General features: G+C 34.6%; 2 protein-coding genes across 4 annotated transcripts; one reads left to right on the top strand and one right to left on the bottom strand.

The window, feature by feature from the left end:
- Window positions 1-678: 678 nt before the first annotated feature.
- On the bottom strand, window positions 679-15,854 carry LOC124367222 (zinc finger protein 345-like). Its single transcript, XM_046823888.1, has 3 exons — window positions 15,665-15,854; window positions 8,371-8,698; window positions 679-2,547 (listed from the first exon to the last, which is right to left on the bottom strand). Exons 1-3 carry the CDS (start codon window positions 15,852-15,854, stop codon window positions 885-887), a joined length of 2,181 nt encoding a protein of 726 aa, XP_046679844.1. The 3' UTR covers window positions 679-884.
- Window positions 15,855-18,076: 2,222 nt separating this feature from the next.
- LOC124367221 (dynein regulatory complex protein 10) lies at window positions 18,077-42,119 on the top strand. 3 transcript variants are annotated; one of them, XM_046823885.1, is made up of 6 exons: window positions 18,077-18,534; window positions 22,227-22,451; window positions 24,550-24,842; window positions 27,757-27,906; window positions 36,107-36,236; window positions 41,838-42,119. In XM_046823885.1, the coding sequence occupies exons 1-6, from the start codon at window positions 18,427-18,429 to the stop codon at window positions 42,036-42,038; spliced, it is 1,107 nt and encodes a 368-aa protein (XP_046679841.1). In that variant the 5' UTR covers window positions 18,077-18,426; the 3' UTR covers window positions 42,039-42,119. The 3 variants fall into 3 exon arrangements, with proteins under 3 accessions (XP_046679841.1, XP_046679842.1, XP_046679843.1); XM_046823886.1 differs by lacking the exon at window positions 36,107-36,236 and adding an exon at window positions 35,950-36,079; XM_046823887.1 differs by lacking the exons at window positions 18,077-18,534; window positions 22,227-22,451 and adding an exon at window positions 22,691-22,759.
- The last annotated feature ends 18,829 nt before the right edge of the window (window positions 42,120-60,948 follow it).

Here is a 60,948-nt window from a genome sequence, read left to right as displayed (position 1 = left end):
ATGTACACAATTACCAATACGAGTCTTGTGTCGCGCCCTTACAACAAAGGTAATAGATTTATAGATGTTTGCCACTGGTTAGTTTCTACTTGTGTGAAGATACCCATGAAAGTGTAAGTTAATTGATTGTGAAGTCTAAGGTTGCACCCTTAAAATGTGTTAATATACCTGTTCAAAGTTTTATTCTATGAAGTTTTATTTATTGTTATATAGAATATTGAAATGTAGTAATATTCAAGTAAATGAAACGTTTGTAAAATTATTTTATTATTTGTAGATAAGTATATGAAATTTTATGTTATTATATAAATGAAACAAAACACTGAAATGAAAATTATTTTTCTTAAATTCAAACAGATTTATAACACCATTCAGATTAAACTTGAGGCACATGGTTAGTGACTATTCCTGCTTTAACAAGCGCTTCTTACACCCTTCATGTTTTGTTTTAAATTTTACAAGTATTTTGAAATTTATTAAAAAATTCACTACTAAAAACTTCAGTACAATCTGAATGTGATTATGAATCTGTATGAATATCTGAGAAATTTATTAACTCTTGTTACATTTAAAGATAATTAAATTTCTCAAAATTACTTCTATGTCTATGAACCAATTACAATTTCTCTTCATTTAAAATTCAGCAAAGAGCATTGGACATAATAAGAACACTAAAAGTTGTATTAAATAATGGTAGTTTATGGGAAAATGAAAGGGATATGTACACAATTGACTGGATTACAGAGAAATTACTGTTAAGATAATTAAAAAATAATAACTGAAGTAGATAAATAATTCATTTAAGGTACAATACGATATTACAAAATATAACGAAAATACAAAACTAATTATCTTAATATGAAGACAAACCTTTGACAAGATATTTACATGACACCTATTGAGTACCGCCTGTAAAAGTCCAGGATATGTTGTTTGGCATGCCAAACTAAATGGTCACAATACTCCGCACTGAGTGTGAAGACACCGGAGTCGCACAAGGTACAAACATGAGACTCCCCTTCGACGACATGAGTAAACCTTATGTGATCGTGCAAGCTGTTGGGGTCCAGAGATACCTTGGCACAGAGCGGACAAGACACTTGCAGGGAATCACTGTGACATGCTTCGACGTGTTTACACAGCGACGAGGAGTAACGGAAGGAGGAGGGACAGTATTCGCACTTGAACGTTCGATTGCAGCTGTGAGTCCCGAGGTGAGCTCGTAATGCTGCTCGCTGGTTGAAGGCTCGAGGACAGTTCACACACTTGAACGGTCGCTCACCAGTGTGGATCCGCTCGTGTTTGTGCCTTGTAGCGGAATCACCGAACGCTTTATCGCACCACCGACATGCGTAAGGTCTCTCACCCGTATGACTTCTTTGATGGATGACGAAACCGTTCCGTGAGTTAAACGATTTGTAACACTTCTCACAGCTGAACTGTTTGTTTGTCTTCATCTTTGGTTTATTGGTCACTTTACCGATAACTCCATTTAGGGCCTGACCTTTACAATCGTGAGAGTCAAGAGTTTCCCTATCGTAGAACTTAGTAGAACACGATACACAGAATAGATGGACCCCGAAGAGGTGAGAGTTCAAAGTCCTCTCTCGTTTGTACCTCATCCCACAGTAGAAGCAATAGAATCTTCCTCTGACAGAATTTATGTCCAGCGCGTTAGAGAAATAGTTCCCTGATGTCGAGATCGCTACATCACACAGAGTGGCCAAATCGCTCAAGTCTGCGGGCTTGGTTTCCGATAGAACTCTCTGTGTTTTCAGTTTTGACTCGACCTTTGTCGAAGGTTTAGCCGTCGAGTGAGGATTTTCTAAAACATGTTTCTCCAAATGGAGAGAAAGTTCATTAGGATTGATAAGAGTCACTTTACAAATCTGACACTGTTTCGATGCGCCCTTCAACACGTGAGTTCTAATGTGTTTCCGAACAGCGACTTTCTGAGTGAATCCGTTCGAACAGAGAGGACAACTGTAAGGTTTCACTCCCGAATGGATGACTTGGTGTTTAAACAATGTACCACTATCTTTAAAAGCTTTTGGACAGTAATTGCACTGATACGGTCTCTCATTTGTGTGAACACGCTCGTGCTGTTTCTGAAGAGTCAAAGTGTGGAATCTGCTCGGACAAAAACTGCAAACGTACGGTTTGATCCTGGAATGAATGTTTTCATGCGCCTGCAAACTGCTTCGGACAAGAAAAGTTTTAGGACAGTATTTACAGTTGAACAACGGTTGTAAGGAATGTGTCGATTCGTGCCTTTGCAGAGCCACTTTCTGATTGAATCCTCGATGACAAGTAGAACAGGAGAATGGTCTGGTGGCTTGGTGGATAACCTGATGTTTCATCAAGGTACTGCTGTCTATGAACTTCTTGTTGCACACGTTGCACGTGAACGGGCGCTCTCCTGTGTGGGTCCGCTGGTGAATGATGGAGCCCTTACGGGAGATGAAGGTCTTGTCGCACTGTTTACAAGCCCACACTCTCTTCCCATTCTGTTCCAACCTGTGACTCGCCAACTGGTCATTTGAAAAGCTGTAAAAATGAAATGAAGTAAGGAAAAATATTAAGTTAACATAAGTTGCTGATAATTTAAGAACTAAACAGATCTTATCTCAAATGTAATTCTCAGGGACGAGAGAATGAAATGAAGTGTCCACCTCGTATCTTCGTTTGAAGAAAGGCTTACAGCCCAAATCAAACAAAGACGGGAACCTCAGCGTATTATTCTTCCTAGAGTTGTGCACCACCGGCTATTGTGGATATACAATCAATTTTATGCTTATTTTAGATTGATGATGTGTTTATTGCAGTGCTTAAGTCTGTATAATGTTCTTTATATCATTTTGTTATTTAATTCAAACTCGTTTAACTCTGATAATGCCTTTTAATTCATGGGGTCTCACAGCGAGGAAACTATCAAGAATCCCACAACATAGAATCTCATAGGTAAAAATCTCACATTGGGGCGTCCCACAACAAAACATTTGATAGCGAAGAGTATCATAGCTCAGAGTCCCACAGCAAGGCTGTAGGATCTTAGCTGTAGTTGCCTTGCTATAGGACCCTACCAAGCTCTGAGACTGATTTGTTGAATTTTTCCCATAAAAAAGAAAAGTGGTGGGGAGAATACAAATGAGGGGGAACGCTAGATTAGCATTTCCCGTTTGGGAAGTTTCTCCCTAATAGGTGGGAGATTGTTTGCTCATGATTGGTGACCTTCGCACACACTGTCATGCTCCCAACCCCGTCTACCTGCTCTGGCTTTTGTTTTGATGTTTTTTTATTAAGTCAATATTCTTGTAATTTTATAATTCCACATTTTATTTCATGAAAATAGGGTCCAAACACAAAATGCCTATGACATCTTGACGTATCTTACAAATAAAGGAGTTAATAATCAACTCACCTTTGTAATTTCAATTATAAATCTAAAGACTTTTTAATAAATACCTGTTAATGAAGCAAATAAATAAAATATTACAAAAGTTTAAAGCTATAATGATATTAACAATATTGTTTATGATAAATAAAATAGATACGTTTTTATTTTTATAATTTATGTTAAACATTTAGCTTAATCATTATCATTATTAGGTTAACAGTACACTAATCGCATTATTGGTTTGTAATTTTGTAATATACTTTAACGCCTTTTTTATATCTCACTTTTATTGTAATTTATTTTTTTAGTACCCTAAAACATGGGGCCTTTGCCAAGAAAACAAATAAATTTCGCAGTTGTATGATGATCTATCCTTTGAGAGGAAGAAGGATAAGGTTTGATTATGATTGGCATTATAGTAATACTTGTTTTCTATTTTGATCACCAAATATTGAACTTTATTTTTAACTAATTTAGCTCGGGTTAGACTATGGCCTTTGAGGTTATGGTATCCGAGAACTTAATTATAAGCCAAGAATCTATCCATCAACTTAGAAGAAGTTGAAATTTAATAAGTACTTTTATTCATCTACCATCCCAACTGATAGAAACCATGTCCTGCAAGATTTTGTTTGGGGTGTCCTCCGAGCATCCACCAACACATTTTGCGTCAATTCAGCTTTTTAATAAATATCAGTGACGCAAATCGTGAACATAAATAAATGCTCGCCAGTAGGCTAGAAATAATTTTATCAATACTATTATCAAATAAAGGATGTAGACCTACCTTATATGTTATAGTAATTATAACCTCATGAGTCTTTCCTCATTTTTAGTTGTCTAACATTTTTGGAAGGGTAGAGTTTGATAGCAGACCCAGTTTTTAAATTGATTTTAATAAACAATACCTGTTTTGCTTAGATACAGCCAGAGATATGATGAAATGATACTAATTAATAAATTTAATAGTTACTTAAGACATCAGTATCAACGTAAAAACATTTTAATATTTTGAACATTATATTTACTAAGTGACTTCATTTAAATTACATTGTTAGTTAACTTTAGAAAACTAACCAAAATATCATTGAAATATGATAACCTGTTTATTCTTGGTTTTGATGTTTGTTTTGTATGATTCGTTAATACTTAAATTATTCCTACTACCTATCCTACCTGTTTGTTTGATGGTTATGGTTCCCTTATTATTTAAGATGTTGAGATATTGTCCTCCTCTATGTAAACATCCCATATGTGTTATAAATAAATCTATTTAATTTCAATCCTATGACTTATCTAGTATTTTACATATGTTGATACTTCTTAACTATTATTTAATATATAAAGTATTCGTTACTTTATAATATCTATATAAAAATTGGGTTCGCTTATCGTATTCTGTCCCTTTGAGATGCTATGCTTTAGCCACATTACCTAACCTAAAAAGGAAACATTTATGGTGAGGACACATGAAATAAGGAAGTTGTGGTAGAAAATAAGGAAGTTATGGTGGTTGGCTAGGGTAGACAGGTTGGCTTTGGGGTAGGCCAGGTGGTTCTCGGACAACCGACCAGTCCTTAGGTAGGTCCGATTGTCAATTAGTTAGGTTTGGTAAGTTTTCATTAGTATACCTCCAATTAAAAACAGTTAAATTATAGAAAATACTCCCAGTTAGGCTCGTAGGGACTCAGATATGTCCTAGAGTCAGGTAGTTATTTTTTAAATTAGGTTGCAATCGTGATTGCAAAACCTGTAATTAAAGTCACTTTGTCGCCAGTTGTACAAATCATCATTTAAGAAATCTGTTGATGAGGTTGTACAATAGCAAACTATAACGGTTTATGGTAAAAACACTATGTTTCGTTACTATAAAGTTATTTGGTGTTTTTATAAAAATTGACTTATTTCCATAGTCTAGTAACAATTGTTTTACGTACATTGTTATATAGCAGCCCTGTCATTGAATATTATTAGTCAGGACATTTTGAAGACAAGCTAAACTTAAATCAGCGATTACGACACCATTAGAGGAGTATATTCTCAAAAATGTTAGTAATTTTGTAGACTTACTATAAATACTCCTTAACCAACCGACCCTGTAATTCTTCTTTAATGAAAATGCTGAGATAATGTAAAGTTAGGTTTAAACCATATATATTCCCTAATCACAAATAAAACGTTTTGGGTTACCAGCCACAAGAATTAGTAAAATTTCCGTTGCAATTTGTAACCCTCATACATTGAAACTATGTCAATGACACCACATGGTTCTGTAAAAGCCTGAAGAATGTACACTATAAGCTCCTGAGAGTGTCCAACTTTGTCATATTTATACATATAGGTATAAAAATATTTTTTAATAACACAATGAAAATGAAATGTTATGTATAGAAACGGGGTATTGGAAAATATGGCCTCGTTATCTCACTCAATACATTTGAGATAGCACGAAAACATAATGCAAATATATACGTATTTAATCATGCTGATTTTGCTGTAATATAATTGGGTGTTTTTGACCACAGATTACAAAAGTCTAAAGAAATAAATAATAAAAACTACATACAATATACTCAGCTTAAAAAAGCAACTGTCACTTGAAACCTGGGACGTTATCCAATCCTCTAATGTTGAAGCATATTTCTATTTTAGCACATCACTTTTATCTGCTCTTGACTGGACATGAGCAAAAATTAAAACTCAAAATAAGAAAGTAAAAGGCAAAGTGATCACCTAATCCAAAATAAATGGTAAATTTTAAATACGATTTCCTTAAAATACAAGATAAATCTCATGACTAAAAATGTACATGACAAAAAGGATGCCTCAGAAAAAAAGAAAATCTGAAACAATCTAGGCAAGAAGCCAATGCAGCCCATATTTACCAAGCTGACAATAAATCGAAAGACATCTGGAAAATTATTAACAATTAAAGGAGGAGGAAAACTGAACCTGAAGCAACTAATTCAGAAATCTGCCATGACATGGAACTCCTAACAGACATCAGTGAAATAGTTAACTGTTTTAATACATACTTTTCAAATGTAGCTGAAGAAACACTAAAGTTAAATGATATAACAAATAAAAACTCTGAACCGACTATCCAAAACTGCCAATTACTAATAAGCAGCATGTATTAATTTCTGGAAAATCAACAACAACTGCAATAATAGACCTAATTGAATACATTATAGACAACATTGAAATTGGCAATACTATTACTAGTTTAAGTTTAAACCTTTGACCATAGTAAAGTCTAGGATATTGTACTGGCTAAACTCCAGAATTTTGGCATTCGACAATCTCCACTCAGGTGGTTTACAAGCTACAAGGATTGAAGACAAATTGTGAACCTAAAGGAAACGGAGTTACAAGACCATTTCAATCTGAGCCTCTGCCAGTAAGCAGAGGTGTTCCACAAGGCTCAGTACTCAGACCACTTTTATTTATTTTGTTCATTAATGACTTTCCAGAACATTTACGAGAATATTGTAAAATGGTCTTCTATGCTGATGACAGTATTCTACTAACATCTAACTGACTGGAAGAGAGGGTTTTCTACACGCTACCAGTCCACAGACCAGCACTATTTGAGAAGAAACCATCATATGCTGGAGTGAAGCTATTCAATAAGCTGCCAGACAGGCTGAAAAAGGACAACATCGCTGCCATGAAGAGGAATCTTCGATGCTGGCTGGAAGAGAGGGCTTTCTACACGCTACCAGTCCACAGAACAGCACTATTTGAGAAGAAACCATAATATGCTGGAGTGAAGCTGTTCAATAAGCTGCCAGACAGGCTGAAAAAGAACAACACAGCTGTTGTGTAGAGGAATCACCGATGCTGGCTGGAAGAGAGGGCTTTCTACAGGCTACCAGTCCACAGAACTGCACTTTTTGAGATGAAACCATCATATGCTGGAGTGAAGCTGTTCAATAAGCTGCCAGACAGGCTGAAAATGAGCAACACAGCTGCCATGAAGAGAACTCTTCGATGCTGGCTGGAAGAGAGGGCTTTCTACACGCTACCAGTCCACAGAACAGCACTATTTGAGAAGAAACCATCATATACTGGAGTGAAGCTGTTCAATAAGCTGCCAGACAGGCTGAAAAAGGACAACATCGCTGCCATGAAGAGGAATCTTCGATGCTGGCTGGAAGAGAGGGCTTTCTACACACTACCAGTCCACAGAACTGCACTATTTGAGAAGAAACTATCATATGCTGGAGTGAAGCTGTTTAATAAGGTAACAGACAGGCTGAAAAAGGACAACATCGCTGCTGTGAAGAGGAACATTAGATGCTGGCTGGAAGAGAGGGCTTTCTACACGCTACCAGTCCACAGCACTGCACTATTTGAGAAGAAACCATCATATGCTGGAGTAAAGCTGTTCAATAAGCTGCCAGACAGGCTGAAAAAGGACAACACCGCTGCAGCAAAGAGGTATCTTTGATGCTGGTTGGAAGAGAGGGCTTTCTACACACTACCACTCCACAAAACTGCACTATTTGAGAAGATACCATCATATGCTGGAGTGAAGCTGTTCAATAAGCTGCCAGACATGCTGATAAAGGACAACACCCTGCCGTGAAGAGGAATCTTCGATGCTCGCTGGAAGAGAGGACTTTCTACACACTACCAGTCCTAAGAACAGCACTATTTGAAAAGAAACCATCATATGCTGGAGTGAAGCTGTTCAATAAGCTGCCAGACAGGCTGAAAACAAGCAACACTGCTGCCATGAAGAGGAATTTTCGATGCTGGCTGGAAGAGAGGGCTTTCTACACGCTGAATGAGTTCTTCACACAGAATGTTCAACTTTACATTGGAATATGATCTTATCCAATTCAAAATTTCCCTATCACTTCCCAATCTTTTTTTTCATTTTTTCTTGACTCTGTAACATATTTCAAAAAAATTTTTAATAAAGAATTGTCCATTTTCTACATTATTTTCTACTGTACCAATCTTACCTAGCATGATTTTCATCAGAGTTAAAGGACTGTGTACTATGAAGTGAATCATTCTCTTCTGTGGAACTTTCATTTGGATTTCCAGGTGATGAGTGAACAGCTGAGTCAAACGTATCTTCATTTTTTACTTCAGTGATACAATCAAAACTATCTAAATCACTATCAAATGTATCTTTATTTTTTACTTCGGTTAAACTGTCAAAATTATCTACATCCCTATGGTTTTTATTTTTTACTTCTGTGATATTATTTAAATGATCTCCATTGCTAAAATTTGACTCTGATGAAGTTTCACACTCCAGCCTTATTTCCGCATTAGGAACTGAACCTGCAACAACATACCTATTATGTACATTTTTATACTGGTGCATATGCACTTTTATGTATGTAAAAATCGTAATAACAGTTTTTTTAGAACAAGTATAAATTGTGCTAATCAATGTTTAACTTAAAATAGTTAGGTGTCAACATATTGTAAGATACATGTGTCTACACTAAATATTAGATCTCTACGTGCTTTGCTTGATGAACATTGGCTGACGGAAGATGAAATTTCGCTGTATGTCCCAGAAAATTTTCTATATGCAACTAGTTATTGTAGAGCATTGCCATTTACTCATGGTGGGTCATCAATTTATGTTAAGAGAGGTTTCAAGTTTGATGTGATAGACTTATCCCAGTATTCCACTGATTTTATTTGTGAAGCCTCAACAATACAACTATTGCATCTTATCATTGTTGCCATTTATAAAACTCCAAACTCAGATTTTAAGGTTTTCTTGGATAAATTAGAAGGTTTAATGATGCATATAATATCTAAATCTTCCAAACATTGTACATTAACAGGAGATTTTAATGTTAATATTTTAGAGACTCATATGTTAAATGTTCAGTATTTTTTACATAGCAATAGTAGATCTTTTAACTTATTTCCAACAAATTTTAAGCCAACCAGAGATTTAGCCTGTTTGGACAATATTTTCAGAAATGTGGATAATAAAGGTTTTGGGCTACTCTTTACTTGAACAAGACAATATCAGACCATGCTGGCTTATGGGTTAATTTTACCAAGAATATAAAAAATAGACAACAGTTAAAGAAAACAAATGAAAGTTGTACCAAACGTTTAATTTCCTCTGAAAGACTAATAATTTACATGAACATTTAAGTTATCTTAAATGAGCCATACTATATAATACAGTAATTGTAATCTACATGTTGTTGTTAATTTATTTATAAATATTTTAAGTGTTTATTTTATTATGTATTGCCCAAAGATATCTGTGATAAATAAACTAAGAAAATTAATAAGGGGGATTGGTTCACATCAGAATTAAATATTTTGAGAAATCAACTATTAGCTTTGTACGATAAATGGAAAAATTCCTCTAGTTTAGTGGAAAAGGCATATTTTAAGAATTTTCAAAAGCATTACAACCAGGCCATTAAAAGGGCAAAAATTGCAGTGAATAGCAAACTAATTTTAAACTAAAAAAATCAATTTAAAGCGGCGATTTGGAAGTTTCCAAAGCTAAGTGTAATCAGGATTCGATAACACAGCCACTAATACCAATTGGTCCTGACATTTTGATTAACTATTTTGTGAATGTGGCAGTAGATATGAATAATAAATTCAGTTCTGATTTTGGCAAAATCTCCTCGGCTACATCCTACAATTACTTTTAAATGGAAACTGATTGATGAAGTTAAATTTGTTGTAAGTAAAATGAGTAACTCCCATAGCGAAGATGTGTATGGTCTTTCAAATTATGTTTAAAAAAATATTATTGATGTACTAGTGGTACTACTTACTTAATTTAATCAATTTAATTGTAACTTCATTTCAACTCATTTATCTCTGTTGTCTTAAGGTTTCTAAAATTACACCCATTCATAAAAAAGGAGACATAAAAAAACCAGAAAACTATCATCCCATTACAACTGTACTGTACCTATTTTAAGTAAAATTATTGAATCTTGAATAGTACCACAACTTTTTGAATATTTTGTAAATAACAATTTTCTCTACACTTATCGATTTGCTTGTAGACCTAAAAATTCAACAACTGGAGCAGAAGAAGCAATAGTAGATTTTGTCCTTAATGGTTTTGGAATTAATTGCTAGTACAATCAAGTATGATTGATATGATTAAGGGGTTTGACACGGTTTCTCATGTCTTCTTGTCAAAAACGCTAAAATATTATGGAATTTAAAACAAAGAGTTATGACTATTGAAAAGTTATCTTGCAGGTAGAAGAAAATGGTTTGTATACAAAATAAATATTCTCAATTTTCAAATGTTATAGCAGGGGTACCACAAAGTTCTGTACTGGGACCCTTTTTTATTGATTTTGTTTATAATGTTTCATCTCTCTCTGTTCTCTATGTATATGATACAACAATTAGTAACTTTGGTTTACATATCTTGGATGTAAAATGTAAGTTTGAAAAATCATTTGAACAGGCAAAATACTAGTTTTCTAAAATAATTACATGTTAGTAAATGATATCCAAATTCAAAATATTCTTTATTTACAGTTTCATCAAGAAATTTCAATGGTGTCTAATAATAATAATAATAATAATAATAATAAAAAACCTAAAGCTAGATACAATAGTTTGTCTGAACTTAAGAGATAGCTATTATATCAAATGATGTAAAACTAGTATTATACAGGAGTGTTTTTTCATAGTAAAATTGGTAAAAATGTTATTTAGAATAAAAACATGTAAAATTGTTATTATCTAAAAAGTATTAAATAGAAATATTATAAAATTCTTAAAGTTATTGATGTAGTTCAAGTTCGAGGAATTTCTTCAAGGAGTAAGCTGGTCTGTCTATCACCAATTGTTATTATCTAAAAAGTATTAAATAAAAATATTATAAAATTCTTAAAGTTATTGATGTAGTTCAAGTTCGAGGAATTTCTTCAAGGAGTAAGCTGGTCTGTCTATCACCCACTTATGTAGTTTTGTTTTCAGTTGCTTTCCCTTCAGTGACTTCAGTAATTGTAGTAGGCCATTGTGGAGTTTCCGGCCAATGTAAGATGGTTTTCTAGTCTACTGGGTAGTGTGGTGTGCTGGCAAAATGAAGTTGCTTCCTCGTCTGGTGTTGTAGGTGTGGGTACTTGTACCTTTTGGTAGATCTGTCTTATTCACCCACAGAATTACTGCTTTAATGTAGAGGTTTACAACAGTCAATATCCCAAGCGATCTGAAAGCTTCCCTGCAACTGTCTAAGAGTCTAAGATTGGCAAGTATCCGTATAGCTGTTTTTTGCAACATCAGTATCCTGTGTAGGTTGCTTTCAGAAGTCTCTCCCCAAACAACAAGGCCATACTGAATATGCGACTCCATTAAAGCATGGTATGCTGTTTTAGCTGATAATAAATCTCCAATCCATCTAATTCTTCCTACCACATAAACACCAATGCTGAGTTTCTTACAGAGGTCATTGATGTGGTTGTTCCATGTTAGGCCTGTGTCTAGTGTAATCCCTAGTAGCTTGAATTCTTCTACTGTTGGCACATTAAGTCTGCTAATGGCTCTGTTTTGTGGCTGAAGTTGATACAGACGGTTTTTGCATGGTTGAGGGCCAAATTATTTTGGTTGCAGTATTCTTTTGTTCTGGTTAGTAGGGTGAGGGAATCTTTTTTCAGTTGCTCTGCGCTGTCATTGTGTAAGAGTAGAGTGGTGTCATTTGCATACATAATGCATTCAGACGTGGTGTTTTTTTATCATGCTAGGGAAGTCATTTTTGAATAAAACATACAAGACCGGACCAAGCACTGACCCCTGGAGTATTCCTCTCTTAACCAGCTGAGGCTCTGATTTGTATGTGTTCTTCATCCCATTGGTTACTTCCTGAAATTCTACAATTTGAGTTCGTCCTTGAAGATATCAAGACTAAACAAATAATATTTACATTAAAAAACCAATTATCAGATGTAAAAAATTATCTATTTAAAACTGTAAAACCGCTTGATATCCACTTAGGCAGCAAATTCTATTGGGATGAACATGTCTATCACCTTTGTAAAAAACTGTTCAAAATTACTTATCTTTTGAGTAACTTTAAGTTTAAGGAGGTTGAAGGATTGTGTGAATATGGAGGTTCTTGTCATGATATACTTTGGTTTTTCATACTCATTTAAACTATGGTATACGCCTTTGAGGTAATTCAAGTTCAGCTAAAAAGGTCTTTATTTGGCAAAAGAAGGCTCAGAATAATAAGTAGATTATCCAAGTTAGACTCATGCATAACAACTCTTCAATAAATTAACATTATGACTCTTTCCTGTATCTATATTAACTGTAACTTGAACTATGGTAAAGCGAATATTGACAATTTGAATGATGCCGATTCAATTCATGACCACAATACTAGACAAAAACTAAATGTTGTTAAACCCCATACTAGACTGAATAAATGTTTTAATAATAAACAAGTTTTACTGTGTAAAATAAATTGATAATTTCCATTAGGTCACTTCCTAGTAACAGGTAATATAGCTCTTAGAAATATAGCTGGTTTAAGAGTAAAGCATTTTATACTATTGAAGAGTACAAGAGCTGTGATATGTTGGCTTCGGGTCGATGCCTATTGTAACTTGTTTACTCAATGGAAAATAAAGTTCTTGATTCTTGAACATAGTGTTTTTATCAGAAACTGGGATACTTTTAAATATTAATAACAAAACTACAACTGTTGTCGGATATAGTAAAAAACAAACAGTTTTGTGACTTTCCAGAGAAACTGCTTTAGCCAAAATCTTCATTGCCAATCTAAATAAATTGGAGAAATATTAGTTGTGTTCTTAAAAATTTAATGAATGACCAATTTGTATTCCTAGAAATTTAGTTCTGTAAGAAAGGTTTTTTTGAACTACGGTTTTTTTCAAAACTATAATGTTTGTTTTAGATATATTTAGTAAAAGTCCATTTGTTTCAGACCATTTTTTAAGCTTATAATAATATTGGTTCTATTGTATTTTTTTCTAATTCAGTAAAAGTTTTATTGATTAGAGGGAGACTTGTATCATTAGCAAAAGTTTTTTTTTTATCTAGTATTATCAAGTATCAAGTATTTATCAAGTATTAAATTAAGAGAAAGGTCTTTAGGGATTAAGGATTAAGGATGATAAGTGTACGAATAGGATTGGTTCTGTAGGACACTAAAATAAGCTTTGAGCTGCCTGAATTTTTTCATGACAGTTCACTAAAATACAACTGCATATTTAAGTGCATTATTCCTAATTCAAATACAACATATCTTACCAAGTAAAGATCTGTGGTTAACAGAATCAAAAGTCTTCATAAATAATATGAGCTGTAAATTGTGACTCATCCAAGGCCACAGCACAGCATTCACAAACGATTTAATGGCCTAAGTCTGTGTTTCTATTCCTCCTAAATCCAAATTGCTCATTACACATTTGATTATTTGCCTCCAAGAAGAATGGGGCGATAATTAGAGATACCATTAGAGGAGCCATTTTTTAAATTGGGGTGACTTCTTTATATTTTTAAAGATTAATCCAAGTTATTTTTGGCAAAGCTTATCCATTGGAGAAGCTGGAAAATTTTTTTTCTGTCTTTTTGTCTGTCCACACAATATCTTGAAAACAAACTAATCTATAGACTTGAAAGTTTGCATGAAGCCTTACTACTATATATAAACAATACTGAGTTCAATGAAGGTGCAAGTCACTTCATGGAATTTTGTTGAGCATTACAGATTATCTTTACAACGGTGTTAAGGTAATCATGATGGCAATAAGAAAATATCAGAATAAATAAATTTGTAAACAGAGTACAACTGTATGATATTTTAACGTTGACATATTATTATTGATAGAGAAAACAAAATAGAGTGGAAAGTCAATCTTAACAGTCGGTTTCAAGATTTGATTTCAGCACACTCTTGTGTAGTGGTGCCCTCCCTAACTCACTGTTATTATTCAAGCACTACAATGAAAACTGACTTAATATACACAAATGTGAATGTACCATTTGGCAAGGTATCAGAATAAATATTAATTTATGTGTAGACTTTTAATTTTGCTTAAAATTTTATCTCTACAAAGTTGAGTTTTTATGATGTTCAAGCAATCTATTGATAATTAATTCAAAAGTAATCTACTGATGGTTCATGTTAAACCATGGAACTTGGCTGAGTGTCATTATACCAGCATTTAGTAGGCTGATATGAAAACAATATTTTAAGAAATTTATAAAAGTAAATGTAGATTGTTGTAATTAACGTAAATAATGCAAACACTACACAAACTTACTTTGGTTTTTACAGTATAAATAAGGCTGTAATATTTTTTTGATGTTAGTTTTGGAGCCCTTCTCCAAAGAGAGGGTTAACAGGGTTCAGTACTTAGGCTATGACATTTTTAAATCTTTGGTAAATTAATTTACCTGAACGTTTTTAAAACCTGTTTTGTGAAAAATGGTAAAATCTCACCATTAAATTTATCTTGCTCTACACTAGTGATTAAATCTACCCTGATTTAGGTGTTTTGTATCATTATTTGGGAAAATGGAATGCAGTCAGACAACATGTGTAGATTTTTAATGAATGGAACTGTCACCCACAACAACGGCTCTCATCACTCCCTATCAATATCACTGCTTTAAGCAATGCTTCAAAAGTTTTGTACCTTACCTCCTCAGAGGATTACAATACTTAATAACAATTTCATTTAAATTTAAATATAACAAAACAACTATTTTAATAGTAATATCTGTGGGTCTGTGCAACAAGGTACAAGATTACAGATGTAGCCTCAAAGTGTTTGATAAAATTATATACAATAATAAACACTTTTGATATATTTTTTATAATTAACCTTAACCTAAAAGTGTACCTGATGATAAATTCTTAGAATTTGAAATGTACATCATACGAAATAAAAAAATATATCAAAAGCGTTAAAAAGGTTTATTATTGTATATAATCTACAAGATGTCGAATTATAAAAACCTAAATTAACAGTGATTATTTCTTTTGCAGTAAAGGTTCGATACATTTTTAACAAAATATTAAAAACTGTCTAAACGGCTAATATTAAAAAATAGTCACCTACTTAGGTTAAGATCAAAATTACAACTAAAATAAAAGCCAAATAAATAAACTAATTTACATTACATTTACACCTTCTCTTATAAACACTGAAATAGTTTTAAAAGAAGCCCAATCAATTTAGAATAATATGAACGAAAATATGAAAACATTGTTTGTTGATGACCGATCAGGTTATGCCGTGGCCAAGCCATCGTACTTACTGGTCACATCAGAGGAAACACTATCAAAAACAATGAATTTATTTTCTAATGGTTCGCTAACAACTTCTTCTTCTACTAAGTTAATACAGAAATTTTCATCAACAAAAACTAATTCATCCTTGACGTTGAAATAACCAACGTCTTGGATCACATCTGCCATGTTTGTTTTGTTTTCATTCAATTTTGGCATTTGTAGTTTGGCAGTTTGAGTTTACCAGAGAGTATTAAGAGTGCTTACATTGTCAGCGTTGTATGTCGTACTGTGTACTATAACGCGAACACTATGATTTATAGGTATATACGTCACCTCTGTTCGTTATCTCCCTGATCTAAGGCCCTGTTGTAAAACAGAATTAATCTACTACTGGAACAGTAAGTGGTTCATTTATATCCTTTTTATTGTTATAGATCGCTAAGTAATTGCAACATAATCTCTTGAAGTCCTTTTAGATTTTATCATAGGGATGTAGTTATGAGAAATACTTCCAAAGAAGTTTAACTTTAAACAAAAAATAGACCTTGCATCCATCTGGATAGTACAGAAATGTGGTGCGATAACGATAGTCATATGTGGTAATTTGCAGATAGTGCTAAGTTTAATCTTTGAATAATCCAATAATTACCCAATTTTGATTACCACTTAAATTTTGAGTATGTTTTTACTATTGCCTAAATTCATTCAATATAGTTTACTTAAAACTGTACAGTCATGTATTTATAATCATTGTACCTTCCGTTAGATAGCGCAACCACTTATTTTAAAGAAGTGGTGACAGTTTTTAGCATTGGATTATATAATTTTTCAAAGAAAATTACCTTTCTATGAAAGACTCCGGTAGGGTACCTACAATCCCGAGTAGATACATAAAAGATATCATTATACTTAACAGCACTAAAGAACGGCAAGACATTAGGAACAACTGTCTGTACAACTTACGCTGTTTAGTTTATAGAGGTATGTTTTCTTATACATATATAAACTTGCATTCATTTATAATTCTTATTTAATTAAATTTACTTTATGTAATTAATTATTTAAATATAATTATAATTTATAATTAATAATGTTAGTAATGACATTATATAAAGTTTTAAATATAATTCTTGTTATAATTGTCTTGGTGCTGTTGAGAATTCTTTTATTAAATAGAGTGGTCGATCCTATATGTACAAATCTAGTGATTTTATTGCTCTTAGTCAGACTTTAGCTCATGCGGAAAGAGTAAACTAGATTTTCTTGAAGCCATTTCCGTAGCTTCTTAATAGAGTCTTGAGTTTATCTTAGCTTTATTAAGTTGCTTTTATTTTTTTAGTATGGGCATTGTAAAATCTTACCACAACATATGATAAATTAATCTTGAATCGTGAAAATCGATGTGAGGTCGAAAAGAATCAGTCAGAGCTTGTGAGAATGAAATGAATTGGCTTTTAAGAATCTTGCTTCTTGTGTAGGTGGCAAATACTGTACGGATATGCAGGCTTTTGAGGACTTTACTGCAACTGAAAAGGTTTGCAAAGGCCATCAATATGCCTACTTGCTCCCCTTTAAAGACAAAATATATTATTCAAATTTGTATTTCTTGTTTCGTCTCAAATAACTAAGCCAAATTTTGCTTGACTTTAAAATAGTGAGAATTACGATCCTGTATACAAGTTTGTTACCAACCGATGCCATTATTTTTATCATGGACAAACATGTGTATAAATTCTTGCACGTTGTTTCTATTTGTTTATTCCAAGATAAGAGTCAATGGGTCGAGAGCTTTGGGGGGCCTAGGACAAAAAACAGACAAGCCCCCCTACATATTGTGATCTATCTTTTACATACACACTCCTATTGTTCTACTAAACTGAATATACTTACTAATCAGGTACTAAACACGTTTGTAAAGAACTGTAATTTCTTTGCAAATTGCTAATTTTAATCGGTACTATTTATTGGTATATGAGCTGAGAAAAATTAATCATTTTTAATACTAGAAGTATTTTCACGCAGAGAGTTTCTGACATAATTCATAAAATCCTATTTTGATAAAGACAATAAATGATTAGACAAAATCAAATTATATCAATACCTAGTAGCAATTTTGAAAACAAATTCAAAACTTTAAATTGTAGGACTAGGCTAGGATAAAATGGAGTGCAAATTTGTATCCACATTAAAAAAAAATAATCGCTTTTTAATTAGTTTTTCAAACAACTTGTAAACCAACAAATTATATTTTTGCTGTTTAAATTAAATTCACATCACATAGTAGGTGTCGAACACTAGATTTTTTCCGAGCTAAGGAAGTATCATAACGTCAGAATGTGTGGTAATCGATGTTTGAGACCTGCTACTAGCTAACGTTTTACTCTATGACTTTCTCTTGTCCATGTTTACTCTTTGTGCTTTGCTTTTAGTTTGCTTATTCAAGTGTCAAAGGACCTAAACTGAGAAATTTCAAATTACCGAACGATAATCGGAAAAATTAATTCATTATAAATGAAATACGTACAGAATCAAAATGAAAATAGAAAAAAAATATTGTTTTCAATGTTATCGTGTCATTAAACTCTGATAGGAAATCTCAAAACATGTAATTTGTTGTTGTGTTGTCTAGGATACAAAGATTTGTTGTCAGTTATTCAAGAAACGCCAGAACGGCGCATCTTATTCATTTAGAATAATTTGTGAGTTTTATGAGTCCTTTCTCTCTCGCAGTTTTCTGTTTATAAAAAGTATATAAAACTGTGTATAGTTTTTAAAACATTATACCACAATGGCATCTAGTAATGATGAAAACAATTCTTATGATTTTGAAGCTTCAATACAGATTTCACGTATTCTGAAAATTTTAAGTGATACTATCAAGAACACTGAAATTATTGTAAGTGGATAACTTATTTCTTTGATCTTTTTTCTTGCATTCACAAAAGTCAGAGCCAAGTTGTCAAAAATTAGCATATTTGTAGAAACTTTCAATAATAAAAGATTAGTTTTGTATTCTTAAGCGTGAATTTAGGTTTTATTTTCTTACAAAATCTATAGCTATTGTGATGTATTAATCAGAATACACCTTTATTTTAAGTTTAGTTCTTTCAATGTTCATAGTCTCTTGTGTGCAACATTGCATATTTGCATTAACCCTTTGAGTGGTGTAGGTAATTTAATTTCTTGAATTACTTAAAAGTGTCAGACTAATCTTTGCAGTTCTGCTTGCAATGCTCATGGTTGGTCAAAGGTGTGGTTTTTAAAATTGCCTTTGTGTTTGCGTAGAGTACGATAAATGGACCCGGTTTGGGTAGGGTACGATAAGCGGACCTAGTTTTTATATTGAAGAATGTAATCATCGATACCTAATAATCGCATCTCAAATCCTAGACTATCAATCGATATAAAAGTATCTATAGTCCTCAATAACAATCATATGTTTTAAACTAATATATGACTTTAATATTTACAGTGATAAAACAACTTATTATAACAAAAATTAGGAAAACTGAAGACGACCATATTTGCTCCTCAAACAGTTACAGTACGTTGTTTCTTTCCCACAAATTTCACATAATGGGTTTTTCGGTACAACTTCAACATGTTGAAGTCACGAAAAACATGTCTTATAATCTTTCAAACAATGTTGTGTAGTTTTCTAAAATTGACTGCCATTTTGAATAATCAAATGTTACTTCTATAAAATTGAAATATTACATTACGAGTATTATTTGAAAGTGTCTACAGCTGTTGATTTAGATTATTGAAGTTAATTGTTCAAAATAATTAATCAGTATCGATTGATTATATCGATGGTTATGATTAAGTAATATCGTTTGCCAATATTTTAATATAAAAAACCGGGTCCGCTTATCGAACCCAACCCCCTGGTTTTTATATCGATTAGTACAATAATCGATACTTAATATTCACTTATTGAATGCGGGTTTATAAATCATCAACATATCTATTGTCATAACAATAATATTTTACATTAAAATAATTAATATAATGCTCTCTAACAATCAAACAAACTATTATTTAACTGGAAATATGAAAAACTCAAATAATAATGAAATTATAACAACATAACAAACATTTATAACAGGAAATACAAAATATGCGTAATTATTTATGTTTTCTTCTATGTAGCAATTATTAACCGCTTTTGAGAAGTTGTTGAAGCATTTTCTTTAGAAAGCTGTATTTTTCTTCAATAGAAATACTCACAGAGATGATCTGCAAGCAGGTCGGCTGATATACCAATTTCTAAACTTAGTTTCACAGTCCTCCACGAGTTTTCGACTGTCTGTTATTACCTAAAAAGAAAATATGTTTGTTATATGAAATTGTTTATAGTTTATACACGTTAGTTACTGTTCATATATCAGTATCGGTTAATTATATTGAAGGGTCCACTTATCGTACCCTACTTTTGTATTTTAATGCAGTAAGCTATAACTAAGAAACATAATCCAACAATAAATAAATAACAAAATTGCACTTTACTCCTGGATAAATTAAAACACCTGATCCAATGCATTCTGCTGATTATTATTATACTTCACTTATTCCCAATATAGGGAACACAGCTGTGTGGCTGTGTACGCAGAGCTCTCATTGAGCTAAAGTTAAGTCGTTACACTATACTCTGTTGTACGTGTCAAATGACAAGTAAACAATAGACTGGTTAGTATGAACAAACTGATATAGAACAAAGGTCAAAACATGTATTGAGATTTTATGTTCTATTGTCATATTTACTGTCAAGTAAAACTGCTGAAATATTTAGTTAAAAATCCAGAAAATGTTCTGGCAATTTAAGACTGTTAATTAAAACAGGTAATCATCAATGCACAATAAACTCATTTTAAAACATATTTGATTTCTCTTATGTCAGTTAACCTAGTATTGGGCATATCGAATAGTTTTTCTCCAGATACACATATTCCATTCACACTGTGGGATATTGGAGTAAATATATGTGAACATCGGTTTTAGTACCTTTAAGGAAGGTTGTGTATAGCCAATACAGAAGGACTGAGTGCGATACCGATGATGAAGAAATTGAAGATCAAAATGAATCAATTCCAGCAATTGATAGTTTCATAATAAATGAGGACAGTTTCAATTATTTACAAGTCTTGCCCCCAACAAGACTTATGAATGACGATATATTGATAATAGTGAATGGAAAACTTGTGTATAGGACAAGGACAGGTGTTTTGTGGAATATTGAACATAAGAAATAAGTGCGTACAACAGAAACATCTTGAAAATGCTGGTGGGTTTTGTATCTGGATCTGTAAAAGAAATACAAATTCCAAATAAAGTGCTCGGAAAAAAAAGTGTTTATGGATATAATTAGAAATTCCACATCACAGGTATTTTGATCAATAAAAACAAAAATACATTTATTAGAGCAAGAGATGCAAAACCAATAACTGTTGAAGAAATAAAAGGTACAACCGATATTACATGAATATATATGTTGGTGACATGACAAATTTATATTGAATTCTGGAAGAGCTCTGGGCTCAAGATGGAACTAGAATTGAATTTTTTGAACCTAATAATGTAAAAAGATTTATGTTTTTGCTCATGGTAATACATTTTGATGATACAATGACGCAGTGTGATTGAGAACAAGTAGACAACCTGTCTCTAACTAGAGATATGTTTGACTATTTCTAAGCTAACTGTCAAGATGATTTTGCTGTGGGTTTGTTTCAATTTATGATATGATGGAATCATTCATTACAAAAAATAAATATATTAGTGTCATTAGTTAACTAACATTGGGATATGAATATTAATTTATAAATTTATTAGTTTATAATATTTGTAGTAGTTTATCTATTTAGTTATGTTTTTCAAGATGGAAAATAAAAGTCATAATATATAATTAAAGCTGTCTATTTTGGACAGTTATCAACGATTCTTTTAACAGTTAATTTGCCAGCTGTACGTTTGTTAACCAATTTTCTGCAGTTATTTCACTTTGGACTGAACTAGGCTCACAACTACTGCTCAGTTTCCAAGATCCTGATCACGGCAAAGAGGAAACTGCGGTTTTAATGGGGTTCTCTGGTGTAAGACTGCTTCTCTAAAAGACATCAACACTTTATCTTCCCGTTGTGCCCAAATACAACAACTCCAGAAACACTAGGTCTTTATTTGACCGGAAAAACATATCCTACTCAGAATCCGAGTGCATTTTCTATTTAGAGAGGTAGAATCACTACCAAATTGCAAATTTTGTTACTATTTTAGAAACCTTCCTAAAGAAATTTGTAGTTTGCCAAACAAAGTATGACACAGTAACCAGGTACCTATAGATCAGACCTTATTGGAGTTATACTTACCTTTGGTGTGATACTGAGGTAGCTGGGACCAAACCTGGGATGGGTATGTACCCATCCCAGGATGTTTATATACAACTGGTAGCAATAATCGCTTTATATGATGCCTGCCTATAGACATAACTTGTATGTGTTGTGTTTGTTACCTAAAATGATCTTATAATAAAGAATTCTGAATACTTTATTGACATTATATTTTCAATTATGTATGCATTGTCAATTTCAGATGTGTCTTCCCCTTATACTGACCAATGAAGGTGCAATTTTAAAAAGGTTTTTCCCTGAAGACCAAATAATCTTTATTCAGGAGACCTGCAAGAAAATTTCCACCACTCATACTTCATCAGATGTAGACGACAGCGCTCTGATTTGTGAGATTTGCCTGATGGTGGACTTGGTATTGAGTGTGCCAGAACTGGGCGATTTCTGTCGTACTCAGCTAACAGATTCTGTAAGTGTGTGATACATTTGAAATCTTTCTATCAACTTTGTAATTCATATTGATGAGGTGTATTAATTGTTTACCGTACATTTGCCTGATGGTGGACTTGGTATTGAGTGTGCCAGAACTGGGCGATTTCTGTCGTACTCAGCTAACAGATTCTGTAAGTGTGTGATACATTTGAAATCTTTCTATCAACTTTGTAATTCATATTGATGAGGTGTATTAATTGTTTACCGTACATTTGCCTGATGGTGGACTTGGTATTGAGTGTGCCAGAACTGGGCGATTTCTGTCGTACTCAGCTAACAGATTCTGTAAGTGTGTGATACATTTGAAATCTTTCTATCAACTTTGTAATTCATATTGATGAGGTGTATTAATTGTTTACCGAACATTTGCCTGATGGTGGACTTGGTATTGAGTGTGCCAGAACTGGGTGAATTCTGTCGTACTTGTCGAAATTTGTTTACTCTGTGATTGCTTCATTGTCATATACCTGTAAGCCTAATCTAAAAATATTATAATTTTAGTTTTACCTTTAAATTTTATGTTTGACCTCCTTGAATCGAGAGAAATTCATGTACTGAGTTTGTCTCTGGGATATTTATAACAAGAGTTACACCACAGGCATACAATGATACAGTTTTAAGGAGAATCTCGTCGGGCCTTTAGTAAAATAAAATAATAGTGTACAAAACTCACACTATTTAAAACATAAAAAGAGTCGCGATCACATTAAAGGGTTTGATGAATGCATTGTTGCTGGAAGAACATGGAGGAATTTCAGTGTGACTAGTACCATATCATGTGGAGCAGATATTCACAAAAGCAGGAAAGTTGGCTGACTGGTTCCATGTGTAAGTGGGATATGACAGGCAGATATATCACTATTTTAATGTCACTTATTATGTACATAACTAATAGGAATTCTTATACTTCAAAATCAATTTTTGAAATTAATATATAACTCTGAATGTAATTCAACAGTAAAATTATGAACGGTACAGTATAGTTTACTCTATTCAAAAGATAAATAGTTCAAGAGAGTCTTTTATTCAGACAATTAATTTGTGTTTATCAAGATTGATACCCAAGTTTACTGTGTCTGAAAAGCCTTCATTCATCCAATGAACCAAAATTATGCCTAAGAATAAATACAATTTTTTTTTGTACTTATTTAGCAAAACCATTTGCATAAAACCAATCTGATGCATTTTATAATGTAGCGTTTGCAAACAGTTCCAGATCATGCACTCTTTGACTGACATTAAAAAGTGTACTATCGTCTGCATATAAGATGGTTTTTGAGTTAATAGATAATAGCAAATCATTTATACAGATTAAAAAGAGTAGGGGGGACCTAGGGCGGAGCGTTGTGGAACTCCCCACTCCACAGGTGCTTCTTCCAACCATTTACCATTACTATAAACCAATTTGCTTGCGATTATTGAGATATGATTCAAAGAAATTTATATTAGGCTCAGAAATTCCACAATGTTTTAGTTTAGAAATAAGAATTTTACTATCAACCTAATCAAAGGCCCTGCTCAGGTTACAGAAAGTCGTATAAGCAAAGCTTTGGTCCTCAAAAGATAAGTGAATTAGTCTAACTAACTCATCTAATGCGTTAAAGGTCGATTTATCCTTTCTAAACCCAAATTGTTGAAGGATGTAAAAGGTTATTACTTTCCCAGAAAAAATTTGCTTACAAACTAATGGTTCAATTAATTTACCTAATACAGGAATTACAGAAATTGGGTGTTACCTTGGTTCTTAGGGCTCCCTTTAAAAGTTAGACGTACTAGTGAGTACTTAAGTTGATCAGGGAAATGCCTTCATAGAGCAGATGATTAATGGACACTGCACAGTACCAATCGTACTTTTCAGTAAATTGTTAGACTTACAAAGCTTGAGATCAGTGATTCATTGACTGTGTTGTTTGACATGTAAATTTATTGTCAAATTAGTATTAAAATTGAAATACAATCAAGAATAGAATTTAAAATCTTAAAATCTATTGATCTCTGATCTTTTTCTTTATTGTTTATAATACATGTATTCCTCAACAATGTTCACTTATTGAATTGAATTGAATTTGTGATAGATATCCCCAGGTGGCGTCACACTTCTGCGTAACCTGGAAGAGTTGCGTGTCTGTGTGTCCGAGCGGTTGCGCATAACTCCGAAGATGGAGGCACAACAAGATGCAGAGTTGCGGCAGTTATACCAACAAAACATCAGGAATCGTGAGGAGGTGGAGCGGCTCACGGAAAAACTGAACAAGCTCGTTACTGAAACCGAGCAGGAGATTGAGGGGAAAAAACAATTAATCAAGAGTCAAATAGAAAAAATAACAAAAATCAGAAAACAGTGTAGGGATAGTGTAAAAAAGAAGATGTGAGTATTCTTGTAATCAAAATATAATACAAAATTAATTTAAATTTTCATGACATACATTATGTAAGCTAATTACATGTATTCAAGTTATATAGTATATTTTATTTTTCAGGAATAAATTATGAGCTTTTTGTGTTGTCTAAAAGTTTTCTAAAAGAAAGTACAAAAGCGACAAGTTTTTTAAGTCACAAGTAACATTATTCTTTATTTAATGCACTTTGTTTTTTGTAATTTCTTCAGTATTTTAGAAACCATTAAACCTAGGGATTTAACAAAAAATGGCTTTTATTTCTTTATAATTTATGCTTTCATTTAAGTATGCATATGTATAATTTCTTGATTTTTTAAGGACAATTTTAGGTACCTGAAAACCATTGTTTTCTGTCTATATTTTGTATAAATTAAAAGGTTTTACACTTTAGATGTGCCATTTTCGGATTTGAAATTTATCCGACTATAAGAATTGTGTTACCAATAATTTTCTCTCCAGCCGGTTTGTCCCTTTAAACATGGAATGCTATAAACTATACAAATTTAAGTTTGAAGTTAAAGACATAACATTGTTATGTTAACTCATTGGTGATCAAGGCATGCTAACTTAATTGTGTTACCAATAGTTTTCTCTCCAGACTAGTTTGTCCCTTTAATCATGGAATGCTATAAACTATATGAAGTTAAGATTGAAGTTAAAGACATAACATTGTTATGTTAACTCATTGGCGATCAAGGCTTCTAGTGATGCTAACTTAATAGTGTTACCAATAGTTTTCTCTCCAGACCAATTTGTCCCTTTAATCATGGAATGATATAATAACAGGAAACTTCCCAACTCAATTAAAAATATCAAAAGTTGTTCCTGTGTTAAAAAAAGGAGACAGCAAAAATCCTCTAAATTATAGACCATTGGCAATACAACCTGCTTTATCAAAAATATTTGAAAAGACTATGATGATTCAATTAGTAGATTATTTTGAGAAGGGTAAATTGCTGGATTTGGAGCAGCATGGCTATAGAAAAAATAGATCAACGGTAACAGCATTAATTGATTATATTGAGAATGTGCTAGAAAATTTGGATGAAGGGAATCATACTGTTGGAGCCTTTCTGGATCTGACAAAGGCATTTGATAGTGTCTGCCATAAAACCTTGCTAGAAAAATTAGAATCATATGGTATTGAGGATAAAGAATTAAGCTGGCATCAGTCATATCTGGAAGGGCGACAGCAGTATGTTAGTATTAAATATCTAGGTAATAATGAAATAAGAAATATTAATTCAAGAATAGAAAAAATACAATATTCTGTACCACAAGGTTCAGTATTGGGCCCATTTTTGTTCTTATGCTACTTGGGAGGTATGCCACAGATTTTAACAAATTTATCAAATAAAAATCATTTATGTTTGTTTGCAGATGATATAAGTATGTCAGTTTCTGGAAAAGATTTACAAAGTGTAATAAATACAACAGAATATTCAATGTCACAACTAAAATGTTACTTGAATGATAGAAATTTATTACTAAATTCTGATAAAACAATTCTAATGAAATTTAAATGTAAACAATCAAATGAGATAAATACAATTGGAAATAAATTTGTAAAAGATACAAAATTCTTGGGTCTGGCTCTAAGTAATACATTAAGTTGGACAAAACAAGTAGAAAAAAATTTGTCATAAAATGAGTTCTGGAATATTTGCAATCAGGCGGTTATCCTTCTTCCTAGAAATAAATGCACTGAAATCTGTTTACTATGCCTTGATACATCCACACATTTCATATGGCATTGAAATTTATGGTGGAACCAGTGCAAATAACTTAAACAAAATATTACATTTACAAAAAGTGGCAATAAGACATATTCTACACCTTAAAAATAATGATAGTTGTAAAGACCACTTTATTAACCTAAGAATAATGACAGTATATAGTTTATATATATTTATAAAACTATATTACATGTCAAGACAAATGCAGAGTCTATACCAAGGCAACAAGATTATCATAATTATAATACAAGAAATAGAGAAAATTTTGTAGTAAAGAAACATAATAAAGAAAAATATAAACAGTGTCCGACATACATAGGAATAAAATTTATAAATGACCTTCCAGGCTGTATTAAGAATGAGAATTCTTTTAATAATTTTAAGAAAATGTTGAAACAATTTTGTACAGATCATTCATTCTACTCTCTTGAAGAGTTTTTTACACTGTGACTTGAAAGTAATTTTGTTTGTATTTGCCTACCATTACAAAACATATTAACACTATGGACATAAATATTTAAAATATTATATGTATTATTATTATACTGTATTAAATATAAAGTATGAATACTCTAACCTGAGTCTTATGTTTTATATTGTAGTAAAGGTAATTGACGCAATTCATGTACATTATGTATAAAAAGAATAAAGGAATTTTGAATTTGAATTTGAATATAAACTATATAAACTTATGTTTGAAGTTAAAGACACAATATTGTTTACTCATTGCTGATCAAGGCTTCTAGTGATGCTTACTTACTTGTGGTACCAATATACGATTATCCCAGGCTTAGTAGGCTAAGTGGTCAGTGGTAATTCTCCTGGTTCTTGTGACAGGTTTAATCCTGCATGGCGAAATATGTCAAGGTTTAATATATCTTTACAGATTTTATACAAAAGTCTGTATAAAACACATTATGTTGTTACCATGCATAAAAAATTATTTTACCTTGAAATTAATAGTTATTAGTTTAATTTCATTATAATACAGGTTGTAAGCATTTTTTTTATTTTCAAGCAAAAAGTGAACAAGAAATTTAAGAAGCCAAAATAAGGGTATCAAAATATCATCATGATGCTGTTTTGAAATCGATTCTGCAGTGCTCATAAACTTGTTTAAACACAAAATTAATGTGCTGTGTTACAGGGACGATGCAGAGAGACAGATCAGTTGGGATGTGAAGAACAGTGAATATCGCCTGGAGGAACTTCAAGCTGGAGCGAAGAACGCTCAATATAGGCGTGAAGTGCAACTGAAAGAACACATACACTCTGAAAGAGATTTGCGCGCCAAGAGGTACTGATAGAATATTACCTAAATGAACCTAATCATCTCTTTGAATTAAGTGTTTACTCAATGTGAAAAAACTCAATATGAAATTTTTAGTTTATGATTTGGTTGAGCATTAGCAAAGCATATAACTCAGGGTGATATCTTGAGAATGAATATGAGCTGTGGGTTTGAAATTTTGTGTGTAACATCTTTTATACATAGGAAACATCGTGTTTATATAGTCTAACTAACCACAGGATATCTCGCAAACAAGTTCATCTGTAGACTTTAAATTTTGCATAAAACTTTATTAAACTTCTTCGCAGTGGCGTAGCTACCTTGGGTGGCATCCGGTACGGAAGTTGTTGGTGTCAGTCCATCGAAAGTAAAAAGCGAGTATGGGACGGGGAGTCCCCCACGACAGCGTCAGGGTCTTTTGCGGGAATCCCTGAGTTATACATAGAATTGAGCTAGTGCTAGTGGAGGAATCCCCAAAAAAGAAATTTTTGTGCTAGCGATTTATTTGTTTGTACATTGTTCTTAAAGTTGAGAGACCGGGTGGGTGTCACCCCAAAAAAGGTGACACCTGGTGCGGCCCGCCCCCGCGTCCCCCCCTTTGCTACGTCACTGCTTCTTGGTAAGAATGAAATTAATGAAGTTCACTAAGTAGGCTTGCATATTTTTTTCTTCTGTCTGACTGGAGGCTGTAAAAATGTCTTCTCTGTCTGTCCGCACAATATTTCAAGAACGAAATGAGCTTGAAACTTTTCATGCTGCTTCAGAAAAGCCTGTTATGCAACATGTGGACCTTGTTTTGCGCACATTGTCCTACTCAGTACGGTGTATTAACTGTCATTAGTATTCAGAACCACAATAATATACAGGCACATAGTGTTTCATAATTTTTATATAAGAAATTCTTACAGCTAAACTGTATTATATCGTATAACAGTTAAAAACAACAAAGAAACATTGTCAAGTGCAAGATGGTACGGATGTGTGTCAACCTATATTGCATGTGAGGTGAGTTTAGATTAATATGTAGAAGATCCAGTCTATTAATTTGATCATTATTACTAACATGGGTGTTAAATACAAATATTTAACTAATTTTATGTACAATATTTTTCTTACCACTTAAACCTTTGTTATTTATTTATACAAGGTCAATGCTATTTCTCATAGAATCTGATGAATGATGAAAAAAACAACTTACCAAGAACATACAAGGAATGCAATCATGATAGCAGTAAAATTACAATAAGAAGAAACCATACATGGGGCAGTGCTAAGTTAAGAGTAAAAATCAAATCTATTTCGAAGTGTTCCCAGCAATAGCAAGACTCGAAACAAGATCCTACTCGATACAACTAAGTAGAAACAATTACAAGAACAATGTAAATATGCATGGGGTGTAGTATCACTCAAGTGCTCTAAACAAGCAAGTGCTCGAGAACGGCCAATCAAGCAGAGAGAACGACAACAACCACAACAGTAATGAAAGTATTGTCTTATCCTAATAATATTATAAATGCGAGAGTGCCTTTGTTTGTTTTTTTTTGTTTTCACACATAAACTACTCAATTGTATTGAAATTTTATATAGATTTATTACGGTCACTTATTTCAATAATTCCTCCTGATTATGCCCCACTGGTCTTTAAAGTACTGAATAATTCCATAGTCTCTAAAGTTATAAAATATTAATTGAGCCTGTTAGGAGTAATGAACTGTTCTGGGAAAACATTGTATTATGTCAGCTCACGATCATATGTTTAATTAATTTAACTGAGATTGCATCTATTATTTGTCTATCACCTTTAAGCAATACTTCAATATGTTTCTACTTTTCAGGTTACACTTATGTTTGTTTAATTGAGATTATATGTCTAAATCTGTGTAATTCTTTACTTCTCTCTCAGTTTTCAGTTTTCTCTTTTAATTCTTGTTTTCAATATGCCTCGCAAGTGTAAATCTAACCTATCTGGTAATTTATCACAAACCCAGGCGGCGAAAATTGTACAATCAGAAGGACCTTCTGTTCATACAGAATTAAGAAGACAAAAAGAAGCGTGACGACAATCTGCTTTGAGAGCTGTTGAATAAACTTCAGAGAGACAAGAAAGGTTAGGGGTGCAAGCTGAATGCCAGGCTATGTTAAGAGTGTCAGAACCTATCCTTCAAACCTATCGTGTAAGAAGAGAGCAGCAGACAGCCAGTAGTGTGATACAAACTACAAACCGTCGAAATTTTATTTGTAGCAATTGGTTGGAATATGATAATTTAAGATTTCAATACATCCTTAATTTGAATAACAAAATCATCCTGTAAGAAGAGAGCAGCAGACAGCCAGTAGTGTGATACAAACCACACGCCGTCGAAATTGTATGTGTAGCAATTGGTTGGAATATGATAATTTGGGATTTCAATACGATCCTTAATTTGAATAACAAAATCATCCTGTAAGAAGAGAGCAGCAGACAGCCAGTAGTGTGATACAAACCACACGCTGTCGAAATTGTATGTGTAGCAATTGGTCCGAATACGATAGTTTGGGATTTCAATTCGATCCTTAACTTGAATATCAAAATCATCCTTTAATTGTTATTGGTTCAATGAACAAGAAAATGCCAGTTCTGCGATGTTTTCAGAGGAACACAATGAAACACCTGGAATGTGTTGTACCATTGGTAAAGTTTCAATTTCTTTACTGGGTTAACCAAGCAAGCCTATAAAATCTCTTTATTCATGTGATACTTTGATGACATCCTTTGGAGTACACAAAGTAAGAAGAATGCTGGTTTTTTGCCAATTTATACTGTACAAGGCCAGACATATAATCAAATTGGTTAAATTCTTCCAATTAATATTGAAAAGCATAAATTCTTTCAAGTGTATTTCATGGGTGATGTAGAAAATGATGTAAACCGTCGCTTTCAGTATAGTGAAGGAGTGGAAAGGGAGACAGTGTTGAGAATTAAGGTAAGGGCGTGAGATAGAGAGGGTAGCGGGTAGACGTCGAATGCCCCTTGTGAACCGACCGTCTCATGATAGAAGGATGGCGATTTACCTGGGAGGACGGTAAAGCTGGTAGCAGCAGGTGCTCGAGATGGAGCTGAGCGGCTGAGGGACATAATTCACCACGATCTCACAGATTTCCTTTCGAGGCTTGCAAGGGAGGATGATAGACAGAAGAAAGTGCAAGACAAGAGTGTGGAGGCTGCAAGGGCAGAACCTGCTACCAACATGGAGTCTGCGGGGATGCCAGGGTTCGACACGGACTTTCGCGCAGGTGACGGGGAGTGGCTGAAGATCAGAAGCCAACCCTCCAATATTATTCTCAAACCATTATATCAAGGGACTTAAGAATTATGAGTTACAATGTTTGTGGGCTTAAAAATAAGGTAAATGATACTTTATTTCTAGAATTTGTTTTATGAATTTGATGTTACCTTTTTATTTGAAACATTTATAGATGAGAATGATCAACAGTTTATTTTAAATAGATTTTCCCAATACAAAGTTCATTTTAATTTTGCTAGTAGGCAAGCTCAATTTGGGCGCAACATAGGTGGATCAATCACTTTAATTAATGTAGCATCTCCTTATTTCAATGTACTTAATTTGATATACTTTGGACAACTTCTCTTTGATACATTTCGATCCAAAAAATATAGATTTATTTATATTACCTGTATATTTTAAATTATAATAAGTGGGATATGGAATTTCTTAGATTAAAGAAAGTTTTTGGAAACAAAATAGTTTAAGGAACCTTTTGCTTAGTAGGCGATTTAAATGGGCGTATTGCTAAAGAACAACTTACATTTGAGGGTGTCATTGAAATTTTTAAATAATAATTTATCACATTTGAGAGATTCAAGGGATTCTGTAATCAACAGTAAAGGCAAGAAACTGTTAGAGCTAATGGGAGACTTTGGTATGATAGTTTTGAATGGAAGATCTGAAAGTGATAAGAATGGTAATTACACATTCGTAGGACCAATGGGCAGTTCTGTGATAGACCTAGCTCTTATGACTGGCCACAGTTTACACTTAATTCGGGGGACTTTGAGGTTGTCTGTCACCCCCGGTTCGGATCATCTGCCAATTAAAATTTTATTAAAAATGAAAGAAGGTGAAAAAATTCAAAACAGAAATAATAAGAATAAGTTGTTGCCATTACTACCCAAATTAAAAATGGGAAGAAAAGGAATAAAGACCTTTATTGTACGGCAGTGGGTCAGTCTGCGTTAAATTTAGTCATATGCGACAACAATCAGGTAAATGTTAATAATATCATTGATTGCATTAAGATTTCAATAAACAATCAAAAAGCACCGCGATGATACACGAAAGATGCGGCCAACTTTCAAACAGCCGTGGTATGACTTCGAGTGTTACAGTTCTAGAAAGAAGGTGTATTAGGTTATTAAATTTATTTAGAAAAACTAATTCGCATCAGGTTCGATTAAATTACATTGGAGAACGGGAAATCGTATAAAAACATTGTGCCAGTATAAAAAAATACAACATTATGAGAGTATTATTTTAAAATATGAATAATATTTCGAATTCAAAGGGGTTTTGGGAGGCGATAAATAGTTTTAAGAAACAAAACGGGGAGAGTGGTGGGAAATATTTCAGTGAGCCAGTGGGTTTGCACATTTCAAGAGCCTGCGAAATCCCCCCTTTATTATCAAATTATATCTGCTACGCAGAACCACTAATTATGAATGAAACCCTAGATAAGGAACTTGATATAGTTGAAGTCAGGGAAGTACTGCGTAAGCTGAGGGACGATAAGGCTCCCGGTTACGACAGAGTCCCCTACGAGTTTTTTTAAATGCGCTCCACATTCACTACTTGAAAAAATTACTTACTGTTTACAATAAAATATATTTAAACGGCCAAATACCGGACAGCTTTAAAAAATCTGTTATTTTTCCAATATACAAAAAGGGCGAAATCAATGTAGTAGAGAACTACAGGGGATTATCATTTATAGATAGTGTATGTAAAATATTTTGTAGCATAATTTTAAACAGGTTAGAAAAATGGGTAAATGAGAGAAATATCTTGACGGAATTCCAAGCAGGCTTTAGGAAAGGCTATTCTACTATAGATAACATTTTTAATTTAAACTTGTATGGTAAACTTACAAATTGGCAAAAGAAAATTGCAAATTATACTGTTTTTTATGTTGATTTTTCCTCTGCATTCGACACAATTCTTATTGATTCTCTATTGTATAAGCTGTCGTGTCTTGGGTTGTCGACTCACATGCTAAAAATACTCAGAGAAAATGTACAACGGAACTTCGGCTGGTGTTTGGTTGTAAAGAGGGGGGTGACGCCTGCTTTTAAAACTGAAATGGGTTTAAGGCAGGGCTGTGTAATGAGTCCCTTATTATTTTCTCTTATTTATTAATGATTTACCGGATTTGCTGGGTGGGAGGATCTATTTTTCGGGAAAACCAGGGTGAATATGTTGCTTTACGCGCGGATGATATAATTCTACTCGCACCTACAGCAACAAGCTTGCAATGTATGATTAATAATTTAGAAAATTACTGTAAAAATTGGAATCTAAATGTAAATTTGAATAAATCAAAAATAATGGTGTTCAAAAAAAGGCGGGAAACGGAGTAAAATTGAGAGGTGGCGGGTACCAAGGGACAGAGATCGAGGTTGTAAATGAATACAAATACTTGGGGCTCATATTTACATCACAGTTATCGTGGAAACAACATTTTAAAGAAAAAAGCAAGGGTTTCAAAATTAGTTATAAATTCAGTTTGGGAATGTCTTTTAAAAGATAAGAAGGTGTCTCTGTTAGCAAATTCACACTTTTTAATGCTGTTGTCAGGTCAGTTTTGTGCTACGGAGCCCAAGTATGGGGATACAGAGAATTTGACGCAATTGAGGGAGTTCAAAGAATGTTTTTGAAAAAACTTTTTAGACTCCCCTTTAACACACCAAATTACACACACTTTTTGTCGAAAAACTGGCTCGGAAAAATTATATTACTTTACCCTTCAATTAAATCTAAAATTATCTCGGAAGAATCTGGAGCATGACGCCCAAATCGTTTACCTTACATATTAGCAAAGGAGATTGTATTAAAAAAAATTTTCTGGTTCAGGGAGTGGAAAGAGCTTAGGAAGTAAGTGTGGAATCGAGGTAAATTTTAATGTTGATAACAGCGTTGAGTTGGTGGGCCAATTGTCTAGGGTGGTTGAGGCGATGCGAACAGGCTGGCGAGTGGAAACGTACAGGCCGTGCTTGTACGTCTGTCTATCATCCACATTATCTAACAATAAAACTTGACCTTGGAGATAAGACATTCCTGAAAGATTGTTATGATATGAATATTATGTCTTGGGCAATTAAGGCGCGGGCAGGCCTGGTTGATTTAAATTACAAACCTTGGATTCCTGAATAAAAATCACGTATGTTCTTTGTGTAACCGGAATGAGTATGAGACGGTCTTTCCACTTTGTGAGTATTTGTCCTATTCTGGCAACGATTCGGAGAAAATGGTTTGGGAGTAACGTGCTAAGCGAAAAAACAATTTTTTGACTACCTTAATGGAAAGGATTGGCTTCAATTTGGAAAATATATGAGAGATGCGTGGAAAATGCGGTGGGATTTAGTGTATGAATTTAATTTTTAAATATTGAAATATAGATGAAAAACTTTTATATGACAGTTGTAAGGATCCCAAAATAAAATAAAAACAAAATATTATATTATTGTGTGTGTGTGTGTGTGTGTGTGTGTGTGGGCGCGCGTGAAATATTACTTTTTTTTCCTTTTCTTTTTTCCGATATTTTGAACCTTATTTGAATCGCCAAACTTAAAATATCTATATTTTTTGGTTAATTACATTTTTTTTGTATTAATTGTAGTTATAAGAAGTGTACAGAAGTGCCAACCAGACAGACGGTCGAAATGACCATTGTATTTAGTGCAAATTTTTTGTTCCTTACTTAGGATAAATAAATACTTATTTGTTTTAGTGAGCTAAAGCTAGTTCCTATTAAGATTATTGAGGGTAATATTTTGTTTTTGTTTATTGTACAAATAAAGCACTGTTTCTTCTTCTTCTTCTTCTTCAGTGTTGAGAATTCAAAGAATGTTACATAACCACAACATGGTTTTAAATACCTTCAAAATTGGCCTCCAGACGTTTATAAAGTGATCATCCATGCTGATCGGTAGCTGTGTTTCAACATGAGAGGCGTTATAATACACAGATGGTTAATGAAGTTTGCTGTTATGTATGAACTTACAACAGGCCTGATCTCTTTGTGACTTTTGTCTATAATCCTTCATTATAAGATATATATCTACAGAGCTAATGCTAGGACAAAAAGCCTCTAATCGACATGATATAGTTGTCCACATATTTTGATTAACTGTTCAAAAACTCATGAATGTCATGACAAAGGGTAAAGTATTTGGAGATGTTCAGTGCCACATGTACTCCACTGAATGTTCACATTCTTATTTAGTTTAAAACAAAAATGCGACCAAACCTACTAGATGACTTAATAAGTGCTGAAATTCCAGATCCAGAACTAGATAAAAATCTGCATGACACCGTTATCAAAAACATGGTTCTTGGTCTATTTGAACCTTGCAATCAAGGACGTTTACAATGAAACACTAATCAAAATTGAAAACATGGTTTTTAAAATGGTTGGGTGATGAAATTGCTCGTGAAATAGACTATGATTGTATAGCATTGCAACATCAAGTAACAGAATGAATCTGTCATTTACTTTCAGAACAAAACCACGTTTTCCATCATCTGTTACTTAAAATAGTGTCCGGTGATGCACTCCTTTTTCTTCATGCCTCTGGAGAAAGCGGTAAAACGTTTTTGCTAAATTTATTTAATAAGTCAGAAAATAGCAGTTACTATGGCTGTACTGTACAATCCCGTTTATAATTTTCGTTGAATCTGGCACATGAGGCACATAGAAAAAATGAGAGCTAGTTATGAGGAGGAAAAGGAGCAGATGGCATTGCTGCAGGTATTGTATTGTTAAATCTCTCTACAGGTACAAGGTAGAGTCACAGTTGGTAGCAGTGCTGCAGAAGTATGATACCGATATTGGAGAGAGACATGCACAGCTAGAAGAAATGTCAGCTAGCTATGAGGAGGAAAAGGAGCAGATGGCATTGCTGCAGGTATTGTATTGTTAAATCTGTCTATAGGTACAAGGTAGAGTCACAGTTGGTAGCAGTGCTGCAGAAATATGATGCGGATATTGGAGAGAGACATGCACAGCTAGAAGAAATGACAGCTAGCTATGAGGAGGAAAAGGAGCAGATGGCACTGCTGCAGGTATTGTATTGGTTGTAATCTTCTCATTTTGGTCTTACATATGAATCAGAAAACTATCAGATGTTACTTATGATACAGCACATGTAATCTTTAGAACTTACTCTTACTCCCATGGCCATGGATACCCTAGGTGGTATTTGGCCTCGCCAACCAGCTGCCTCCATCTCTCCCTGTCTTCACAATCCTCCTGACCCGCTCTCAATTTCCGCAAGTCCTTCTCCACCTGGTCCTTCCAGCGATTTTTGGGTCTACCTCGAGGTCTTCTTCCAATTGGATTGTGTTTCCAAACCTCTTTAATCAATTTATCATCCTCCCTCCTCATCACATGGCCTGCCCACCGAAGTCTCTTGCTCTTTGCTTCTCCTACAATGTCTGGAGATTGAAACATCTCTCTGATTGTGCCTGGTTGTGGTTGTGCCTGATTCTCCCTCCATCTCCATCTCTAATAGGTCCAATCTTTAGAACTACAGTAATAAAATTATGGTTTTTATTTTGTAGGCAGAAACATACACATACCAGATTCTCTGTGTTAGTTATGGTAGTTTTGTATACAAATCAGCTTATTGTGATTATCTTTATGATAGTACTTACAAATAAACATTTTTTGCATAAGTTCACTGAGCATGACCCTAGATGCCCAAAACTACCCCCATTCAAAACTTTATATATATACAGGGTGGTGCATATGTCATTTACCTTATTAATAGTTATATTTTGTTTCAATAGGTTGGCAACAATGCTAAGTTGGCAGCAACACAGAGTAAGGTCATTGTTGTCTGTTCCAGTGGCTAGTGTAAAGTGACGCCCTTTTCATCTGTTATTTGTTTGTGTGTATTTTTAAAATGTTTACAACCCAACAACGAGCTTATATCCTTCAGTTGTGGTGGAAGTATAATAAAAAATACTGCTATAGTAATTGAAGAATTTTGTGGTAAATATCTAGGTGTCGCGTTACCCACTCGATAGTGTACGTGGAAGTTAAATACGAAATTTGAAAACACAGGAATTGTTTTAAAAGCCCCGAAGTGTGGACGTCCATTATCAATTTACAATGAAGAAAACCTGCAGACAGTCGCTCAAGCTTGTGTAGCCAGTCCTGGTAAATCAACTCGTAAGGCATCTGCTGAAGTAGAAATATCAAAAAGAAGTGTGCAAAGAATGTTAAAGCAATGGAAATTTAAGCCATACTGTCCAATGAAAATTTAAGCCATGCTGTCCAAATTTACTCTAAGCGCTTCACAAGGATGATTCCGGTAGGCAAGTGGAATTCTGTGAGATAATAATTATCCGCTCAGACGCTAATCCAAATTTCTTGTGATAAATTTTTTGGTGTGATGAGGCATGTTTCAAACTAAATGGACGCGTTAATCTGCATGAACTCGTCGGATGTAAATCCTCATAACGTAATCCAAGCAGATTTCAGTGTGCATAGTGTTATGGTATAGGGAGGTATTTCGAGTACTGCATTGATTGGTATTTATTTTGTTCAAGGAAATGTTAACTTAGAAAGTTAACTTACGGTTGCTGCAAGAAGTAGTAGTTCCCAAGCTCAGAAACAATCCTGTTTTCAATATTCATTCACTAATCTGGCACCAAGATGGTGCCCCAGCAGATTTTGGTATTGAAGTTCGAGATTTTTTAAATAACACATTTAATGAATGGATTGGTCACCGTGGTACAATCGATTGGCCTGCGCGCTCGCTCGACCTGACTCCATGTGATTTTTCACTGTGGGGTATTATAAAGGAGACTGTGTTTGCTTCAAAATCACAAAATCTTGAAGAACTCAGAAACCTAATTAGAAATGTATTTGTACTTGTTAATAACAATAAACCTTTATTGCTAAACATTTGTGATTCTGTTCTCAGTAGTTGTATGAATTGTATACGAAATCAAGGTGGACATTTCGAACGACGGCTATAACATTGTATGGTAATATGTAAGTAATTTCATATAATGAATTTATTTTCTTGCCTAAAATAAATTCAATTGTTTTATTCAATTAACCTACAACGCCTTTAAATTTCTCTTCTGGGGAAACTGACATATGTGCCACCCTGTATATATGCTAAATGACGTAGTTTGTAGAAATGATAAATGTGCCAAAAAGCGCAAACAAGATGAAACTTGGTACACATTTTGTGTTTCAATATGGTGGCAGTTTAAGCATAGAAAATAATGAACATTCCGTTATTTACAGAGCTAGAGAAAAAGTATTCTGAAATATTCATAATATGTATATCTTAATTTTTTTTTAATCAATCTTGTATCTTGAATGGCTTATGATATATTGAGTACATGAACATCCCATGAGAATAAACTAATAATATTTCAGTTGTCACAAAATATACCTATTTATTCTGACTGAATCAGAAGAATTATTATGGAAATGTATGATTTGAAAGGTTAACATAATTTCGAACATCTGCATCATTATATGTTACAAAAATGTAACACAACTGTTCAAGAATTTTTATTTCTCCTTTGCGTAAGTTGTTAATGAATCTAGAGAGGGGAGGGACCACCTTAGTATATAACTGGTGTAGATTTATCTGACTTAGTACCGCTACCGTTTTGTGTTCGGCCATGCCTCTGTTAGGTGCCGTGATGTTGGTGCTGGGTAAGTCACGCTATCCTTTACCTCTAATGTCCTATATCTAGTAGTCTCCACTAATATTTGGAGCTTGTAACAGTAACTTTTATTCACTAATTAATTGTCACAAATTACTAGTTTTGTTTGCTTTACAAAATAATAATTCTTAAGCATTTAAGTTTGCCTCTTATTTGCCATTCTGACTTAAAAGGTATCTATGCCTCATCCATAATTTAACACCAGTGTAAAAAGTTTAAGCATACAAAAATTAAATACTAATCTGAACTTTTCTCCCTTTATTCCCTTACCATGGAGATAAAGGTCGAAAACAAACTCCTCTTTTTGGATGTGTGTAGTAAAGATACATAAGAGCTTGTGGCTGAGCTTAAACATTATTATCTAAGGAGGAAATTAGAACAGTTGAGTCAGAGTTTGTTTTAAATAAATACTCCTGATCTGTCATAAATAAGTGCAAGAGAAATAATAGCAAACATCCTGTGTCAAAAAACAGTGTTTACAGTGTAAGATGATGTAGTAATTAAACAATCAGAGGAGAGACTACTAAGACCACCAAATGTTGTGAGATTTTAAGAACTTTAAAAATATAAGAAAAGGGCTTGTGGAAAAGCCTGAGAGTGATTAAAATTGCTGATGTACAAATCATTACATGAGGTTGGATGAAGTTAACACAATACACCTTTGGTAGAGGTTTCTCGAACTTTAACTAATTCAGGCTCTATACATAAAATTATCAGATCTACTGCTAGTCAACCTTCTGTTGAAGTTAGGTTACTTTGGCTACCAATAATAAGAAAATAACAAAAATTGTAACATGTGGCCTTAGCCAATAAAATTCAAATGACTAAGATCAAGAAAAACACGTTTTATTTCACAAAGATATTATATAAGTACAAATGTTCAGATTATAGTGGTGTGAGTTTTGGGAGCCATTATTGAAGAAAATAAAAGATTTCTTGGAGATTCCATCATGAGAGTGAATGTAATAGATATAGATGTCTATGGAATCCATCTGAAAGCTGATAACTTCTTGAAACTTGAGGGACTATTGAAGAAGGGATTTAATATAGTACATAAATACTAGAATGAGTTGAACCGTGGAAGAATGGGTGGTTTATTCTCAGAGCAGCTTCTGAAACAAATGTCCCCATGACTACTGGAGAGCAAAGCATCATTGTATTACAGCATACACTGAAGCGCCTAAGGAGGGTTGTCCAGCAATGCCCTGGGGCGTCTCAGGTTGTGCAGTGGAGCAGGGACCTCACGGGGAGACTCCGAGGAATCTGCCGAGTCAAAGAGGTGCAGAGCTTGCGCCTTGGTGTAGTCGTCCAGCCGGATTGATTGTACCACACAGTGCCGGTGTAGGTGATGGATGGCCGTATGATCAAAGTATAAATGAGCAGCTTGGTGGAGGTGGTAAGCGGTGAAGAACAAGTGGTCTGGATCCTGCAGATTGCAGCAACCTTTGTCAATGAAGCCATAAATATAAAGTATAATAAAAACAAATGATTTAACTCATGGAGTAGTCATGTATTAAATTTTTATCCAATTTGATATTTATGTATTTATAAAATGATGAAAATTACTGAGGTTATTTTAAAAGTATCTGGACTTGAACTATTACTTAATTTAACTTTTCTGTTATGAAAATCAAGTTTTGAAGTAACTTTTTCAAATTGCTACACTTTTTAAAAATACTTGAGGAATTTTTTGTTTAGCAAGTTGTGCTCTGTGAACTCTCCATGGTAGTTTCCTTTATTGCATTTTTTGTTCTGGATCTGGGATTGCTGGTATAAATGTGCTTACAGCTTGAAGCTATTCATTAAGTTCTTTGTGGATAGAACAAACCAAATTTCTAGAAATCAGAGCAGATGAGAACATTTCTTGGAACCAACATGTTGATTTTTTTATAGCAAAATAAATTCCAGTTTATATGTATAAAAAAGCAAATTGAACATATAACTCATGAAGGCACTAAAGTGGCGTACCATGTACTCTTTGAATCTGACCTCCGTTATGACTTGCTTACTTGGGGAGGAACATCTGCAAGAAATCACTATCGAGTTCTACTGCTACAGAAGTGAGCCATTATAATTCTTTCAAGCATTGGCTTCATATGAAGGCACAGGCAGAGATTTCAGACACACCACAGCCCCATATATCGGTCGGAAGATGTACAACTTACTTCCAGATAGGATCTGAACCAAAAGCGGGAGAAGTCTTAAGACTGTCCAAAGTTAATGGCTTATAAATCATCCGCTGTACTCCTTGACTGAAGAGAGTACAATGTACCTACCCACTGTATCTGCCAATCAAGGGTTACTTAAGCTTGAAGACTACAAACTTTAAAACTTGTTATTCTCCCTTTTTGGATGTATTGACACAGTTACAATTCTCTAAGTTTCTTTAAGTAAAGAATGTTCTGTGATTGAATTTCACTTAAAAAAAATAGGTATTTAGCATTTAGAGGTACATGTTTGTGTGTATGTGTACACTGTGTTTCTTATTTCTCTCAGTGAGAGTTTTGTGTGTTTGACAAAGCTAAATTGTGTGAAACGCATCACTCTTAAGAACTTACAGATTGCTTCAGGATGTAAGTACATAATGTAAACTTTAACTGATCACATTAACTTTTCAACATAGACTTGTGTACATTTCATATATTCATTAATGAAAAACCATTTAAATTATCTTTACAAGTTTCATCCTATTTTTGACCAATATTCTATACAAATTAACTGATTTTCCCCCACTGTAATATAAATTATAAAGAAAGAAAACAATACTGCCAAAGAACTATTGAATATAGGTTTATTTAAACATGCTAGTAGGTGAGGTAATGTACAAGGCTAACATCCCACTGAGTTTGTTGGATTATAATGTTTCTCAGAAAAGACAAAATATTACTAAAGATATCTTTAGAATACAAGTAGACCTAGTGGTGTTAGTGTGGTTAACCTAACTGATGAGTGTTGTTGTGTTTGTTATAGCAACAGTTCGACGAGCAGGAGACGGAATACGTCAGTCTGATGCTCGAGAAGGAACATTACGAGAGACAACAATGGGAAGCTAAGCTGTATGACATCCGATGTCGCATTGCAGCGCGCAAGATTCAACGTTACTTCCGGGCATATCTAGCCGCCACCCGTGCCAAGGGGAAGAAAGGGAAAAAAGGAAAGAAGAAGAAGTAATTGGAAGTTCGAAGAAGAGGTTGAACTTGGTACTTAATTTTTATTTCATGAAAATTTAATAAATAAAATTATGCGCACCAAGCGATATACTCATTTTTGTCATAACAAAGACCTGTCATTGATAGAGTTAGCTTATATTAGCAGTTCAGGAACTTCTATGAATTGTTCCCTCACATCTAAATACAGGTTGATAACTATATTCTATCTGATCTTTGTTGTTGTTATCGACCTATCAAGGAGGTAAAGTGCTCTAGCACGTACTGTGATTAAATAATAATGATTGTAGAATGAGATGGTCAGTTTGTACTGCTTCTTAATAGTTTCACAGGCAACTGTGACAGGAGCAAGTATTATAGTTATCAGGTGCAGTGTCTAGTTATAGGCTTATCAAATAAGTGCCAGTGCTACCTAAGTTATTTGAACATGTAATAAATACTCAACTGTACAGCCAGTTCGAGGAACGAGGACTTTTTACTCTTGCACAGTTTGGCTTTATACACAGATTAGGCACTAGTGATGCTGTGGAGCAGTTGATTCCAGTTGTCTCGGTCTCTTTTAAGGATAAGTGCCCTACTGCGGCCAAGAAGTGCAACATGTCATGTGCATTTGACTGTGTGCCCTTTGATGCTCTTTTAGAGAAACTTGGAGTCTATGGAGTGGGGAGCCTTGCTCAAAGGATGATCTCATCATATATAAGTGGTCGTCAACAGGTTGTATCCCTGCGGGGATTAACCTCTGAGATACCCTTCCAGTCAGATGTGGTGTCCCGCAGGGTTCGGGTTTGGGTCCCCTGTTGTTCTTGGTTCTCATAAATGACCTTCCTTCTCATGTATCTACTCAGACTATTCTATATGCAGATGACACGAGCTGGTAGCAACCCAGCTAGATTTAATTTCATAGCAGAATTGAATAGAGATTAGCTTTAAAGACGCTGCTGAGTAGTTTAATGCCAATTGTATGGCATAAATGTTAATAAAATTCAAGACCTTATTTTTAGCTCATCAGTGGTCCAACCTTGTGCTCAGGGTGTAAAATTATTAAGCTTTATCCTAGATACTAAATTAAATTGGTCTGAGCATATTAAGAATTTCTGTAAAAAAACTATCTAGAACTCTGTTTTTGTTTTTGTTACGTAAACTTAGTTATAGGTTACCTCTGAGTATAGGCTACCATGATGGCGTACTATGATGGTTTTAATAGTCACGTTTCCTATGGTGTCAAGCTATATGGGAACACTCATATGTCACATTCATAAAATACTATTTTTGTAGAAAAAGCAGTAAGAATATTAACCGATACTACTTTCCATGAACATTGTAGACCTATTTGCTGGTCTTAAGAAGATTATGACGATTGTTAACCTGTATATGTTTGTCTGCTTATGTTACATTAAGAAAAACCACCTCAAGAATCCAATCAGAGATATGAGAAATACGTATAATGTCAGAAATAAGTCATTGCTGGCTGTACCTTACTGTAGATTAAGCAAAACACAAAGTTATTTTCCTTTTACTGGTATAAAACTTTTAAATAGGCTACCAGTTTCAATCAAAGAGTTACCTTAAGCAGCTTTTAAAAAACTGTAGAGTCTTGGTTATTCGATCCTATTCTATGTACAATATAAGTGAATATTTTTAGATCAACAATCTCTTGAGAATGGTGCCTGCCTGATTTCATCTTGTTGATTTTAATGATAACTGTTGATTTTAATTTCAATTGTTGATTTTAACGTAACTGTTGATGTTAACTGTATTTGTTGATTTTAATATTTATTGATTTTAATTTAGTGATAACTCTAAAATATACAACCAGCCTTGGACATCTGGTAACGTCTGTAAGTAGCCTTCTTTGCTTGACATTTTATGTAATGGCATTTTATTTAAAGTTTGAACCCTCGTTACAGTATCCGTTACAGTATCCAATAATAACATCTCAACAAAGCCTCAAGTTCCTATTGTATTGTATATGGAGTATAGTAATATGCTGTGTACTTTTAAATTCATCTTGCATCAATTTTGTATTTTTGAAACACTTACTGGAAATGCATAGAATTACACTAACAAAAAATTACTTGGGTTGAAGATCTTTCTGTGTAAATAAATCAAAAAGGATAATATTAACACCTACCTTAACTGTTGATCTAACACAGATGTTTAAACTCAGACTACTGAAAATGTTGTCAGGAGCATTAGTCTGGTGCTATTCACAATCCTGGAGCAGATTTGCAGTTCCTATTTCAGGAGTGATAATATTAACACCTTAGCTAGGGTCTTAACCTTTTGTTAATGTTGTCAGAAGCATTAGTCTGGTGCTATGCATAATCCTGGGGCTGAGTTGCAGTCCTTATTTAAGAAAAAATGATATTAATACGACCAATGTGGGTCTGCACCTTTTGATAATGTTGTTAGGAGCATTAGTCTGGTGCTACTCACAATCCTGGGGTTGAGTTGCAGTTCCTATTTTAGAAAAGATGTTATTAACACCTCCAATGTGGGTCTGCACCTTTTGATAATGTTGTCTCAGGAGCATTAGTCTGGTGCTATTCACAATCCTGGAGCAGAGTTGCAGTTCCTATTTTAGAAAAGATGTTATTAACACCTCCAATGTGGGTCTGCACCTTTTGATAATATTGTCTCAGGAGCATTAGTCTGGTGTTATTCACAATCCTGGAGCAGAGTTGCAATTCCTATTTTAGAAAAGATGTTATTAACACCTCCAATGTGGGTCTGCACCTTTTGATAATGTTGTCAGGAGCATTAGTCTGGTTCTATTCATAATCCTGGGGCTGGGTTGCAGTTCCTATGTATATTAGGCATGAAAACTCACTTGTAGCCTTACTGCAATAAATCAGGCTATAAAGAGGCCTAATAAATTATTTTTTGGTAACAATGTGTAATTTGTTTATTATATATTAATTGTAGGCATTAATGAAAACCATATCGTCATAATTTCATCTACATGAACTGTTACATGATAAATACTCGTATAAAGAAGTATTGTTGCACTATCGCATGTAGTCTGACAGTAGTATCATAATGGCTTTGGTAGCCAAACTTGTAATATTGGGAGTATTGAAAGTCAGAACTTTTATGGATAAAGTTTTCTACTTGTAACTCCTGACTTCCTTGAATCTCATCTTCCTCTGCATGCATGTCCTTCTCTTCCACAACCATTACTCCCTCTTTATCGGCCTAATTTTATATTCTGTACATCCTTTAGCCTATATGAAAAAATCAATAATAAATAATATATTTGTGTGGTTTAACTGGAAACTGTAAGAACAGTGTTTTATTAAGTCTCATATAGTATCATGTTGAGTTTGCTGGTAGTTAGCTGTATTGTGATGTTTTCCTGCATGCACAAATTGAATTGACACTATACTTTTACTCTCGCATATCAAATAATGGTTATAGAGAAAACCACATTTAATAAAAATCATAGCTTTTAAGTAATGTGGACACATCCTATGGTATTCCTACAAAAAGAACCTCTATAACAACAGACATTTTCACAGAGTAACTTTTTCATATCACAATTAAGATAAAAGTTAACAAAACCCGGTGTATAAATAATTTGTAATGCGAAATCGATGTAACACGATTGTACCGTTTACGCAAGTACTTATTTGTCTAAAAGACTGCAAAATTTGAAGAATGTATCAGTACTGTAACGAGATTGTTTAATGATACTCTTGTTGAAAACATCAATTTGGTTTAGCTGGCTGTCCAACTGATGTAATTCTTACCAGAGTCTAACTTCGGTTTAAGATCGCAATTTACCTGGTGGGTACCGTCAATATAATCTCGCCTACTCAACATCACGTGCTCACTAGAGTTGCCGTAATATAAATTCCAACTATGGGAAATAATGCTTTCCTGTAGAAGTATTGTTATGATTTATCGTATAACTTGGTGCTTATTAGCAAGGGAAAAGGTGATCCTGAGCTGCCGTCGTACTACAGACCTCTGCATGCTGGACACGGCTGGAATACTTTTTGAAAAGTAGATTCGTTCCCGCCTGATTTCTGCCGTGGTAGCTGTCGGGGACCTTTGCCCTCGTCAGTACGGCTTCAGAAAGGGACGATCAACAATCGACGCGATCACGGAAGTACAGAAAGCAGTTGAGAGAGCCGAGAGCCACAACCATTTCTCCCGCCGAGTACTGCTTCTTGTTACGCTTGATGTCAAGAATGCCTTCAACTCGGCGAGATGGGTCGATATGTTGGATGCACTTCGTGACACCTTCCGCATTCCAACGTATCTGTTGCGGCTCATCGAGGACATCTAGGCGTCTGATGTACGACACTCGAGACGGAGCGCGGACGGTGGAAGTCACCTCTGGTGCCGCGCAGGGTTCAATACTTGGTCCGGATCTCTGGAATATCGCTTATGACAGCCTCCTGATATCCGAAATGCCAGAGGAAACGGTCTTAGTTGGGTACGCCGATGACGTTGCGGCTCTCATCGCTGCACGCAACGTTGAGCTGGCCCAGCTAAAGTTGAACCAGGTCATGCGAGTGGTCAACGCATGGATGTCCGATCACGGTCTTTCGCTTGCTCTGAGCAAGACGGAGATCGTGATTCTCACAAAGAAGAGAATTAACACCGTCGTCCCGCTGCGAGTGGGAAGGGAAGTGGTCCAGTCAACGCGTGCTGCCAAGTACCTTGGAGTCATGGTGGACAACAAGTTAAGCTTGAGAGACCAGATCTTCCGTTCGGCGGACAAGGCTGCTAAGGTGGTCTCTTATCTTAGTAAGCTGATGGCCAATGTCGGGGGTCCTCGGTTCAGCAAAAGACGGTTATAGATGTTCGCAGTCCAGTCCGTGCTCCTTTATGGGGCAGAGGTGTGGGCAGACGCTCTTACCAAGGAATTTTATAGGTTGCGACTCGCCCGGGTTCAGCGTCAAGCTGCGCTTCGGGTGTGTTCCGCCTATCGGAAAGTATCCGAGCCTGCCGTCCTGGTGGTTGCCGGAGTCATCCCTGTCAAGCTCTTGGCAGGGGAGAGGAAGACGATTTATCAGAGACAAGGCGAGATCGGCAAGGACGCAGCAAGATCCGAAGAGCGTGCCCGAACCTTCCAGCAGTGGCTGGACACGAAAATTCCACAGCTGGGAGCACGAAACCCGAGGACGATGGACTGCGCGACTCATCGAGCAGGTTCAAACCATGGGTCGAAAGGCGGCATGGCGAGGTGAACTACTATCTCACGCAGTTCCTGACAGGTTACGGCTATTTCAAGTCGTACCTGAACCGGATGGGCAAGACCGGTTCACCGGATTGCATCTACTGCCCGGGCGTTCCCGACGACGCGGAACACACCTTCTTCCGCTGTTCGCGTTGGGAAAGGCCCCGCCTGGAGGCCACAAGAAAAATCGGTGTTTTTTCGGTGGATACGGTCTGCGAAAAGATTATGGAGGATAAGGAGAACTGGGATTGTTTGTCACAGTTCGTCCGGGGCATCCTCCTGGAAAAGAAACCCGATCTGGACCGCGAAGTGGCCCAGATCCCTTGACTGAGCGGCTGGATAAGGAGCGAGCCCCACGGGCTTAAGCCAAATTTAGGCCTAGCCTGAAGTAATGTGATAAACAATCCCAGGTTAGAATCCTAAAGAGTAGAGGAGGTTTTTTAGTGAGTATACCCGTTTTTAGGGGAGTCCCACACTACAGACTGGCCACCTGCGTGAGTAATTGCATTTTCCTGCCTCTCCCTAAAAAAAAGTATATATAACAATTTATTTATGTTAAAAAAAGGAACAATCTAAGATATTAAAAATATAATTAGATTTGATTGTATTCTAGTTTAATTTGAATAAATAAAATTATATATATATGTTTATAAAAGTAAATAGCAGTTCTACTATTGACCTTCATAAACAAAATTTAGGTCACCAATTTCTTGAGGCAACTAAAATTACAACCTATACAATCCATATTTCGTATAAGTTAACATTGGCAATAAAATCCAATGCAAATGACGTAAGTTTTCCGATGCAAGTAAATCTCAAAGATAGTAGCTGAGAGCAACAAGTAGAACTTCCCAGACAACCAATGCTTCCTCTTGCTGTTACTGTAACAAAGTATGGCGGTAACTTGCATGTTTATATCCGGACTTTATGTTCAAAGGACGTAAGTTTTCCGATGCACGTAAATGTCAAAGATAGTGGCTGAGAGCAACAAGTAGAACTTCCCAGACAACCAATGCTTCCTCTTGCTGTTATTGTAACAAAGTATGGCGGTAACTTGCATGTTTATATCCGGACTTTATGTTCAAAGGACGTAAGTTTTCCGATGCACGTAAATCTCAAAGATAGTGGCTGAGAGCAACAAGTAGAACTTCCCAGACAACCAATGCTTCCTCTTGCTGTTACTGTAACAAAGTATGGCGGTAACTTGCATGTTTATATCCGGACTTTATGTTCAAAGGACGTAAGTTTTCCGATGCACGTAAATCTCAAAGATAGTGGCTGAGAGCAACAAGTAGAACTTCCCAGACAACCAATGCTTCCTCTTGCTGTTACTGTAACAAAGTATGGCGGTAACTTGCATGTTTATATCCTCACTCTATGTTCAAATGACGTAAGTTTTCCGATGCACGTAAATGTCAAAGATAGTGGCTGAGAGCAACAAGTAGAACTTCCCAGACAACCAATGCTTCCTCTTGCTGTTACTGTAACAAAGTATGGCGGTAACTTGCATGTTTATATCCTCACTCTATGTTCAAATGACGTAAGTTTTCCGATCCATGAAAATCTCAAAGATAGTGGCTGAGAGCAACAAGTAGAACTTCCCAGACAACCAATGCTTCCTCTTGCTGTTACTGTAACAAAGTATGGCGGTAACTTGCATGTTTATATCCGGAATTTATGTTCAAATGGCGGAAGTATGAAACAAACATTCAAACTCTGTAGGTAGTAGCGACTAGCCAATGTTGTCAGCACATTGTAAAGTAGAACACTATTTGTGTTCTTTGATACACACATACCACATATAAGTAGTTAATAATGTATATCCTAATGCACTTTCAGAGACAACAACAAACAAATTTTTGGCGCAATTCTCTCAAGAGAAAAGTTCAAAAAGTGGAAGAACTAATAATGAACTTATAAACCATAACTGAATGTTTTAGAAAAATAGTTTGTGAAACCCAAAAAACATTATAGAAGTACTTAAAAATAAAACCATAAAAATTAAGACTGAGATTTATTGTTTGCAGTTAGTTTTTGACGATGATTTGAATGGATAGTAGGATTTAAAAAAATTTGCAGTCGTTATATAGGCTACTACAAAAAATATAACATTATATTTATAAAATTTAAATCTACCCTGTTCTTTAATTTCGAATTATTATACATAAAATACGTTATAAACTGGAAGTGCAGCAATATACTGCCACACAATTGCTATGTGATTGATACCTGACTGGAGAGATTGAGCCCAGAGCACAAACAACACATCGCACCCAACTAGCAAAGGTAGAGCAAAAGTATAAAAAAATCGCATTAGTTTGCAAGTTTAATCATGACGAAATTAATCTTTGCGTTTATTTTTCTTAACAAAAATTGAAATGCAAGTAATTTTGTATTAAACATTTTACCAACTACTGACATATTTTTGTGACAAAATACTTTTATAATTTTAACTCTGTAATAATTGTTAAGTCCATTTTTAACTTTATAAAGTTTCAAAATTTCTGAATTTTCTTTTAATTAATCAACTTTTGACTCTTCATAGAGACCTACCCTTTGAGTGCCAAGCACTTTTGAGGGAGAGGCGCTGTTAGTATCAAGATGCATACAATCTTAATTTATTTGTATGGATATTTTTTATTGTTCCTTATGTACATAGAAACAAACATACGAAATTTCAAAAAAGTAAGTAGCTGTATAACTCAGTTTTGATTTTGTATATATGGCATTTGTAAAATTTTTCGTAAAATAATTAAATTTTTTTCAAAACTAAATATAAAAGAATAATAATTGTTTTATTGTGTTGAGGGAAAAGTAGGATATGAAATAACAGTTTATTTGAATGATTAAATCTGTTGAAATGTTTAAATTAAAAGTAAAAGAAAAACTGTTATATTTTGATAAAAAACATTTGTAATATTTTGATATTAATATATTTGAACGCAACTTCATTATTATCCTCTATTGAAGTAGGAACAAGTATAACCTGTCTGTAATAAAGAGCATGACTTTTCTTATATATTAGTGCAAAATATTGAAAATCTGCACTCGCACACAAGTTGTCTCTCATATTTGTCAAATCAAGATAGGTAATCTATGTTTATCAGCTTTATTATATATAAAATTGAGACTACAATGCGTTGCAATTTAGTACCAGAATAATAAATTCTTTTTTTGATGTTTGTTTTTGACAATGGAAGAATTGTGAAGGAAACGGGGTTTTATATCTAAATTAACTCGTCACCATTCTAAAACCCCCCATATTTATGGCCTTCCCAAAATCCACAAACCTTGAATCCCTCTCCAGCCTATAATTATTTCTCGTGATTTACCTTGCAGGGAATTGTCTAAAGCCGTTTTGGACATTTTAACGCCACTGGTACGAAAAAAATTACTCTTTTATCAAAAATTCCAAGGAAGTTAAAATGAAACTGACAAACTAGTTTTGACATTGAAAGTCTATTCAAAAATGTACCAGCTCCAGAAACTCTCGAAATAACTGAATACATCTCAAAGAAGATCAATCATTAAAGGAAAGAACTAAACTCATGGAGACAGTGAATTTAATGAGTTTTTGTATCATATTAATAGTATTTCTCCTTCCATCCGCCTTACAATGGAAGTGGAAGTATAAAACAAGCTTCTTCTTTTGAATGTGTGTGTATTAAGATATAGCGATGACCTTAAGACTACTGTTTTTCGAAAGAAAACACACAGGAAAATATTTAAATTATCAATCAAATCATCAAACATCTGTCAAATAAGGAGTGACCTATTCGTTATTTGGCAGAGCAAACAGATTATGTTCAGATAAATATGGATTTAAAACTAAATGTAAGAAAACCGAATAGGACCTTAGACCCAATGGATACCCTCTATTAGTTATAAATAAGTGCAAATGAACTAGAAGAATCGTTCCTGAGTAAAAAAAACAGTGCTAAATTTGTTAATAGGTTTAGTCATTAGAAGGTAAAAAACAATAGCACTTAATTTGCGTTTATGTCATAATCTCCTATGTGCCGGAATTACCGCAGGTAGGTAATTAGTTAATAGACAACTTTATTGACAGCTTAACAAGTAGTATACATGGATAGGTTTTCGTCAGTAGAAGATAAAAAACAAACATGGCTAAAGCTAAAAACCAAAAGGCTATGTAAAAACCATGGTAAACTCCATTGTGAGTGAGTGGTGCGCCCTGCAGGTCTCCCTCATCACCTGAGTGGTTGATCCTCGCCATAGATGATACAGTCAGGACAGTGTGTACCCATCATATTTTTTAGCGGCGAGATGGGTATTTATAGTAACTTCTGAAGCCTTGCCAACCTTGCACAATGTCAATGTCAGGGCAGAGTCTCTTCCAGGCCAATCTATTAGCCGAATCTTGCGGTTGTACAGTGCAAGAGCCTCGTGGTAGGCCTCACAAGTACCCCAAGTACTTCTGACTAAAGCCCTGACTCTCTTGCTCAAAGAGGTTTTGACATCATTAGACTTCGGGACATTATATACTCTAGATGCGACTTACCTCTGATGTTTGTGTTGGGGCTACCCCACGTCTCACTATGTCTAGTGTCAGTCACAATCAGCCTGAACGGTGGAGAGGTCCTTAGAACAAAATTAAAGCTTACAGCAATACAAGCTCTGGCATTATTAATATATTCGGTAACAATTAACCCCTGTCATGGAACGTCCTCAGACTTTACCCTTACAAATCCAGGGTTCCTGTATCAGAGGCCCGTGAACCTCTTCCGCCAAAAAGCGTCTGAAGAACTCAGTAAAGCTGTCCCGCGAACTAAGGTCAGCCCACCCCTTGGAACCTAAAGATATAGACTCATATAATCCTGTACAATGTACATAGCTGAGTACATAGTGTACACAAATGCACAAATGACTGGACCAATGAAACAACGCAGTACAACTAGTACGAACTAACTAGTAGTAGTAAAACTGAAAACGTATTGTAGATGCTCCAACTATTGCGGTTCATAACCTGAAATAAGCCAAGCCACAATACAATACACAATATAGGATTAGCTGATGACATCTGTGTGAGAAGCTTCTCCTGAATGTATTGTGATTGTATTGGCGGAGAGAACCCATTCTCTCTCTGTCCATTGTGGACACGGATGATCCCCCAATCGCTGGACGTAAATACAGGTTCTTCATCTAGTCCATAAAATGATAATTTAAGGATTAACTGGAATATTTATAACTAAAAATAATTTTGTAACTCAATGTGTCATACATCATAATATACGATATTGCAGAAATTATGAATGTAAAAGCCAAAAAACAATTATTACATCCAACAAAAGAATAAAAAATTATTTATATTCAAGCACACGTTACACTTTGTGAAACAGAAGGATTTCATAATAAAAATAAAAATAGAGTTAATTTTTGTTTTAAATGAAGATCTTGAAGAACCGCCCATTCCTCTAAAATTAGCCTACTACCGTGTGTTCGTTTTTAAGTGCTTTTTTCATAACTATTATACAATTATTATACTCATCTCGTATAAGAATTAACAAAAACATATGAACATTTTAATTTAAAAACGATACAGATGAAAACATATGAATATTCAGTAAATTATGAGTTTGTGTATGATTTTAAATATAATAATGTATACCAAGAAACTGAACGACTCTGTATGTAACGACTCTGTGCAAGCCCTATCCAACAACTTCTACAAGTGTGATTTTATTAAACTTTGGGCTGACTTGACTTTATTAAATAACGCCACTTTACTTTCTTCCACCAATTTGGTTGACAAATTCAAAGATTATATCTCCGAATTTGGAAGACTTGTGAAACAAAATCCTCCCCTGAAAAGAGTTTGTACTTCTTCTTTTCCACGATGGTTCAACCTAGATTTAAAAACTAAGGTGATGAGTAGAAAAGGCTGCAGAAAGTACACAAGAAGACTGTATTTATTAGCGACTATAATATAGCCTTTTTTGGTCAAGACGGCCTGTAGAATCCTGAGTACTAAATGCTACAGCTCTTACATATCGCATGTGGATAAAATCATTCCTTCAAATCCTGAAGTGTTCTGGAGCCATATTAAAACATTAGACATGCCAGTGCAAACCCATCATATAAAACGTGATGACGTTGGAGCTTCTAACGTACAAGACACATGCAACCTGTTTGCACGCCGGTTTTCCGATGCGTTTTCGGAACCACTTAAAATTCCTCCTGATCTACCGCAGAGTAACAATAATATATTCTTATCTACCACTTTTTGTCTCTCTACGAAGTTAAATGGATAATGGATATTTCTAGGAGCTGTGGACCGCACTGTATCCCGCCTATAGCAATGAGACACTGCAGCGACCTTCTGTGTGAGAAATTAGCACATCTTTTCAACATTAATCTCCAACAAGTTATATTTCCTATTGTATTGAAAACCAGTTTGTTATGTAATGCCTATTTTCAAAGATGGTGATCGCAATTCAGTCAATAATTACCGACCAATAACCATCCAGTCGCCAGTTGCGAATCGATTGTCCTTGACCAGGGGTGATAAGCCTGTCCTACAGTAATATTACCAGTGATTATGGTGTCTTAACAAATTTAATATTTTTATCCAGTTTTTAAACATACTCATCCATGAGTGGAAGGAAGTCTAAACGGTCGTTATAATATCGCGCGTGAAATAGTGCAATAGCTTGAACCATCCTTCACCGTAAGTACAAAATATCACCGGACAATATCAATGAGATACCTCTCAAGGCCGCTTCAATTCTTGGAAATCGTACACGAGGTCCCGTTGCCATTCATAGAGATAAGCGCACGCGTTCTGCTACCTTCTTATCTTATCTGGAGTGAAAGCCTCTGCTATCTATGACAGGCGCGGTGGAACTAACTGTTTAGTAACGATAATAAAGAACTCACGCAGTCAGATAGATTCGCCTGCAATCCAGAAGATACTATTCCGGCACTACGTAGCTGTGTTGAGAATGTTTTCAGATAAGTTGAAGGTTCAAATATTGTAACTTTTGGAGCGTGTTTAGATAATCCCTATTATTAATTGATTGTAGTGAGCTTAGTACGTAACATGGACTTTATTCTTGAACAAACATAAAGTGGTAACGATTGTATTGTTTTTAAGAATCGTAAGTACAGGGAAAGGAGGGAATATGCTAAGGGTGATGTAAACTGGAGTTGTCTTGGTAGTAGCTGTGGAGCATCGTTGAGAACGGATTCAACAAAAACAAAAATAAAAGCCATCTGCAACGAGAAACATTGTGGCAATCACCCGGTTAAGATGAGGACTTTTGTCACCTAGTCCGTTAATAATATCTCCTGTTTGCTTAAAACGGAGCAGCTGTTGACTGGCCTAGTAAGGCGTAATCAACGAACAATAAAATGTGGGAATTTGAACTTTTTAGCAAATAACGATTCTCACGTCTCATTATTAAGACAAGTATTTTCCTCGTTTAACATAAGGGAAATTTTAAACCAACCGACAAGAATAACCGCAACCGGTGCAACTCTCCTAGATAATGTTTTACAGGTGTCAAAGTAACATCCGCTGTGAGGTGACATTTAATGGATTGTTCGACTATCATTCTCAAATTGTTATCTCACCAAAAGTCACAGGGTGGAAAAGGTCTCTATTTAAAGTGGATTGGTCCATTTCATCAACATTATAGGATGTAAATTCAAGGTTTGAAACATTCATGAGCTTAATTAATAAAGCATTCTAAGACTCCTTCCCGTTTAAAGAGTCGAGACCTAAAACAATATACAAGGCAACTTTTTAGTTTGATCATACAATTCAGGAGATGGCGTCCAAAAACAGAGATCTATCAATTTTGGTGATCCAGATTTGAAACGCCTTCTCGATCGGCGTCGTACTATTCTGAGGAATCTTGTCAGCTCCCGTAAACGGTTACTAACATCTAGAACGATTTATGACAGTGACAAAAACAAAAGATAGTTTGGGAAATTATCAAACATGAAACTAGAGACACGAGATCGTATGAAAATATCGCTTTGTTGAATGGAGGAGTTGTGGTTGATTCACCTGGGGAAGTTGCTAACATATTTAATTCAGTCTTCTGTGATGTGCAATCAATTGATGGCTTGAGTTTGAATAGTGAAACCTGTTCACGTGGAAGAGTAGTCCCTTAATCTTCATTTTTTACACCAATCACACCGGATGATATAGAAAAAAGCGTCATATCAATGAAAACCATAAAGTCTTCGGTTGTTGACGATATGTCCGCTCTGTTGTTGAAGAAATGTTACGGTTGTTTTCTAAATCCGATGTGTATTCTGTTCAATTAATCAATTGCAGGTGGTGTTTTCCCAAATTGTTTCAAAATAGCTAAAGTTATGCCAGTTTTGTAAGAAAGGTGATCGGCAATTTGCGGACAACTACAGAGCGGTGTCTCTCTTGCCTACTTTATCTAAGGTGCTAGAGAGGCTGGTTTGTTCTCGTTTGTCTGCCTTTACACAGCGCTGTAATGTACTGGTCCCAAGTCAGTTTGGATTTAGACAGAATCATTCAACAGCTGACGCAGTGATTTCTCTTGTTAACCAAATTATTGACCACCTAGAAAAACGCCAGGCAGCCTTAGGAATCTTTTGCGACCTTTCAAAGGCGTTCGATCGAGTAGACCATGGCATTTTGTGTTCTAAGCTGGAAGGGTATGTATTTACAGGCGTAGCTCTTTCATGGCTACAATCATATTTGTCTCACAGGACACAGTTCGTTCAACTTGGGTTTTCGAAATCAGATTTAATTGAGAAGAGATGGGTTGTCGCAGTGTTCCTTTCTGGGCCCATTACATTTTATCCTCTACATAAACGACATTCGTGTGTGCAGAGGGAACGCCAATTTTGTACGTTACGCGGGTGATGCTACGGTTCTTCTTGGTGGCTCAGATAGTGACGTGGACCTACGAGCATCTTCTTCTCTCGTAAATATTAACAGCTGGCTGTCGAAAAATAACCCAATTTTGAATGGTAAGAAAACAACATTTATTCTGTTTCTAACAAAAAATGAAAAACCCTCTGACTTGTTGGTTAACATAAATAAAACTTCACTAGAACCATCTCAATCTACGTGTTTCCTGGGTGTAACCATCGATAGTAGATTGCAGTGGTCTACTCGTGTATCTAGGTTGTGTGGTAAAGTGTGTTTTGCATTTCGAACGGATATAAGAGAAGCTATTGAATGCAATCTCCTGATTTTCGCAGATGGCGTGAAATTATGTGGAAAATGATATACAGGGCAGTGCCTCTCTGGATGGTCTAAGCGGTTGCTGTGATGCCAATATGATGCAACTCAATCTCTTACAGTGCATGGTTATATCTTTGTTGACACAAACCACCGCATTCATGCGACCCAACTAAAGCGCTGTGATTAAGGACCTTAGAGTGTACATTAACACGCTGCTAACTCTTGGCCATTACATCGATGCCATATGTGGCAGAGCAAACAGACTTGGCCTTCTATCAAAAGCTCGTAAGAGTGGACTTTCTGTGTACACCATTACATTTCTTTGTAAATATCTTCTGCGTCTGAACCTCGAGTATGACTCAGCCGCATGGAGCCTTGTTACTCCTACCATATGGCAAGACTAGGGGGAAGAAGATTCGTGAGGCTTGCTGGAACGACTCTAGGAATGGTTCTGTGGATGGATGGTTTGGGGTGCACCGTAATCTTTCTCCCGTTGAACATCGCCTCGAGAGTGCTAATATGGCCTTTCTTTATAAACTCATAAATTGAATTTTTGATTGTCCTGACTTACTGGCCAAGATGATATAACTGGTCACATGAGATCTGCTGAACTATTCGTTCATCGATCTCGCCCAAGAAATGACTTAATATTTGACTCCATTGTCAGACTCAACCGCTTACTTTACACACTCCCAGCAGAATCTCTTTTACGACAGCCTGAAACAGTAAAAAACAAGATTTAGCTGCCTCATTAGATCGGCACAGCTGTTCTCATTCTCCATCCAAGCCTATTCTAACCCAGTTGCAGTATTTACCCATTTTTGTTAATAACCAATGGATTCTCTTGTTGATTTTCAAGTATTTTCAATATTTATGATGTTGTTTGTTATTTAAGTTTTTTAAAACCCCTGGTTACATTGTTGATGGTTAGGTTATTATTGTTACATTTAAGTATAATTGTAAATTATTTTCTATTTAAATTAAATGTAAGTAAATTATTGACTTCATATCGATAGAATATTGCATTTGTGATGTTATTCTTCTCATCAGGTGGCACATACAGATTGTTAAATTTACTAATTTTGGTGCTGTCTTTACGGTTTACTTATGGTTTTTGATCAAATATTTATTGTCGTTAATTTATACCGATATAAACATGCTTCGTTGTTATTTAAGTTATTTTTTTCTAATTGTTAGTGTTCAATACTGATTAATTATTACTTGTTTTGTACGATATCATCCCTAAGTTTGTCTAATGTAATGCATTGCCGTTGAGAGTTAAATAAATACATTTTTTTAAATTTTAAGCTTCTTATATAAAAAGATCAATAAAATTTGATTCCTGAATTGAATGTAAAATATGTTTAAACGAGGTTCTACAAACACACAACACCAAGTGTTAAGATGAGGTTGAATGCAACGTTGTAAGTCTACAGTTAATTTCATTATTCTCTGATTCTCCAACAAGATTACGTAGTGTGTTCTGATATGTAGGCCTGAGGGCTGTAAACGTCTCACCACCGAGCGGCTGACCAAGGAGTTAACGTAATAAATAATAATAATATAGTCTGCCTTAATAATGATAATAATATGAATAGTTTACGATAGTAAACATTGTTAAAATAATATATTTTTCATGACGTCATACTAAACTGTCTTGCCCGCCTCTGACCAGCCACTGTATCATTTAACAAAACCAGTAAAAATACTAAACATTTTAAAACTTTTAAATTTTTTATTCATTAAATTTTATAACAAAAGATATGTAACTTACGTAATATGTGACATTCGGTAAATATTAAAATTATACCAATAGACTTACTCGACAAAGGCAAGAAAAAGTTTCATTTGAAAATGTGCAATAAATGTTTTTCTTGAAGAGATTAAACGTTTACTCCAACATAATAATAATCTTGGTAACCTGTATTAATAGTAGAATGTGTTTCGACCACGGGATCGAAGAAAAACAGTTTAAAGCTGATAACATGGCAAAAACAAAAAGTCTGTAGTTTTCTAAATATAATAAAATTTTAAACGCTTTAAACACAAATTTTTCATAAATTAAAAACTAGCATAATGGTCGCCCGTTGCGGTTCTAATTTATTGTTATAATGGCAGGCATCTTTATCCTCGTGTTAACCAATTCCCAAATATCGCTTAAAACTGAGATAGCCATTAGAATAAGTAAAACATTTCCATTCAAACTCTCTCCACTGCACCAGAAAGTGATGGGCGTTGTTTAACGTAACCGAAAACAGTTGCCCTCGCAACGTGCTACGAGAAACTACCAGTTAAAAATAACAGGGAGTTTTGTCATTATGTTGCCGAATGAATTCATTCGTTTCGTTGTCGGCAACGGTAAGCGTGAGCTGGAAACAGTCAAAAGCGCCAGAATCTTCAGCTGTTATTTAAGCAATGGGGTTATAACGAACTGTAGCGTTGTAGTGTGACTATTATTATTTCATTGCCTGTAATCTATCTACAGCTGTTTTTTTCTTTATCATCGCTCGTTCTTGTATCGGCAATGTTTTGTTATATTATAACCATAAATGAACTCATGTTTACAAGCTAATAATCTTAGACCAGCAATTAACAGGTCATGTGTTATACTGTGTGTCGCCATCAACGATACTCAAGGGAGGAAGTGGAGGTGGTGTCACATTTCCCCCCATATTTTTGCTTTATCAGAGCTCATTCTTGTATCGGCATTGTTTTGTTATAATATAACCATACAACAACTTATGAGTACAAGCTAATAATCTCAGATCAGCAATTAACAGGTCATGTGTTATACTGTGTGTCACCATCAACGATACTCAAGGGAGGAAGTGGAGGTGGTGTCACATTTCCCCCCATATTTTTGCTTTATCAGAGCTCATTCTTGTATCGGCATTGTTTTGTTATAATATAACCATAAAACAACTTATGAGTACAAGCTAATAATCTCAGATCAGCAATTAACAGGTCATGTGTTATACTGTGTGTCGCCATCAATGATACTCAAGGGAGGAAGTGGAGGTGGTGTCACATTTCCCCCCATATTTTTGCTTTATCAGAGCTCATTCTTGTATCGGCATTGTTTTGTTATAATATAACCATAAAACAACTTATGAGTACAAGCTAATAATCTCAGATCAGCAATTAAAAGGTCAAGTGTTATACTGTATGTTGCCATCAATGATACTCAAGGGAGGAAGTGGAGGTGGGGTCACATTTCCCCCCATATATTTGCTTTATCAGAGCTCATTCTTGTATCGGCATTGTTTTGTTATAATATAACCATAAAACAACTTATGAGTACAAGCTAATAATCTCAGATCAGCAATTAAAAGGTCAAGTGTTATACTGTATGTTGCCATCAATGATACTCAAGGGAGGAAGTGGAGGTGGGGTCACATTTCCCCCCATATATTTGCTTTATCAGAGCTCATTCTTTTATCGGCAATGTTTTTTTATAATATAACCACAAATGAAGTCATTTTTACAAGCTAATAATCTCAGAGCAGCAATTAACAGGTCATGTGTTATACTGTGTGTCACCATAAACGATACTCAAGGGAGGAAGTGGAGATGGTGTCACATTTACCCCCATATCTTTGCTTTATCAGCGCTCGTTATTTTATCGGCAATGTTTTGTTATAATATAGCCACAAATCAACTCATATTTACAAGCTAATAATCTGAGATCAGCAATTAACAGGTCATGTGTTATACTGTGTGTTGCCATAAACGATACTCAAGGGAGGAAGTGGAGGTGGTGTCACATTTCCCTCCATATTTTTGCTTTATCAGCGCTCGTTCTTGTATCGGCAGTATTTATAATAGTGTATACATCACTAGTTCATTATATGCAGCTTTATATTAGATACCAATTGAACTGTTCCATTTACTTTTCTGAACAGAGTTGGGTATCTAATAATTCAATACACTTCTATATTAGTTATGTTATTGTACAGTAAATCATGTAATAGGTACTTTGTTTATATAAGATGAAGGTTTTATTGATAAATTACTCAATAAGGGAACGAGCCAAACGTCGCAGGATCTGCTCTTCTATTATTGTCAGGACTACAGAACTACAGTAGTTTGCTGCCAATAACACGTAATCTATGACGTCATCCCCGGGCCAGGACAAATTGTGCTGAGTTGTTGGGCCGATAAATAATGTATTGTCTCTCCTAACTGGCTTTGCTGGCTCGAGTCGATTTATTGCTTGTCAACTTTCTCTGGCAGCGGGGAGGCGTTCACCATTTGTTCCGGCCATAACATATAATGACGGAATAGTAATGGCTGGAATTTAAAACACAAGAAATTGATAATAATAATTCCAACCAAAACATATTTTTTTAAATAATAACAATACTAATATACAAATTAACTAGTAAAGTAAGACATTTAAAATTTTACAATGAAGTTATAAAAGATTACAAGTAATATTTAATTTTTAATTTTTAAATATCAAAATTTTATATTTGTCACAATAATCATGTAATGTTTCCAACTTGTTTACGCTTCACAACTATGTTGTTAAAA

This window comes from Homalodisca vitripennis, chromosome 8, assembly GCF_021130785.1.
Source record: "Homalodisca vitripennis isolate AUS2020 chromosome 8, UT_GWSS_2.1, whole genome shotgun sequence".
Lineage (NCBI taxonomy): Eukaryota > Metazoa > Arthropoda > Insecta > Hemiptera > Cicadellidae > Homalodisca > Homalodisca vitripennis.
The sequence above is the reverse complement of the archived record's forward strand: the minus strand, read 5'-3'. Positions and strand labels throughout refer to the sequence as shown.

Bases quoted from the DNA above. Each gene is read 5' to 3' on its own strand.
- LOC124367222 (XM_046823888.1), bottom strand. From the start codon at position 15,854: ATGCCAAAATTGAATGAAAACAAAACAAACATGGCAGATGTGATCCAA. The intron at 8,699-15,664 runs GTAAGTACGATG...ATGTTGTTGCAG, and splicing joins TGTTTCCTCTGATGTGACCA to GTTCAGTTCCTAATGCGGAA. The intron at 2,548-8,370 runs GTAAGATTGGTA...TCATTTTTACAG, and splicing joins TCTGATGAAAATCATGCTAG to CTTTTCAAATGACCAGTTGG.
- LOC124367221 (XM_046823885.1), top strand. From the start codon at position 18,427: ATGGCATCTAGTAATGATGAAAACAATTCTTATGATTTTGAAGCTTCA. The intron at 18,535-22,226 runs GTAAGTGGATAA...TGTCAATTTCAG, and splicing joins TCAAGAACACTGAAATTATT to ATGTGTCTTCCCCTTATACT. The intron at 22,452-24,549 runs GTAAGTGTGTGA...AATTTGTGATAG, and splicing joins GTACTCAGCTAACAGATTCT to ATATCCCCAGGTGGCGTCAC.